Source organism: Crinia signifera, chromosome 3 (assembly GCF_055691185.1).
Source record: "Crinia signifera chromosome 3, ASM5569118v1, whole genome shotgun sequence".
NCBI classification, from domain to species: Eukaryota; Metazoa; Chordata; class Amphibia; order Anura; family Myobatrachidae; genus Crinia; species Crinia signifera.
The window spans coordinates 307,168,973-307,241,061 of NC_139219.1; the positions used below are offsets into that span (position 1 = coordinate 307,168,973).

General features: G+C 46.5%; 1 long non-coding RNA gene across 1 annotated transcript; it reads right to left on the reverse strand.

Annotated features, from left to right (window-relative positions):
- Positions 1-17,835: 17,835 nt before the first annotated feature.
- On the reverse strand, positions 17,836-44,581 carry LOC146062781 (uncharacterized). The gene is made up of 2 exons (XR_014471522.1): positions 44,419-44,581; positions 17,836-18,884 (listed from the first exon to the last, which is right to left on the reverse strand). It is a non-coding gene; the product is annotated as an uncharacterized LOC146062781 (long non-coding RNA).
- Between the last annotated feature and the right edge of the window lie 27,508 nt (positions 44,582-72,089).

The following is a 72,089-nucleotide window of genomic DNA, read 5'->3' on the forward strand; positions in this document are numbered from 1 at the left end:
ATGTATTGGGGCCCCTACCGATCCTCCAGCAGTAGGGGTGGGGGAAGCTTTGATGTCCCGCGGGTGGTAGGGGGTGTTATATAAACCGCTCAGCATGTAGGGCTCAGTAATTTCCACTAATTACCCCTTTACTGCACAGATGGTGGGAGATGGGGTGGGAGAAGGGGGCATTGGGCTGAATTAAGGGGCCCTGATACATAACTTCCAGGGTGGTAGAGGATGTTTAATACATTGTAGTGGAGTGGGCTTATTATTCATAATTTTCTGGTGCGAGGACAGCTTGCTTGACTGCAGATATCTCCAGTTCCCGGAAATAGATTTCTTAAATTTTAATGAAATTAAAAACTAGAGAATCCTACCTACCAAATGGTATTGGGGACTAGGGGATCAGAGTTCAAGAGGCAGAGCAATCCGCCAACGAGTATATAAAACTACATACCAGGTGTGTGGAGATGGAGCAGTAACCAGCTGCTGGAAGGCTGATATCTCTGGTTCTGGGAACAGTAGAGACAAGCTACTATGGCCCTTTAAATGGAGAGAGTTCCAGCTTTTGGGATATGGTATACCCTCAGAAAAACTCTAAGTCAGACAGAACCTGAAATATCTGACTGGGAATAACAATTAACATGCTTGGATGGGGACCACTGTTTTGAAGTCAGATATCTCTGGTTCCCAAGGACCGATTTTTACAATTCTTGTATCCATGGAAAGAGGGGACCCTCAGCTTTCAGATGAGGGCCATTAGACTCCTGGGGGGGTTTCTGGGTACTCAGAAACCCCCCCTGCGTGCGCTACTGAGGTGTGAGCTGTTCAGAATAGACTGGAAATGAGTGGAAATTAATGTTATTGAGGTTAATATAGCGTAGAAGCAAAAAAAAAAAATTTAAAATTCTGCGATTTTAGCCGTTTTTATGCTTTTTTACCAAAAAAATCAGAACCCAAAACCCAAGAAATCCAAACACAAAACACTTAGGAGGTGTTTTGGCAAAACACATTAGAACCCAAAACCCGAAAAGTGGCCGGTGCACATCCCTAGTAACAAGTGACATCACAGATGATAATGCAGCACGCCCAGAGAACGTCATCTGGGAGGCGAGCGGGCAGCTAACATCCACTGATGTCAGATGCCCATCCCCCCATCCCTATAATTAACTCTGCCTGGGATAAAGCCCGGGGATGTCCCCGGTGCTCCAGGGCGGTGAGCTCCATGCTGATTATTTAAGTGTAAAAAAGTAGTTAAAAACTATTGTGTAATGTTGTAGAACTACAAGTCCCAGCAAGCCTGCACCACATGCAGGGACATGTAGAACAACAAGTCACAGCATGCAGAGCATTAAAGAGCCCACTTATACCACTTTTACATTACAAATAGTTAAATAAAACACAGACACATACTGTATGACAAGTAAAACTTTATTACATCTTACATTCATTCACTCATACATACCTATTGGTCCACCGGGGGGCCCGTCCTTTTCTCCATGTAGAATCCAATTGCGGGTACCTGTTGAAGGAAATTATACTTCTGGAGGCCTCCGGCGATGGTCTCATCCGCTTTATTCCGGTAGGCATCCCCGGGACAGAAGACGACAATGTTTTGTTTACATTCTTAGCTCCTCTCCCGAAGCAGGGGTTGGCTGGGGTTAGTCCAGCCCACCAGCCAATCAGGAGCAATTTAGAAATAACATACAGTGTCCAATATATATTTATTCTTTTTTTGGGGGGGGGGGGGGGGGTTGATCTCCTATAGACATTCTAAGATAAAAGCAAGATATAAGATGTATCCCACACCACTGCCTTAATAAAGGTCAATGTTAGGACCGAAGGTATTACACTTGGGACCTTATTCAGGTTGTGTTGCTGCGCATGTGCATGCACCCACTGCGAATAGTCAGATCAGGACAGTGGGCGGGGGTGGAGATTGGCGTGGGGCAGCCCCATTAGCATATGGGAACGCCCAGTGTTTTATGGGTGTTCCCATGACAACACTGGGTGTTCTTATGCTAATGAGGCTGTGGCTGTCAATCTCTTGGCAAATAAATTCTTACTCTGACCTCACCACAAGACCATTGCGGAACATGCGCAGTGCGACTCTGGTGTAATGCGCAATGGTTATAGTGTGACCAGTGCGACTCTGGTGTAATGCGCAATGGTAATAGTGTGACCAGTGCGACTCTGGTGTATGTGCAATGGTAATAGTGCGACCAGTGCCACTCTGGTGTATGTGCAATGGTAATAGTGCGACCAGTGCGACTCTGGTGTATGTGCAATGGTAATAGTGCCACCAGTGCGACTCTGGTGTAATGCGCAATGGTAATAGTGTGACCAGTGCGACTCTGGTGTAATGCGCAATGGTAATAGTGTGACCAGTGCGACTCTGGTGTATGTGCAATGGTAATAGTGCGACCAGTGCGACTCTGGTGTATGTGCAATGGTAATAGTGCGACCAGTGCGACTCTGGTGTATGTGCAATGGTAATAGTGCGACCAGTGCGACTCTGGTGTAATGCGCAATGGTAATAGTGCGACCAGTGCGACTCTGGTGTATGTGCAATGGTAATAGTGCGACCAGTGCGACTCTGGTGTAATGCGCAATGGTAATAGTGTGACCAGTGCGACTCTGGTGTAATGCGCAATGGTAATAGTGCGACCAGTGCGACTCTGGTGTATGTGCAATGGTAATAGTGCGACCAGTGCGACTCTGGTGTATGTGCAATGGTAATAGTGCGACCAGTGCGACTCTGGTGTATGTGCAATGGTAATAGTGCGACCAGTGCGACTCTGGTGTATGTGCAATGGTAATAGTGCGACCAGTGCGACTCTGGTGTATGCGCAATGGTAATAGTGCGACCAGTGCGACTCTGGTGTATGCGCAATGGTAATAGTGCAACCAGTGCGACTCTGGTGTATGCGCAATGGTAATAGTGCGACCAGTGCGACTCTGGTGTAATGCGCAATGGTAAATAATCTACAATAATCTTGAATCAGCCTCAAAATACTGAAAACATGAGAGACCCTTTGGGGCTTATTTAATAAAAGGGGAATTCTACTGTAGATGGGATGTTGCTATGTAACCTACTGTATCTATTATCTCCTTGCAGGTGCTGAATAAATAAGAATTACTAGATCCTGATTGGTTGCTATGGGCAACATTCTATCTTCAATAGAACTTCAATAGAAAGGGAGATAAGTTCTGCACATAGGGGGTGATTCATGTTGAATGGTGCGGCTGTGCATACAGTATTTGCGCATGTGCAGGGCCGCTGTATGAACCCCTTCAGCAACTATGACAGTTGTTGAGGCATTCTTACAGGTAGGGGTGGGACGGGGCCCGGAGCAGAGGAACGGCTAGCATTGTATAGGCACCCCCATGAAAATGCTGGGTGTCCCCCTGGGAAAGCAGGCCGGCCGATGCCTAGCGGACACTGAACGCAATAAAGGTCAGTCTAGACTCCATCTGAGACCATTTAATGATTTTTCTCCTCTACAGCCGTCAGGCCAAACGCAACCCCCCCCCCCCCCGTCACGCACCTGCCGCTGAATCCCCTCTGTAACATGTGGGGGATGTACATGATCACACCCCCTCACATACCAAGAGAATTTGGCAGGGGTGGGGGGGGGGGGGTGTTATGCCGTGTGTCGTTATGCCGCTCACTAAGCAGCGAGCGACCCCTGCTTAGCGAACGGTGCTGAATTAGGCCCTTACATTAAGCCTACAGTATATGACTTCCCCAACCTCAGCGTTACCTTTCCCTAACAAGACGGCAGCTATTAGGCCACACAAATTAATCATTGCCCATGAACAAATAAATGCGAATCCAATCCGCACCCGCATAAATAAATGCATATATATATATATATATATATATATATATATACAACGTTACCGCATACATAGCCGGTGTGAGCCTATTTATGTACATTGAATTAAAACTTGTTAAAATGAATTAAATGTTACATTTATCACCGGGAACGAGCGGAGGACCACAGTGAATCATTTTCCTCTAATGGTTAAATCCCCGTTTAGATTTGCAGCCCTTTGATTTATTTGCAGAATCCTGCTGTGTAGAACACACTGCAGAGCTGATTAATGCCTCGTTCTGTCATCAGTTTTCACTTAGATTCTTGGCCAGTTCTGACATCTACCCCCCAAAGAATCCCAAAGAATTCGCCGACTGATCCAAAACTCTTACTGGCATGGGATTTGGGGAATGTGGTGCTAGCAAAACAAGGAAGATGAATGTAAGGACATTTTCATGTTCCGTGCTGAACTTGTTTCAGGGCTCGCTTTCTCCAGAGGGCCTGCCCAGGTCTAGTATGGCACCAGCCAGGGAAACGCAGTAATAACACTGATGTCTCGCAGCCTCTGCTGCCTTTCAGCTGCTTTCCAGGGTGTTTGTCTGGGAAATTAAAGAAACCCTGGTTATGAAGGGCCTGATGAAGAGTGATCGGATTTGCATTGCAAAACCGCGTAATTGTGGTCATACTGTACGCAGAGCACTGACTGTCTTCAGAAGCCTGCTAGAGGGTAACAGTAGCATACAGTATGAACCTGGCTTATGCCAGGCACATGGAACAGGCACTTAATACATCTGGTAATAACAGACAAAGGGCCAGATGCATTATTAAGCTTCAAAAGTGATAACATGGAGAGTGATAAACAACCAGCCAATCAGCTCCTACCTGACATTTTTCCAAACACAGTCTGTGACATGGCAGGTAGGAGCTGATTGGCTGGCTGTTTATCAGTCTCCATTTTATTACTTTTGAAACAATTGTTTTGCTTTTTGAATAAAACATTATTTATAATGAACAAAGGTTTTAAAATACTATTGGTAGTTGTGTAGTTTCACGGCGCCACTTACGTAGTCAGTGTAGTGTCTCTGTCAGCATCAGCGTCCTGTTCCAGCGGCCAGCGTAGTCAGTGTAGTTAGCGTAGCCAGCATCTCTGTCAGCATCAGCGTTGTGTTCCCGCGGCCAGCATAGTTAGCGTAGTCAGCGTCCCTCTCAGCATCAGTGTTGTGTTCCTGCAGCAAGTGTAGTCAGCACGTAGTCCGCTTGTGTCTGAGACTGTGTGTACATTTGCACCTAACCAGAGCTTACGCAGTTAGCATAGTCAGTCAGCGTTACGCAGTTAGCATAGTCAGTCAGCATTACACAGTTAGCGTAGTCAGTCTGCGCTTATTACATTGTGTGGGAACCATTGACCATTTTTAACCTGGAAAAGAAAGGGGGGGTTGACTGCGCTGTTTCCAATATTATCAAAATTAATAGTTATACGTATCAAGTACCATTAAATAGGTTTTTATTCTTAAAAAATATATATAATAAAATTGTACACAATATAAACTTAACAGTTTTACAGGTCAATTATGGCTATTGAATACCTTAAAAATAAGGGAAGGGGAAAGGGGGAAATAGGATTTCACATTTTTGGCTGAACTGATGAAATAGTTATTGTAAGTCCATACGGTACCGTATTGTTGATGGAACAGATGGATTTTTTTAGATCTGTATATGCAGGTATGGTGTCCTTATTCTCCAATATCCTTATATGTTAGTTGCAAAGTTAGGACATAAGCAATGGAGCCCCGCTGGCGGTATTGTGTTGGGGATCCGAATTCCTCCTATATAATTCGCCAGAAAAAGTTGGGGGTTGCCTCTGGGTGATGGTGCGGCCCAGGTTGGTGTCCACGGTGTTGTAGGTTTTCAGAGGATTGAAATAGGAGCACTCTGCTATGTCTCAGGACTTGTGGGTTCAATCAGTCAGCCAATAAAAACCACCGATGCGTTTCACTCCACTGGGGAGCTTTTTCAAGGTGTGCTGGGTCTCTGACCTTGGTGGGTTTATATACTTTCTCACTGCAAGGGCCCGGCTCCCAGAATCCTCCGCGGAGGATTCTGGGAGCCGGGCCCTTACAGTGAGAAATTATGGCGAATTATTTTTTTCTCGAATAAATGTAATCCATCTTTCAAATTTTTCAAAGTTTTTTTTTTTTTACATCTGTGTAGCTCAACACCGCCTAAGTAAAGATGCAGAGGCTGACAAAGTGCCCAGTTAACCCTAACCACCTCGAGGGGTAGATGCTCATCTGCCTGTAAGTATTTTCTTTGGGTAAATTGCTATGACTTCCTATGATCTGAATGTGAAGGTCCATAATCTTGTGATTGATATAAAATGTTGACATCTGCAGCCAACAGCCGCCAGTTTTTCAGCATTTAGGGTTGGACTGCATTTAGGGTTAGGGTTAGCCTGTGGTTAGGGTTATGCTTTAAACCCTGTAAAAATTCTATAGAAACCCACCATATACTGTAGGAAATCCGGGGTTTCTATATTTCTCCTGAAAAAATTCACGAAAAGGTGTAATAGTTAGCATTACTGCCCCACAGCGCTGAGGTCATGGGTTCCATTCCCACCATGGCCCTAACTGTGCGAAGTTTGTATATTCTCCCCGTGCTTGCGTGGGTTTCCTCTGGGCACTCCGGTTTCCTCCCACAATTCCGAAATATACTGGTAGGACAATTGGCTCCCAACAAAATGAACCCTAGAATGTCTATGTGTGCGTGTACATGCAGGGGCGTAACCAGAACACTTTGGGCCCCATAGCAAAATCTTGAAAGCCCCCCCCCCCATCCTTTGTTAAATCAATGCCTCTCAGTAGGACAGGAGACAGTGAGGAATGAGAGATAAAAAAAAGTGTGAGAGGGAGAGAGAAAGGTGTCAGGGAGAAAGAGATAAAGGTATGAGAGCATGAGTGGGCATCAGGGTGACAGAGGGAGGGTTTCAGAGGTATCTGTCCAAAATACTTTGTGCCTGATTCCGAATTATAGGCAGTCTCACTCTCAACGGTATGTTTGTGAATCTATGCTAATAGAGGTACAAGCCCACCTACAGTGCACAGCCATGTGTCCTAATATCAGAATCTGTTTATTGCCAGGTGTAACTATCAGTACAAGGTGCATTATACACAGGAATTTGTTTCCGATAACTACCGCTCGATGTGACAATACATTACACTACATTAGACTATTCATTAAGACAATGGGCTAGATTCTCTAATCTTCAAAAGTGATAAACTGTAGAGTGATAAACAGCCAGCCAATCAGCTCCTGTCTGACATTTTTCAAACACAGTCTGTGACATGGCAGGTAGGAGCTGATTGGCTGGCTGTTTATCACTCTACAGTTTATCACTTTTGAAGCTTAGAGAATCCAGCCCCATATGTGTGATGTTAGAGTATTAGAATGCTTAATATTTGTAGACACTCCCTTACTAATATGTTTAAGCCTGAATCTTCGGTGATGGTCCCTAGGACCAGGGGAATGCTGGGAAGTGGGTGGTCCTAAGGCAGTGTGTCAGGAGTTGGATGGAATAAAACAGCACAGCAGTGAACTCACATGTCTCTGTATCCTTATGACTGGATTCATACCCTCCAACTGTACCATTTTAGCCGGTACAGTACCGATTTGTAACGGACTGTACCAGCTAAAAAATAAATGTACCGATGTACCGGTTTTATAAAGTGGTGGCCACTCCTCGGACTCCGCAGGCGATGGCTCATAGATGGATTCGACCGGGCCCAGGGGAGGTAATTGTGTGGCTGTCCCCGTTCCCAGTGGTGCATTGCGCGGCATCCCGGCAGCCAGCATGCAAGCTAAGCGTGACGTCAGCACGCCGCCCAGCTGACCTGCTCCCGCGTTATACTATGGGGCTGTCCGCACACGCACAGTAAAGGCCGGCAGCCCCAGCTCATGCGTCCTTGACTTATCTGCAGTCTAGGTCAGTGCAATGACTGACTGAGCACCATGATCTGACTAGCGTGGCGGGACTTGGACCATGGAGCAGCGCCTGGTGTTGAGGGGAGCGGCCTGCCGTGCAGCCAGTGTCGTCTTGTCGACGTCCCTCAGTCCTCAGCTCAAGTGGGTACATTTACACAACACATTTAAAATTAATGTTTGTCCATAGGTGGGGGCGTGGCCAAGTTGACACACCCCTCTACACTTGACCACACCCCCTAGATTTGTGGCCACGACCCCTGTACCGGTTTGCACGGTTAAAATGTTGGAGGGTATGTGGATTTACAAACATAGGAACAAAACAATATGCAAGGGAAGTGACCGATAATATGGAGGTCTGAGTCACCCGCTTAATGCGTCTTTAGATTCAACCACTGCTTGCACAATCTAAACTCGCGCCAGCTTCATTCTAGAGACTGTGGCCTCAAATGTGAGCAACTGAAGCATCTACGTTAGCAATCACTCCAGCGAAATACCCGCAGCACTGCCATTACATGCCCATAAGATGGCCGGACTTCAAGCACCCGAATAGCCACCTCTAAGTCACCGACTGGGAACACAGTCACTGCTCAGGAATGCCCAATACATTTCTGATAGTGTGCATCTTAGTTGGTCTTGCATCTCTGTAGGCACATATATTATCACCGGACGCCATAGCCGGCTCTATCATTAGGCAGCTGCGGAATCTGGGGCTCCAGACTTTGAGGGGTGCCCCTGAGTCTAACTATCACAAGGATGGCTCAGAGAGGCAATCCTGTTGAACTTAAAGTAAACGGCAGGTGTTGAACTTTTAAGACGCCACCACCACACGTTCTGGAAAGTCGGTACTGGTGTGTGGGTGGTGGTGGTGGCAGCAGTAAGCTGAAGTTTTGCCTAGGGTTCCGAAAAGGTCTTATTTTAACTCTTCCAACATATACAATTAAAGTCTGAGATCCACAATACCTTTGATCTGAGCCTACAACATTAATCTGCTTCGAAATCAAACTTTTCATGGTCCGTTCCATTATTCTCTTAATAAAAAGTTCCTATAAACTTTTGCACCGCAACATATGATCTCTGTGTCAAATAGTAAGAAAAATAATACCTCTCTTCAGAATTTATCACCATTCCTTTTCCTGCAAACATTTCCTGTTTATTGCAAATTCTTCCCAAACTGTTCTGCGTCCTTTGTCCTGACCTCTCCGTTCACTACAGCAGTTTCGGCGAAGAAGAAGAAGAGCTATCCTGAGATCAACATCATTATCTAGAAATTCATCTGAGATGTCCCCTCGGAATTAGCCATTCATTTGAGCGGCCCCTTTTTTCCATGCTTATATTTTGCTGTTGTTTGTGCTAATGTAGAGATGGGTTTCATCGGAACGGAATGTAGTGTCACGGCTTATTTTAAATCGAAAGAAGGGAATATTCTTGGATATTGTGTTTTGTTATTCTTGTACGTTGGTGAAGACAGATGTAAGTGTAACATTACATGCATCATTTTTTTGGCTTAGATCTACACCTTTCCTTTTTATATTTTTAAACAAATCAATGCCGGAAAAAAGTCATGGTGAGCAATTAGTTTTGTATATGTTTTATATTGGACTTATTGACCTTGAGATTTGCAGAGCTACTGTAAATCATGGTACAGATGTATTAAAGTGAAGTGATAAAGTTGTGATAAAGTGGAAGGTGATAAAGCACCAGCTCATGACTGTCAAGTTACAGACTGGGTTTGAAAATGGCAGTTGGGAGCTGAATGGCAGGTGCGTTATCATCTTCTTCTTTATCACAATTTTATCACTTCACCAGGCTTAATACATCTGCCCCCATGCCTCAAAAACAACTGTATGTAAAATCATGACCAGTCTTCAAACTTCATAGTCAAGTAAAATCAATTTCATAATTTAAATCGTCAAATGAAACATAAGAAAAGAGTTGATTTGAGGGCACTATTGAGACATGTTCTTATATAAGAAAAGGCCGTGTCTTCACATAGTAATTCAAAGGGAAAGGGGAACAGGGGAGAGTTCTTTGGCACTGGTTGGTACTCACTGTTCCCAATAGGTGGCCCCAATTTTTATTGTATAACGTTTACTCGTTAATATAATGCTGGGGGTGCTGCCAAAGACAATGGTGTAGTACAACAAAAGACTGGAAAGAGAAAAGATTGTCTCTTTGTTGGCGCACTAAGAAGAAGAAAGAAATGTTATTTTAAAATTTACCTTTTATTTATTTTTGCTAAAACGGAAAATTATTTACGAGAAATATTCCAAAAAAAGAGAAATCAATAAAATGAGTATTAAATTACATCAGCTGTGTGTGTCATTCGTGACTGTATTATGTCTCTATTGTGGTCTTATATGACAGTACAGGCTGCCTGTGTATTGGTGTATACAGGAATCACTAAAGGTATACTTATAGTCGCTGCTGACAGTCTGGCAGCGTGTAGTTTAGCCGGGCCACAGCGTGTCTAATGGCTGCCACTACTTCACAGAGCTTTCCTGCTGTCTATGTGCCCACAAGGGGCTATAGAGATCTTGCGCTTATAGTCTGTTAGTTAATCGGATCTATGGGTGCAATATATTATCTATGAGACCACATCATATATACATTATTTCATTTACAGTTTAGACCAGGCATGTCCAACGTTGGCCCTCCAGATGTTGTGAAACTACACATCCCAGCATGCTTTGCAATAGTTTTAGCATTCTCTAATAGCAAAACTGTGGCAAAGCATGGTGGGATGTGTAGTTTCACAACATCTGGAGGGCCAACGTTGGACATGCCTGGTTTAGACACACACAGCGCCGTTGCCGACGCGCGTTTCACATGTTTTTCCTCAGGGCAGACACACACAGCTGATGTCATTTAATACTCATTTTATTGATTTCTCTTTTTTTGGAATATTTCACGTAAAAATTTTTCCTTTTTAGCAAAAATAAATAAAACGTGAATTTTAAAATAACATTTCTTTCTTCTTCTCAGTGCGCCAACAAAGAGACAATCTTTCTCTTTCCAGTCTTTCGTGTCTTCACATAAATGTCAACGATCATGAGCCACATCTCCCGATTTCTTAACTATGGGGCATGGCCACCCCTTTATGAGCTGCTGGCATGCCCCCAGTCCATCTGTTTCATGTGAATATACTGAGCAGAGCAGTGAGTGACAGGTGAGCTCCTAACTACCCTCCCCATCGCAAGACACTGTTGCCTGCGGGTGGAACAGAATCCTGTAATAAAAATGTACAAATTAAATAAGAAAATATTATAGTTGTATAAAAATTCAAAGGTAACATGTACTGTATAGGCCAATGTGTCCAATTGTGCTCCTGATTGTATAAAATCATAGGCTGAGTACACATTGCACAGACATATCAGCCCACTGCCCGCCACACCGACAAAAAAGGCTAATTAGGTAGGCAAACATACATAATGATTGGCCACTCGATATGTCTTTGCAGATGGCTCCACCCAGACGTTTTATTGGCCAGAAGTAAAGTACATTTAAAATAAGTTTCAAAAAAGTCCAGTATACTCGATGGCCATAACTAGATTGAATGATGTGGGGACAATTACAATAGTAAAGACAGGGTTACACTGAACAGCAAACTTTCAATGTTTTCTTTCAGGTGGAGTTTTCATTATACCAAGATTTAAATGTAATTTGAATCAACAAGCTTAGGACAGTTGAATGTACTTATTTGGTACTAGTATAATATATAATGGAGGGGAATGTGCTATACAGTATCACATCGCTAAATGTAAACTAGACAAAGGTATCTAACATCGTAAGCACAATTTATCTAGTTTTATATTTCTTGCTTTCGAAATATCCATCCTTGTTCGCCTGTCATCGCTTGGTCATACACATTACACTACCGGGAGTAAACAACATAAAACACAGCTGTGCTATCAGTATATTTTATTATTGTATTGTGTATTTAGAATTTAATGTTCCCCGTATGACACTGGAAAGTCCTTGGGTGGTGTTGTCTGCCAGAACAAAGACTCCATGTCAAATCAGAAAGATTGCATACAGTGCTCATCATTGCATCATTTTGTCATTTTATTCTTCTTAAGACAACTTACTGTGGGTAGTTCAACTTTCCACAGCAGCTTCTGCACCTCTTCTACTCCGCGATTGTTGAGTCTGTACTGTGCTCCCCAATGCTAGTCTTGTGCGAATCCACCAGCAAGAACGTTAAATGCAGGCTTCAAAGGTTGGTGAGGTCAATCGGGCTGACCTTCCCCCAGTCCAAGACCTGTATCTGTCCAGAGCAAAGAAGCAGGCAGTGAAGAGAGTAAAGGACCAGCTACATCCTGGCCATGACTTGTTTAACCTGCTGCCACCAGACAGGCGATATAGGGCCATACCTGTCAAGTCTACCAGAGTACTGTGTCCAATGTGATATATCTATTGTATGTCTGTATATATCCTCTTTCTTGTTAACTATCAGGCTGTCACATTGTAAACCGGAAACAAATTCCTAGTATACACAAGTATATCTAGCCAATTAAGTTGATTCTGAAGTGCATATTACTATGAAACCCTGAAGCCAGTGCTCCCCTACCTTCAGGGCTGGCGTCACCACTAGGCAGCTTTAGGCATTTGCCTGGGGGCGCCGGCCACTGTAGGGCGGCACTTAGGTGCAGGTCAGTGTCGGAAGCCCCCCGGCCCCCCTTGGAGCCAGGTGAGCAGAGCCTGCACCCCCACCCGCCCCGCCGTGGACTGACCCGGCTGCAACTCTCTTCCCCCGCTAGAGCACGTGAGCATTAGGACTGGTCGCACCCTGCCCTGGAATGACTCCCCATGGAACGGGTGAGCGGTGGGGCAGACGCATCCCCCACCCTCGAGTAACTCTGCGGCAGCCGCAACTCTCTTCCATCCTTGGAGCAGGTGAGCGGCTGGGGTGCTGCAATGCTTTGCACCGGCCCTGCCTGCCCTAGATACCCGAGTCTATGAAGTGTAGAGATGGGGAAGAAGGGGCAGTTGAAGTTACAGATCCCGGCACGGCTGCGCATGAGCAGTAAGTTTCAGAGGGCTCATCTTAGAGCTTCTTTACTGGAAGAAGGGACAGCCATTTCCAGAGCCACAGACTGACTGAGACAAGCTGACAATCTATCAATATGTGATCCATGTCCAATCCAGAGGGAGTTCACATCTAATCCAGAAGGTCTAAAGCAATTTCAGATATGTTCCCAAAGTCCAGAAAGAGTGCAGACCCAGCCCAACAGTCCAAAGGGTGAAGCATTTAAGTTGTTTGATTTTTTTTCTGGTTCCAGAGTTTAAAACTAATCCCACCTTGTTACCTAATGAGAGGAGACATTGTGGTCTGAAGCTGGCCCTTGAATCTTACTTGCAGAGCTGGACAATATCCAAAACAAGTTTCATTAAATCACTACATACTGTGCAGCTTGATCTGTAGACCCCACCTGATCTGTCCTGGAAATGTTTAGCACATCTGAGACGCCTCCACCACTCATCATCCTCAATGGCATCACCTTCTTCATAGTGATAGTTTTTACCAGTGTTGGTACAACTACTCCCACATGTTCTTCGTGAGAGAAACATTTCATCATTATTCTCATTGTCCTTGTACTATATTTCCATTATTGCATTGATACTCCATATAACCCTCTGTTACTTCATCTATGTCTAACTCAGGACATGGCTTCCTATTCAGAGCTTAATTGCTCTTACCGTTTTGCTTTTTTCACTTCATATTCATGTAATTCATGATACAGGGGATACATACAGATGACCGGCGGTCAAGGTACCGGCAATCAGAATACCAACACCAGCATCCTGATGGAGCTGACCCCACAACAGGGATACTTATCTTCTCCCTGCCCCCCCCCCCTAAACCTTCCCTTGTAGCATTACAACCCTCACTCCCCCACAGCCAGACCCTAACTCTCCACACTAGTGCGTATCCCTAAATCTGCCTCCTAAACCTACCCCCCCCGCCCCGCAGGCTTACTTAAGGTGCATACACACTGTACAATTTTTTGGCAATTTGGTTGAAAGACATTTCCATTGAACCTATTGTCCTGGATGAAAGATGTTGACAAAAGATATTGACGACAGACGAACGACGAATGATGATGTGCATACCCACCAGTTGTTCTTCAAGATTGTTCGTCAACTGTGCATGCAGCTCAATTTGGATACCTTTCAAAAAGAGCCTATAAACTGTAGCTAGATCTTTCGTCTTTCATCTGTCGTCAATATCTTTCGTCAACATCTTTCGTCCAGGACACTGGGTTCAATGGAAATGTCCAAAAAATTGTACAGTGTGTATGCACCTTAACTCCACCTTCCTAGTGCCTAAAACAAACACCCTCTCCAAGCAGCCTAACCCTTAGTCCCCCCACTAGGGCTTAAATCTAACCCCCTCAATCCCCGCGGACGGCAACTGCTCCCTGCATACTTACCAATCAGCTGTCGGCATCCTGATCCATGTGATGTTCTGGTGTTGATCATCTGGCAGCAGTCGGGATGACATCATCGCTATTCTGAATGATGTCATCCTGCTGGGATGCTGACTGTTAGGACATCATCCGCTGTCAGGTGTGTGTGCCTGTACATATGAATGTGAACAGTGCCCCAAATTCTAACTGTTACACACAAACAATGGGACATTTAACATGGCTTTGCTACCAGTAGAAATGTTAAACCAGACTAATACTTGTATGATCCTATTGTTGTCGATGCTGTTTCTTAAATCATAACATTTTTATGAACAGCACCTACAGTATAAGCAAATGTTTCTTATTGAGAAAGTCAGCAAAGATGAAATACTTTGTGCTTAACTGTCATTGATTCTGTGGTGATGGAAAGCGTGGTACAGTATTTCAGTTTTACCACATATTTTTTTGTGGCACCCAGGGTTCAAAGATACTTAGGCCCTTATTCTGGTTGGTGCGGTAATATCCGTGTGCGTTCGTGCCGCCGATGTTTTGTGTCTGCGCATGTGCAGAGGCGTCTCTGCGCATGTGCGAGCGGGGCGTACGGCCAAATCCCGCATGAAATGTGAACACTCCGAACAGGGGGTGGAGAGGGGCGTGAAGGGCTATTTGGGCTCATTTCCATATGCATACGCCCCGCGTTTCATGGGCGTTCCCATGCAAATGCTGGGCGTACGTATGGTAATGCAGTCGTGACGCACGTGTAGGGGGCGGACATATGACATCGCCGGATGTCAGCTGCCCGCCAAGATCCCTGCTTTTGAAAAATGTCCGTGTGGTCTGAGGTTGCTGGAGCTGGTGGACCACTCGGTCCTGCATTCGATATTCTGCGACCATCGAATGATGGGGGAGGTTCCCTGAGATGGAGGAGGCGTATTCCATGAAAAATACATGTGCGGTTCGTTCGGCCAGCTTCTTACCGCGTACGGACAGAGTTGGCGATCCGTATGGAAGGCGGGGTTTCGCACGCACGGTCCTGGCCGCATATTCGGATCCGGCCGCACCGATCAGAATAAGGCCCTTAGTTTGGGAACAACTATTCTAATGTGTTACTATTCATTTCCATTTAGTTGAATTATTATAATTATCTACGCAGACATTTGGAGATATACAATTAGCAGTGGTAATTTACAGGATTTATTTTTTCACTCGCCTGGGGCAGGTGATAATAAAATACCTCCCAGAAAATGCTCTGGTTTCCTGGTAGCAGCCTCGAATAACACCCCTCCGAAAAAAAAAGGAGTTGAAAGTTTAATTTTGTTTTCAAACCCCCCATATTTCATAGCCAAGTAAAAAATTTTGGGGGGTTTATTGCACTGGTATGTTTTACCCTAATTAGTAAATAATCTTAGTTAAAAGTGTTCTTTGCACTGTCACTATTTTTATTGGTCTAATAACATCAGCCCAATGTTACAGGGGCCTTCGGAATAGAGGAAGGCAGGAAAAAAGGCTAAAAGTCAAAGGAAGAAGGAGGATGAAAGAGTTGGAGTACAATAGAAAAGAATGGGTGGGTTAAAAGTGTGTACTGTATGTGCAGTGGTGTGTGTGTGTGTGTGTGTGGGGGGGGGGGGGGGGGAGGGGGGGGGTATAATGATTGGTTGTGGGTATAGATGTGAGGTTTGGTTCTCCAGAAATCCAAATCCACCCAAATTTTGTTAATATGAACCGAAACCTGGTCCAGACCCCTTGAAGAGATCAAAAACATGTTCTGTAGTTCATAACTTTTGGATTGCAAAAAAATTATAAGATTTTAGCTTCTTTTAGTGATTTATTATTAATATTTATAAATAATTATTGATTTCTTTTATGGGTTTCAAACTGAATTAGAATACGAATACAAACCAAAACACTTCAGGATGGTTTTGCCAAAACCAAAACACGATGACGAATTAAAACCAAATTCAAAACACGGATCTATAGTTAAAGTGGAAGAGAGTATGGGGTCGACTTACTCTCCTGTAATAAATCCAGTAAACCTGTGGGTAAACATCATAATAAACAATAAATACAGTAGAACCTGTAATAAACTTAGTACAAGTGACATATTTTAATAGTAATGTTGACAGGACAACTAGATACAGTTTTACACAGATAGAATTTTAAAATGATTATAATTTACTTATCAGATATAGGTTATTCCCATTAGATAGGGTATAGGTCATAGGGTTGACAGTAACTAAGCTGACATTCAATAGGTTGACCACTATTGGTTGACAGGACAAACGGTTGACACATGAAAGAGGTTGACATAGGAAAGGTCGATGTGGAAATTGTCGATATGAGCTTTGCATTGTTTTTCCGTGTTTATGTCGACATAGGTCGACATGGACACCGTGTAAGTCCACCTGGCACACTATTTTAATCTAACTCTATGTCCACTAGAATAGTAAAGTATGAAAAACCACCTTTTAAAAATAAAATGTGAAAAACTCACGTCAGCCTTGTCACATGTCGACATATTGCATGTGTCAACCTTTTGGCCATGTCGACTTATTCTAGAGGCTCATTGAACATTTACAGATGGAGCGCCTCTCAGTCAGCACTGGGAACCGCTAGATTCCCTGAGCTGGCGAGAGCTGGTGGAGAGGTGCAAACATCTCACAAACTCGCACATCCGCCTCTGGGGAGCAGAATCCCTGCCTGTCTCCGCTTCAGGGAGATGGGCAGGGTTAGGGGGGTGCGGGGGGGGGGGGGGGGGGGCTGTGGGCAGCGATGGAGGAGAGACGTGGAGACAGCTGAGAGCAGCGTGGGCACAGGGCCGGTGTAAAGCACCGGAGCGCCCTAGGCGGGGAGGGGCACTCCGGTGTCCTGGCGGTGTCATTGTATCAGGGGGAGGGGGGGGCGGGGGCGCTCCAGGGACCTGGAGGTGTCATTGTATCAGCCCCCTACTCACCGCCGGGCTGCCCATCTGTAATGGACTGTCTGCGAGGACTGTCCGCCGCTGTTCTCTACTCAGCTCCGGGCGGACCTTCTGTCTCTGCCTCCCGACCACTGCTGAAGATTGAAGACTCGGCTGTGTTTGCGCTGCCGCAGTGTCATTCCAGGGTGGGGGGCTGTTCTGGTGCTCACTCACTCCCCTTGGGGGGGGGAAGGAGTGCCGCTCCACACGGGGGTAGGGGTTGCGGGTATTGCGGCGGAAGGCTGTAGCGTCATTCCACGTGGGGTTGCTAGGGGCAGGGGGTTTCTGGTGATGTTGCGGCGGAGGGGACCTTCTCCAAAAAATGCCTAGAGTTGCCTAGTGGTGGCCCTGGACCTGCATTGGCTCAGAAATCATATTGCACCAGGAAGCTGTAAGCTCAACATTGAGTGATACTCAAAGGTCCAAGTTCCTTCGCATGACCTCCTTACTTCTTGACCACTCTAGCCTAATATCATCCCTACTGTGTCCTCCTGTAGAAAATAACATCAATCCAATGGTTCATACATACTGATAGCCAAAACAAGCTATGGCTCCCTTTCAATCTACAACTCTGCATTTAGCATCAAGAGTGCAAATACATTATTTTCAATATATCAGATGCGTCATTCACATAACGCTGGATAACACTAGACCACATTGTTTTAGTACAATAACATTTTATTTGGAGACAGGAACGAGTGAACAGATATTATTGAGATATTAATAACATACCGCTCGCCATCAAATATTTCCAATGTTGCATTCTGAGACATCGCAGGGTTCAGGGAAAGCTCTGTTTAATCAGCTTCTTCTAGAACATAACATCGACTTCAAAAGCTTTGACATGCACGGTGATATTTCATGGTCAAACGCTATTGTAAAGTCAGGAAAAACAGATAGAAATGGAAATTTAAACTGCTTCAAAATTTTTAATCAACAGCAAATTTCAATTTGAAACCATCTCCAAGTGAGCAGGGGAACGTTTCCAGAGAGAACATTGTATCGCAGTAATTGTCCTGGCAACAATGAAATATTCCTGAAAGGGGCATCTTCAGAAACACATGTCGGATTGTGTTAACATATTTAAAATTGTGGTCATGAGACAAAGACACTGTGAGGAGAATTCGACCACATGGCTGAATGTGTTGCAAGTTATCGACCAAACCGCAGCAATTTCTATCATATTCTGGAAGCTGACATCTGACCACTTATAATGAGATCCCAATACGTGAAGAAAAGATCATACTTAGGTCAGGATATTTTCGAAGAGATTTTAAAGATGTCATAAATGCACTACAAGTCGTTACTTTCTTAAATTCCAAGGAACTCTACGTGACAGTAAAGTTAATTGTTGGTCCCGTACAAATCTGATGACATTTCCCGCAGAGAAGACACTGATGTACAGTTAATGGTGGGTTGGGACAGACAGTGACATCATCAATCCCTGCCCCCATTCAATCCAAATGCCGTGACTTGCAGGTCTGCGGATTGGGGGTGGGGCACATACAGAATGATGTTAAAAAAACATGTGATTTTAGCCCTGCTCCTCTTCGAGCCATAGAAAATGGCAGCATTTATCTCTGCCGCCAAGGGTCATCCAGGGGGTTCGAAGAACAACCGGGAGACTTGCCCACTTTTCCCTGGAACCGGTTGAGACACACGATTTTCAGCGGAGTATCTCGGCCATTCTTGGAGAATAAGCAAAAAAGGGAAGAAAGAAATAGGCAGCGCTCTCAATGATGCCTACAAACAAGTGAAACAATACAATGTTTTAATACACATTATAATAAAAATAAAACAACACTAAAAGTTGGGGTAGATCAGTGAGTAAAATCAAATTCAGGTACAAAGTGATACTGTATTGTTGGACCTGATGGAAATGAATCTAACCTGCATTGAACCAAGGTGGCAGTCCCAGTTTCACCGCTGCCTTCATAGATGGACTCCAGAAGGCTAAGTATTAAAAAATGTGTGCAATGTGGGCACCCCTTGTCCTCAGGGACCCATGTCCACCCATCATAAATATGCCACTGGTCTGTCCCATCTTCCCAGTGGCGTAAGTTTGTCCCAGTTGCCCGGAGGCAAGATTAATTTTGGTGCCCCCCTCACACACACAACCTTAAATTTTACATTATATATATGTTTTCTGAAATGTATGTGCTATATATATATATATATATATATATATATATATATATTTAGAGAGAGATAGATAGAAAGAGAGAACACATATTTCAGAACTCCATTACAAAAGAGATATTGACAGTTTTCAATTAACTGATTTAAACTTGCAGGGCAGGAGAAGTGCCCCCTTGGGAGCAGGAGCCCGGCGGCAGATGCCTCCATTGCCTCCCAGAGTTCTGCCTCTGCATCTTCCTAGTGGTGAGATTGCAGCTACCTACAGTACCAGCGTTACCTACAGTACCAGCGTGTTCTTCTCACCTACTAGGTTCTGTCCTGTCTCTCTAGCAGTGATGTCAAAGCTCCCAGCAGGTTCTCCTCCTCTCCTGCCAGGGTCTGTCCTGTCTCCCTAGCAGTGACATCACAGCTCCCAGCGTGTTCTTCTCCTCACCTACTAGGTTCTGTCCTGTCTCCCTAGCAGTGATGTCAAAGCTCCCAGTGGGTTCTCCTCCTCTCCTGCCAGGGTCTCTCCTGTCTCCCTAGCAGTGACATCACAGCTCCCAGCGTGTTCTTCTCCTCACCTACTAGGTTCTGTCCTGTCTCCCTAGCAGTGATGTCAAAGCTCCCAGTGGGTTCTCCTCCTCTCCTGCCAGGGTCTGTCCTGTCTCCCTAGCAGTGACATTACAGCTCCCAGTGGGTTCTCCTCACCTTCTAGGTTCTATCCTGTCTCCCTAGCAGTGACATCACAGCTCCCAACGTGTTCTTCTCCTCACCTACTAGGTTCTGTCCTGTCTCCCTAGCAGTGAGATCACAGCTCCCAGCGGGTTCTCCTCCTCTCCTGCCAGTATCTGTCCTGTCTCTCTAGCAGTGATATCACAGCTCCCAGCGGGTTCTCCTCCTCTCCTGCCAGTATCTGTCCTGTCTCCCTAGCAGTGACATCACAGCTCCCAGTGGTTTCTCCTTCTCTCCTGCCAGGGTCTGTCCTGTCACCCTAGCAGTGACATCACAGCTTCCAGTGGGTTCTCCTCCTCTCCTGCCAGTATCTGTCCTGTCTCCCTATCAATGAGATCACAGCTCCCAGTGGGTTCTCCTCCTCTCCTGCCATGGTCTGTCCTGTCTCCCTAACAGTGAGATCACAGCTTCCAGTGGGTTCTCCTCCTCTCCTGCCAGTATCTGTCCTGTTTCCCTAGCAGTGAGATCACAGCTCCCAGCGGGTTCTCCTCCTCTCCTGCCATTAGCTGTCCTGTCTCTCTAGCAGTGAGATCACAGCTCCCAGCAGGTTCTCCTCCTCTCCTGCCAGGGTCTGACCTGTCTCCCTAGCAGTGACATCACAGCTTCCAGTGGGTTCTCCTCCTCTCCTGCCAGTATCTGTCCTGTCTCCCTAGCAGTGAGATCACAGCTCCCAGTGGGTTCTCCACCCCTCCTGCCAGGGTCTGTCCAGACTCCAGTCTCCCTAGCAGTGGAATTTCCCTAGCAGGGAAGGTGTGCAGCCTGGCTCTTGCTGTGCATGCATGTTGAAATGGGACAGACCTTAGAGAATTATTATATAGCGGTACAGCGAAAGTGGAGCGAACCCTTTACACAAACATTTATGAAATGGCATAAATGGGCAAAGGTTTTTATTTTCCATTCCCCTAAAAAACTCACCAAGAATCACATTGTATCAGTTTGTGCTCTTTCTAAGGAAAACTATCATAAATATCTAATAGGGGCGGAAATACTTATTGTTACATGTACAAAAAATTATTATAATTTATTATCTCACATATTTAAGAACATTCACCTTATTTCACTTCAAACCTTTAATTAATACATACAACACTTTTTAATAAACACCAAGGAATTCCTACAGTAGGCTTAACACATGCCCCAGGTAAACTTTAACACTGCGGCAGTCTATCAAGCTCTAATGTGGTTCAAACATCAAGAAACAAGTTCAATTTGCCATTAATATCTTACAACCAGAACATTTTATATACACATCCTGTCACTTCATCTGTAAACACAACCAAAATGTCTGGCCGAGGGGCGCTGTTTACAGTGTAGCCTGCTACTTCCATAGATCAAGAGTATGTTATCTTGAGTGTTAAACGGAAAAGGCCGGTGGGACACTAATCTGCGAGATGAATTTTGACCCCGTATTATTCTCCCGCTGACATGTAAATCCTTTTATAGACATGCAAGTTCTGTACTGATTCCATCAAACCAGCTTGCTATCTTAAAAGATAAAGTGAAAGGTTCCCTCTGCAACGAGAAGAGAATAGTCCATTTATTCAGGCGACTGAAATCACTGTACCTTGAGGTCTTAGATGACAAAGACTAAGAAGTCTATTTTAAACACGTGGAAACTGAAGTGCTTTGATACTGCATTATTGTGTCCACATCGAGGCCAATGTTCTTATGCGTACCGCGTTAATTGATTGACACTACTTAACCCCTAATCCGGCTAGACTAAACAATAAATCAGCTGCACACATGTACATACAGAAAATAACTAGGCGTTTGTCAGCAAGCTGGGAGTTTTTTTTGTGTGTGTTTTTGAATTTTCTTTTTTATTTTCCTATGCTAGACACTGAAGGTTGTGATATGCCAAGAAAAAGCAGGGAGTGGTCCCTAAAGAAATGATTATGAGGTTATGGAGCAACCTAAAATAAGCCCAATATGGTAAAAATCCACATGCAAAAATGTGGCAAGGAATCGCATACGATGGATAAAATGAAGTTTTGGTCTTTTTTTGTAGCAGGTAAACAGCATACCAGGTAATCAGCATAGGCAAGGCTGGTTACAGCATTGCAGCATACAGATGTAACAGTATGGTCCCTACCGTAGCTCACACCCCCGGCATATCACCTGGGCAGCTGTTCCACCATCAGGATCCCTGACTCTCTGCCCTGGAAACACTTATATCAGGAAAGCAAAAGTGCTGCTACTGCTGCTACTCTAAAACCTGGACCGTATATAATATATATAAATATATTATAGCTATTAAACGGTTAAGTATCCTACTAAGTAGACTGAAAGGTAAATTGACTAAAGCTTCTAAAAATTAAAAGAGGTGACATTGCCCATAGCAGCCAATCAGATTATGTTTATCATGTTCTAGGATGCAATGCCGGGCCAGGGTAGAGCAGAGGCGCGTCATCGGGGGGGGGATAATAACTGTGCTGAATCTTAAACACAGTTATTATCCGGTTTTACATCGACACACCAATAGCGCCTAAGTAGCTTTTTTGCTTTTCAAACAAGGCTAAATGATGGTGATCTGAAGGGACTTGGCATAGTCCGGTTCCATATGATCATGCCACTGATCCATGATAGATTGGCAAAAAAGGCGGTATGCATTTGTGGAGCAAAGAGAACCGGTGGGAAGAGAGATAAGGTCAGATATGTAAGTTGGAGAGGAATGGGTGATGACTTTGTAAGTGAGTTTGAGGAGCTTGAATTGGATTCTGAATTGGAAGGGGAGCCAGTGTAGGGCTTGTAAGATAAGGGAGGTGGACATAGTATGTTTGGAGAGGAGGATGAGCCAGGCAGTAGCATTGAGGATAGATTGGAGTGGAGAGAGACATGTGTTAGGGAGGCCAGAAAGAAGAATTTTACAGTTGTCCAATCTGGAGTTCACCAGTGAGTGGATGAGAAACTTTGTACAACCTGGGTGAGAAAGGGTCTGATCCTAGGGATAGTTTTGAAGTGGAAACGGCAGGACTGTGAGCGGTGCTGAAGGTGTGGTTTAATGAGAGGAATAAATCAAGCATTTGATACTGTGCATTTGATTGGGTGAAAATATCTGCAGATGGGTAGGGAATTGGCTATGTAATAGAGAACAAAGAGTGGTTGTGAATGGTGCCGTATCAGATATGATACCGGTACTAAGTGGAGTGCCCCAGGGTTTTGTTTTGGGGCCCATTATGTTTAACATTTTTATTAACGATATTGGAATAGGGTTACTCAGCAATGTATCCATCTTTGCGGACGATACAAAACTTAGCAAAGTCGTCAAATCATCAGAAGATGTCACCATGCTTCAAAATGATCTTGCAATTCTAGATGAGTGGGCAAAAAAATGGAAGATGAGGTTCAATGTAGATAAATGTAAGGTTATGCACCTTGGGAGACACAACCAGTGTGCAAGTTACAACCTTAGCGGAGAGGAACTGGGTAATTCCATACTTGAAAAGGATCTAGGAGTCCAAATAGACAGCAAACTGGGATGTAGTGCCCATTGTAATGTAGCTACAAAAAAGGCCAACAAAATTCTGGCATGTACTAAGAGGGGAATGGAAACTAGGGACTCAAGGGTAATTATGCCACTGTATAAAGCATTGGTGAGACCTCACCTCGAGTACATAGTGCAGTTCTGGGCACCACACTGTAAAAAGGACATCATAGAATTAGAAAAAGTCCAAAGGCGAGCAACAAAGCTTATTAGGGGAATGGAGAATTTAAGCTACGGGGAGAGATTATGCAATTTGGGACTATTTACATTGGAAAAGAGACGTTTAAGGGGGGACATGCTCAACATGTACAAGTATATCAAGGGCCAATATAAGGAACTGTCACACACCCTCTTTTCTACTAGAAAGGAATCTAGGACACGAGGGCATGAGTATAGATTAGAAGAAAAAAGATTTCATTCAGCTAGTAGAAAGAATTTCTTTACGGTCAGAACAGTCAAACTCTGGAACTCTCTTCCCAGAGAGGTGGTAACGGCTGGCTCATTAAATGCGTTCAAGGCAAAGTTGGACAAACATTTACTGGAGAAAAACATCCATGGGTACAAATAAGAAATATAATCTGTCTGTAAAATATCAGAACCTACCAAATCAGCAATGGATATCTATACCAGGTTGAACTAGATGGACGCAAGTCTTTTTCAGCCTTACCTACTATGTAACTATGTAACTATGTAAGAATAATGCCAAGGCAGCGTATTTGAGGGTTACAGGAGCTCATTAGAGGCCACTGGAGAGCCCTGGTCTTCTACAACTACAGGAGTGACCTGCAACAGCAGGAGAGTTTTTACCGTCTGCAAGCTGCTTTTGGGGAGGAAGCACCATCCCAAACCACTGTATTTGAGTTGTTTGCAGAATTTTGGCACAGTAGACGGTCCCTAAAAGCTGACGAGAACTGCCTGTGTCCGCCGTCACCTAGGACAACATTGCTGCCATGCAAGCCATAGTTGAGGAAGTTGCCTGGGTGACCAATGCCCAGCTAGATGAGATAGGCATCTAATCAACATACATCTGGTTGACACTGCCCATCATCTGACTCGCGAGCAGAAAGAGGCTTGGGTGATTGGCGCTGCAACATGCTGGTGAGGTTTTATAGAGGTCGCTTAAACTCTGTCCAGGAGATCATCCATGGCAATAAATCCTGGATGAAAACTTTAGACTCAAAGACCAATCAAGAGTTACACTATTGGACCCCAGTTGGAGGTGTGCCACCACAAAGGAACAAACAGATGGTGACTGTTTTGGTGGCCAAGTCATGCAATTACTGTACCACTTGTGCATTGTCACTGGGAACTGGTACACCAACCAATGCCGGCCGCAATAGACTTTAATGATAAGCAGTGCTCAAAGGTATCACATGACCAAAGAAACATCTACAAAATGATATTTTGGAAATAAAATAAAGGAATATGACCCCTTTCACTTGCTCTAAACTTCAACCAAAATTGACTACAATATTATCCCCCCCCCCTCCTTTTAGCACGGCACCTTGGGAAATGGAGCTTTATTGCACATCACAAGTTACGACCCCTCAGGTAACAAGTAATATCCACCTACAGCAGTTTTGGAGTTAATTGTGTTTATAAATTCATGAAGTAAAAAAGAGAAATATTTTATTTGGCCTAAAGAGTGATATTGGAATATTCTCAATCTATTTGACATATGTTTGAACAGTAGATTTCTTGGCTGGGCAAGTCTAGAATCTACAGTACTTTCCCAGGCAGCCCTCATCACACCCCTGAGCTACTGATTACATCGGGAGAAGTCAAGTGACTGGTTTCTATTCTGAGAACGAATCTGTGAAGTTCCCATGGTGTTTATCTAGATTCTAGAACATTGCATTTAAATAATTTTGAAGCAAAACCAAACATCTCGTGAAAAAATGTTTCTCTTTTTTCCGGTGCTCAAACTGGTTACGGAGATGCAGTAATATCCCTTTCAGATTGCACCTAATTACCGGGTTCATGCTGGTTTGTTGCCTGTTTGAACCAGTAATCTAAAAGGGCTTACTGGGTCCAGTAAACCGGCGTCAACCCGGCATTATGAACCAGTAAAAAATCAGGGTTCTAACCGGTTTGTTGCGGGGTTGCTGTGCAGTGTAAACGGGTTAATTGGGTTGAGGAACCCAGTTCCCATTTACACTGATGGAGGAGGCAATGCTTGGACGAGCACCAGCTCCAAGAGCTGTTCCCCCTACCCCCTTGATGACACTCCTCCGCTCTACCCTGAAGTCAGGGAAGGGGCAATATTGCTGGGTCACTGAAGGGCTCAGAAAGAGCAAAATGCATGGTTGCATCGGGACCGAACCATTTTAAAGTCCTGGTGTGACCCTGCATTTTGCGATGTGAAAGTGGTATTAGTGATGTCCAAGAGTCTGCAGACATCATGGGCGAGATTTATTGTGTTTACCGTTTTACCAAAAATGCGATTTTTGCACAAATCGCCCTGTATCGCCGTTTTTTTAAATCGCATTTTTTTCCAGAAATCAAATATTTAATGAGGTGTGTATTCCGACATGAAAAGTGCGAGAAAGTGCGATGTAGGGCGATTTTCGGGATGGAAAGTGCGATTTTTTAGTCATGAAAAGGTGCGATTTTTAAAAAATGTGCGATTTTCTGATTGTAAAAAAAAAAAAATGGTGTGAGGTCCCCCCTCCTGTACATAACCAGCCCCGGGCTCATTGAGCCGGACCTGGTTCCAAAAATACGGGGGACAAAAAGCGTAGGGGTCCCCCGTATTTCTGAAACCAGCCCCGGACTCTTGGACCGGTCCTGGTTCCAAAAATACGGAGGACAAAAAATGTGGGGGTCCCCCGTATTTTGAAACCAGCACCAGGCTCCAACAGCCCGCAGTGTCATGTCACAGCCGGGGGACACTTTTTACACAAGGTCCCCCGGCCGTACCATGAGCACCGTGGCTGGTCAGCCTTGGACGGGGTACCTGGAGGAGTGGGGACCCCCCCAATTAAGGGGTCCCCCCCCCCAGGCTTCACCCGTCCAGGGCGGAAGCCCGGGGCTGTCACCGGCGTCCCTGGCCATTAGACGCCGGCCTGATAGTGTTAAAATCACATTCCTAACATTACTTAATACAGGAGAACTACAAGTTCCAGCAGACCTCCCCTGCAGGCTGGGACTTGGGGAACCACAAGTCCCAGCATGCGGGGCATTAATGGGCCCGCTTGGACCTGTAGTCCACCTGTAAAAAGAATGTTAAAATAAAGCACACACACAGAAAAGTAGAACTTTAATACACATCCACACACACCTCACTTTTACACCGCTATACATACCGATCCAGGATCCAGCGCTGGTCTCTCTGCAGCAGAGCCGGACAGCCCGCACTGACAGCGGGCTGAACGGCTTCCTCCGATGCAGCTAACAGCTTCTGTCGCGCTGTCCCAGCGCGACACAGGCTGAGAGCGTCTCCGGCTTATGTGTCTCCATGGAGACGCATAGCTCAGCCAATCAGGACTGAGCTATGCGTCTCCATGGAGACGCATCGGCCAATCACGCTCTCAGCCTGTGTCGCGCTGGGAAAGAGCGACAGAAGCTGTTAGCTGCATCGGAGGAAGCCGGTCAGCCCGCTGTCAGTGAGGTGTGTGTGGATGTGTATTAAAGTTCTACTTTTCTGTGTGTGTGCTTTATTTTAACATTTTAACACCCGGTGCTGGTTTCAAAATACGGGGGACCCCCAGATTTTTTGTCCCCCGTATTTTTGGAACCAGGACCGGTCCAAGAGTCCGGGGCTGGTTTCAGAAATACGGGGGACCCCTACGCTTTTTGTCCCCCGTATTTTTGGAACCAGGTCTGGCTCAATGAGCCCGGGGCTGGTTATGTACAGGAGGGGGGACCTCACGCCAATTTTTTTTTTACTTTTACACATATTTTACCAAAGAACCATAAACAGATCACAATGATCTGTGCATGGTTCTGACTAAATCGCCATTTTTCTGACAAAATCGCCAGTCAGGATCAGGTCTATTTTTTTTTTGACACTTTTGACCATTTTTGTTGGCGATTTCCAAATTCGAATCTCATTAAAAATGCGAATTGTATCTTTTTCAATGGGGAAAACATCTGGATGCGAATTCCGGAGTTAAAAAAAAAATCACACTTGCAGAAAGTGCGATTTCGCGGCAAAAAGTGCGATTTATGCCGCAAATCGCCACCCATTAAAAAATCGATTTGGGAAAAAAATTAAAAAACGGCCGTTTTTGCGATAAAAATCGCCAAAAACCCACCATCGACCTCTAATAAATGTCACCCCATGTCACAGCGAACTCATCCCAAACATAGGCTGAAAATTGGCATTTACATATTAAGATCGGCTAAATGTCATACTTTCCTTTCATTGGACATCGAGGTATTAAAGGCAACACAATATTCATGTAACAGCCTTGTAACTGAAAAGGACTTACACAATCACTCTCTAATGGACAAAACCAAGTGCACTGCAGGTGGGGCTGATGTAACATGTGCAGAGAGAGTTACATTTGGGTGGGGGGGTGTGTGTGTACTTCAAACTGATATCTACATTGCAGTGTAAAAATAAAGCAGCCAGTTTTTACCCTGCACAAAAACAATAAAACACCCAAATGTAACTCTCTCTGCACATGTTACATCAGCCCCACCTGCAGTGCATATGGTTTTGTCCATTAGAGAGTGATTGTGCCTTTCCGAGTGAATCAGAATAACCCCCAATATTTCTAAGTGATTTTATTGTGTATTTATCTATAAACGTGGTTTAGCTCTGATCCTTGTATTTGCTTAATGCATCATATTGAGGCAATAAGAAATTAATAGATAAATGTATTGCAGGTGCATGGTTCCAAATATACAGCCACTGGCTGAGACGGGATACATACGGATTACCGGGGGTCAGGATGCCGGCAGTCAGAATACTGACACCGGCATCCCGAAGTAGGAAATCCTGATAAGGGTCCGGTAAGTATATTTACTCCCCCTGCACCCTAAAACTCCCTCCCTGCTGCCTAACCCTAACACCTCTGCAGCCTGACCCTAACCCTCCCTGCTAGTGCCTAACCCTAACTCATGCTTCCCACTGCCTAGCTCCCCTACTAAGTGCCTAACCTTCCCTCCCCATAGTCTAACCCTAATTGCCCCCCCTTGCAGCTGAACCTTAACTCCCCCCTTAGTACCTAAACCTAACCCCCCACCATCTTCGCCACGCCTACTTGCCCCTTCACTCACTGTTCGAGATTCTGGTGCCGGAATTCCAATTGAAGTTGGGGATCCAGCAGTAGTCAGGATGCCAGTGTTGGTATTGTGAACATGAGCATCCTAACCAGCATCCCAACCACTAGGATGCAAAATGCATCATGCTGAGACTTGCCCCCCAAATTGTGTGACATGCTGCACCTAAGCAGTCACTTGATGTGTATCAAACTGCATCTAAAACCACACCGTGACTACCACCACAAGACCATCACGGTACCAGTAGGGTCTGCACACCATATGCAGACCACTAAACATCGGTTACTTGTGTTTGACTCTAAACTGTGTGCGCCTGTGAATTAGGCCAACTGCCTCTAGGCCAAACTGCAGAGTCTATTCATGAAGTAGTAAAAATAATGGAAAAGTGAGCCAGGGGAGAAGTTGCACATGAGATCCAATCAGTGTCGAGTTAACATTTCTCAAATACATTCTATAAAATAATAGATAGGAGCTGATTTTTGCCATAGGCAACTTCTCCATCGGCTCACTTCTCTACGTATTTCACTGCTTCATAAATGGACCATCATTTAGCAGCCCCCATACATTTTGGGGATATGTCACTTCATAAGTATCTGTCACAATATTCAGTATTTTAGTGTTACCTGCTTGTGAAATCCTGCTGGTTCTGCTCTGCCTTCCTTTGCTGCATGCTGCTGACCAGCTCTGTGTTAAGGTGCATACACACTGTACAATTTTTTTGACTAATTTTTTGTCCAATTTCATTCATTTCGGCCATTCTGAACGAAATTGCTCAAAATATCTTTCAGTATAACTGCGACGAACAATGAATGATACCCGCCAGTTGTTCATCAAGATTGTGTGTCAACTGTGCATGCAGCTCAATTTGGATATCTTTCAAAAAGTGCCTATAAACTGTAGCTAGATCTTTCGTCTTTCGTCTGTCATCAATATCTTTCGTCAACATCTTTCGTCCAGGACACTGGATTCAAGGAAAATGTCTTTCAATTAAATTGGTCAAAAGAATTGTACAGTGTGTACACCTTAAGTTGAACACTGCAGGCTGATTGCAGCACCTGGGGGAGTCCATGCTGCCAGGCAGTTCTGTGTAACCTGAGCATTGCTTATTGATTACAGCACCTGAGTGAGACATGCTCAGCCCTCACTGATTGAGGCACATGTGAGAATACAGTTCCTTGTGCTTCCTATAAAAGGCAGTCTCTGGCAGACAGTCTCTGCCAGAGTATAGGGTGTCACATCAGCTCTAGCATTACTGTGCCTTTTCTGATTATCCAGAGATTCCTGATTACTGTGTATGAACCCGGCTATCCTAGTGACCACTCTTTTGCCTAAATCCTTGTGTACCATACCCTGTGACTACCAGTTCCTGCCATGTGGGGAACCTGTTCAGGGGACCGCAACCAGCATGTCAATAGCAGCGAAGCCCAAATCCCAACTGGAGGGGTCACTGGCAAACACCTATGGCGTGGTAAGATTCCGCACCCCTGAACCAGGTCTAGTCAATCCTCGGGCTGTTAACTGCTATCACAAGCTAAATTATGTGACAGTGTTATCTTAAAACAGCGGAGGATTAACTGCAAAAATAGCGTTAATAAATACGCCCCAGTAAGGAAAGGGTCTCTACTACTACTAGGGTAATGGGGCCTACACATGTAGTGATTCAGGGACATTTTCTAAATCAGCAGATGAGCAAGGGGGTGGAGCTTCTTTACATAGCATCCTGCTAGCGTCCACCCTTGGGAAAATCACTCAGTGTGTATGCACTGAGCGATTATCAGCCCAGTGATTTTCCCCATCATTGTTGTCTATACATGCTGGGCAAAATCGCCAAGTCCTTATGGACCATAACAATTCCCATTGGTCTCCCGTGATATGTCAGTGCCTGCGATGGTGAATACCTCACTTTAGGTAGAAGGTTGAAGCAATTTATTAAGCTGAACACTTGAGTCACATACTGTATATGCAACTTATGATGACATAATTAACAGGAGTAGTCTTGGCATCTTCTATGAGGTCAAGATGAGGATCTCACCAACATGGAGCAATGGTTCTGTATTTGTGGGGGCGATGCTGATATAATGAATGTCATACGCATAATAAGGTAACATTAAAATTGAATGCTGATGCTAAATATGTCCTGAGATAACACTGTTTTAAAACGTTTATTTCAAACAACCATTCTAATGGTTATAATGCTCTTCAAATGTAGAGAGAGTCACATACATAAACCGAGTGGCATAGAACCGTGTCCGGTCACCAGATCGATGGTGTCTAGATTGACAATCAATTGTTGACCACTACTGGTCGAACGCATCTAGTTAGACGCCTAAATATACTAAATATACTCTAGATTGACAGTAACAAAAGTTAGACGCAAGTGTTAGATCGACAGCAACGTGAACGACAGTTATTAGTTCGACATGAGTTTTAAAAAAAAAATTGGTGTCTATTTTGACATAGGTCAGCATGGACACCATATGGGTGTACTATGTTCCCTCGGATGGTTTGCACTGCTCGCCATTAGATGCCAGTGATCCGCTACACCAGAACCCACAGAACACAAGTGAATCACATTGTAATTGTTTCCCTACCTGATCGGTGGCTATTTGTTGTATGCAGGGCCAGATTAAGGGTCAGCTGCCCTCCCCCTGCACCCGCGTCACCAGGCAATTTGCATGGAAACGCCAAGCATTCTCATGGGAACACCCATGAAACGCTGGGTGTTCCCATATGCACATTGTCCTGCCCGTCACCCCACGCCCCTCCGCGCCCCCTGCCTGGACTTCTATGTGCGAGCGTAGTGGGTGCTCGCACACAGTGGCTGCAAATGTGCACAAAAACATATGCGCAGTCACAAACAATCGGTCCCCCGTGCGAACGGGCGGTGGACTGTTTGAATCTGAATAACCCCCTATGTGCATAAGCATTGCTACTCCTGTGGAAATTTTGAGCATTGTTTGAGTAGGCAGTGCTACAGATGGAGCCGGACTTATCCTTGCAGTGGCCTTATCCGTCATCCACGCTGGTGGCTGGCTCCCGCCAGGGGGAGTGCACGAGACGACCACGCGCCTGTGGCAACGGAGCTTGGCGGGGGTCCCGATGCCTCCCCCGCCGTATCCATCGGTCCCCCTCGCCACCCCAACCCCCCCCAAACTGGGCAGCGTCTCCCCGAAGCGGAGACGGGCAGGGAGACGCTGCCCAGGCGCCGCGTGTGTCTTACAGTCTCTCTTGCCAGCGCTCGCCAGTGCAAGGGTTCAGGCGAGCGCCAGCCAAAGAAGAGCCCTGCTCCATCTGTAGTTCTAGTTCTGTGGGAAATTTGTGCGTTAGGGGTGCTACTCCTGTGGGCATTATGTGCGTAAAAGGCGTTACTACTGTGGCCATTATGTGCCCACAGAAGTTTCTGGTGCAGTGTGGCTATATTTTTGCTGCACACCAAAGTTTTGTTTATGGAGGTGGGGGGCACCAATTCCCTTTCTGGTACACAGCACCAAATTGTCTAGTTACGGCACTGCTATGGTCATCTAATGTACATTACCGTACATTACTGCAACGCTTGGGCGTCTACCTGTCTAGATCGCTGGTATCTTCATCCTTGATAGCAATATTGTCTAAGTATAAAATCACATGCGAAGGATACTCCCATTGGCTTAAAAAAGGTGTTTCTATGGGAAAACTTAATAAAAAAGGCTTTATAAATCAATCCATGTGTGAGACTTTTTGACTGGTCTATCATTTGCTGTCTGGTTTGATTTGGGATGAGAGCTCCATTCAATATGGTGACAGGCATTCTACATGAACAGGCAGGAATTCCCTTTCCATCATAACACTTCCTGCGATGCCGGATACAAATCAGTGTCTGAGACACCTGCATTGTATGGCGGGAGTAGGGTGGCTGCCTAATTGTAGGGTAAATAAAGGCTGGTAGGCACTTCGACAATACACCTTGCTTTCTGTTATGAGTATAGTAACAATGCCTTTTTTAAAAAGGACAGGAAGATACAGATTGGAAGTCATAACATAGTATATAACTTGCACCTGTACACATTATAGAACTCTATTATACAACAACAGCAGGTGATGGGAAATTGTGTAATGCTATATACAGTACTCTGCAAATGTTTTATCCAGGTGTGGCAAAATGCTAAGAATGCTTTCAAAAGTTACCACCCTTTGCCTTCAAAACAGCATTAGATCTTCTAGATACACTTGCACGCAGTTTGTGAAGTTTGTGAACTTCTTGGAGAATGAACCACAGTCCTGTGGATGTAGACTCAAATATTCAGTTTCTTCATGTAATCCCAGACAGACTCGATGGTGTTGAGACAGCCTATTTGGGGGTCATTTAATCACTTCCAGGGCTCCTTGTTCTTCTTTATGCTGAAGATAGTTCTTAGTGATATTGGCTGTATGTTTGGAGTCATTGTGCTGCTACAGAATTAATTTGGAGCCAGTTTGATGCCTCCATGGTGGTAGTGCATGATGAAGGCCAAACTTGACATGAACTTCCACCATGCTTCACTATTCTCTTGCCCTTTGTCGAACAAACTGTCTTCTGTTACAGCCAAATAAGTTATTTCAGGTCTTGACTCATTAGCGCAGAGTACCTGCTGCCATTTTCCTGCTCCCTAGTTCTTATGTTTTTGTGCATAGTTGAGTCGCACAACCTTGTTTCCACATAGAAGTTATGGCTTTTTGACCGCAATTCTTCCATGAATGCCACTTCTGGACAGTCTTCTCCAAATAATAAATTGGTGTGCCTGGTTCCAGTTGGTTTCTGATAGTCCAAAGATAATTGCACTGTTCGACATCTTCCAATTTAGGAGAAGTAACCATGGTATCTCTTTAATATGATGTATAAGATTCCTTGGCCTACCACTGCATCTATGGTCCTCAATGTTGTTCATTTCTTTGTGGTCTTCAAAAGAGCTTGAACGGCACATCTTGAAACCCCAGTCTGATTTGAAATCTTTGTCTGGGAGAGACCTTACTGATGCAGTACAACTGACATGTGTCTTGTTGCTAGGCTCAGTCTTCCACAACCTTTGTAGAAGAGATTTGCTCCTCCTCACCCAGTTTTAGCTTCCTATATAGCTGTTTCTAATTCAGTTAATGACTGTGCTTTAAACTTCACATAAAAATTATGATAATTATCACCTGTTATGCATGATGAATAGTCATACACCTGACTACAGCACAATCCTACAAACTTCCATACTTTGCAGGCAAATGGTGTCCCACCAAATAGTGATTTACTTTAGATTTCTCTTCTGCTCTTTTATTTTGCATTTTGATAACTGATACAACAAAATGAAACTATTAACAAGTCTATATCTGAAAGGATTGTAAAGCTGTGTACACATTAGACGACTTGCACAAGATGCAATGTTGTGCACGATTTCCCTTGAGCTCCAAGAATAATAAGGGCCCTTATTCTGATCGGTGCGGATATTCCCGCTTGCGTACGGCCCGCCGATGTTGTTCGTCTGCGCATGTGCAGAGGTCACTCTGCGCATGTGCAGGCGATTTCGCCGCACGGATTCTTTATACGCCGCACAGGGGGCGTAGAGGGGCGTGAGGGGCTACTTAGCCTCATTACCCTATGCATACGCCCCGCGTTTCATGGGCGTTCCCATGCAAACGCGGGGCGTATGCATGGTAATGAGGCCGTGACGCGTGGGTACGGGGCGGGCATCTGACATCGCCGGATGTCAGCTGCCCGCCCCCATACATGATTTCACACGGACAAGTGTCCGTGTGGTCTTGTGTGGCGGGACCTGGTGGAGCGTGCGGCCCTGCATTCGATGTTCGGCGACCATCGAATGCAGGGGGCTGCTCCCACGACGGAGGAGGCGTATCCCCGTCCAATTTCATGCGGATCGCCACATATCCGCGTACAGACGGCAGGTGGCGATCCGTATGGAAGGCGGGGATTCGCCTGCACGGTCGTGGCCGCATATTCTGATCGGGCCGCACCGATCAGAATAAGGCCCACGATATCATATACTAACCAGAAGTTTGTAATATATAATCTGAAAAACCCAATAAACAAAGTTTAAAAAAAAAAAAAAAAAAAAAAGATAGTGTATACACACTGTGCAACCCTGCTAAAGCTATCACCAGTGGTCAAATCCAGGAGCATACTGTCGATAACAAAACTGCACATGTATATTAGTTATTTATTAATCATTTTTTTCCCACACCTGTTTAAATCTTTTGAACAGTATTGTCTGTCTTCTTTATATATCACATATCTATCTATAAATCAATCAATCAATCAATCACATATCTATCTATCTATCTACTGTATCTATCTACTGTACTTTGTAATGCCCCTTATGCACGGGATGATCTTACTTAGTGTTGTGTGCTAAGTGATGTAGGGCAGACAATTTGTCCAGTGGCTAAATCGCCCATACACACGTAGCGATGTGTGTATGGGCGATTTCTGCTAACTCATTGTTCCTTACACTAAAGATCTGAGTGGGTGATGGTGACGCGCGTCACTACGTAGTACCGCCGCTATGAGCCATGCACATGGGTATTCTTCATTTCTAAGCACTCTAGATAGATCACTTAGAAAATAATTAATAATCTCCCTGTGTGCGCCCCCTGACTTTCTATATACCGTATATATCTACTGAATGTATGAAAACTGCATGTAATAGATCATTAAATAAAATATTATTTTGCAAATAATGCTTTGGGAATGAGCTGGTGTCGGCTGAGTATATGGTACAGTAGTAGCATATCACTGTGGAGACACAAGGTGGTTCACAAAAATGTCAGTTATAATGACTCATTTTGTTATATTTTAAAATAAACCACGTACATAAAATGACTTTATCACATAATCTGGCCATTTCTGTGTCCAGCAAACACAGTACTTATTCCATTGTATGTGCAATTGTTCTACAGTATCTAAGGACACAACTTCTGTATTCCAAGCACTTTTAGTGGTATCTGAGAATCTTTAAAAGACACTTGATATATCAGCTTGCTGCCAAAACTAGTTTTAGATGGATTTAGTTCGTACATTTTTAGAAACAGCTTGGAAGTACGATCTGTTTATATAATGGAATTATCTTAGTTTTCCATTATTAAAATGTTTTAAATGTAACTATGGTAAGGTAGCAGCGATATCTCCCCGGGAGGCTAAACATACTGTACTGTTACAGGTTTGTCAGGAATACTACTGTTAAAGAATGCTGTTCCGTTGTTAACCTTTAGATAATATGCAACGCCACATTAATATTACTAAATATAGAAATACTAGAAGCATGTTCCCTAACAGCAGATTGATGGGACTGGTTAACTGAGTGGTCAGTTATTACTGGACTCCTCTGGACGTGAATAGTGCGCAGCTTTTTACCATCCTGGACCTCAACATTGCCAGATTCAGCCAAGCAGCGACTGATCTTTAGTGCAAGCTGCCTCCGTCCCCTAGGCAACTTGCCAGCCTACTGCCCATTTTTCCCTCAAATGCCCTCTTTCAAGCCCCTCACACATTCAACTTGTGCAAAATAAAAAATAATAGCTCTTACCTGTACCCCCTTTATGATATGTAACTTTGCCTTTTTGGACCCCAGGGACCCCCACAGGCAGGGCCGCCGATAGGGGGTGCTGTGGGTTAAGCTGTCCCGGGGCCCAGCCTCTGGAAGGGCCCATGCATCTCATTTTGCCCACCGCAACCCCCGTCTGCCTCCGCTCTGCTGTCTGTGCTGCGCTTGATGCACTGAACGAGGCACAGGCTTCTTCAATGCTGGATGCCGGTGGCCAATTAAAATGCTGCACCTGCTTTTGAGCCAATCAGAGCTTGTGTAACGGTAGCCAATCAGAACGGCTGCCGGTACACAAACTCTGATTGGCTCACCAGCCAGTGCTGCGTTTTAATTGTCTGCATTCAGCAGGAGGGGATGATGGAGCAGGAGTCGGGCGGTAAGTGAATTGAGGGGGGGGCCTGGAGGGCCCAGAATGGAAATCAGTCCCGGACCGCAAAATTCCTAGTGGCAGCCCTGCCCATTGGTTGGGATTGGGGGTTGACCGTGAACCTAATCTGGACCCAATCAAGCCACCAAATGCATACCTGACAAAGAACCAGACAAATAACAGATGACAAAGGGTAAATATAAATATATAACATGGGTACAGGGCCAGTGCGATCCATCTCAGCACCCTAGGCAAATCTGAATTGCCGCAGTCCGCCCCCCCCCCCAGTCGCAGGAGACACTTCTGTACCCCGCTCCCCCTCCTCTCCCTCAACATTGCCACTGACCTTCACAGGGAGGGGGCGCAGATGCTACCCAAAGATTGCCGCTGTCCAGCAAAGGCTGTGGGTGCAACCCGCCGACCAGATCCACACCACGGGCGGGCTCCAGGGGGGGGTGCGGGTGTGCGGCATTGATACGGCTCACCTGTTGCTGGCTGCTGGTACTTGAAGTTGGCGGGAGCAGATGCGCTGCTGCTGTACAGCTCAGTACCGCCCTACAGTGGCCGGCGCCCTAGGCAAATGCCCGAAGCTACTTAGTGGTGGCGCCAGCCCTGCATGGGTACTTTGGTACAGTAAAAAAAAAATGCAATGTTATTTAGTTCCATAAAGGGACTTTTTCAGGCTGAACTGATATCCATGAGAATATATTTGTTAAAGATTTGCAGGGGAATAAAGGAGGATTATGAGGCTGATATATTTGAAGTATAGCCTACATCTGTCTCTATTCATACATGTTTATCTCATAGTGTGCATACTGCAGCCCAGGTGTCTAACCAATCAAAGACTTTAATAGTCATAAAACAAAATCTGAACTTCCTCCCCATTCACCGACAATGATTTCCTTACCAAAACAACGGCTCGGCCTTGACAGAAGCTATATTTTTCTATAAGTGTTTCACAGACTAATGCATGATACTCAAGAACAAGGTTCTGTTACCTCTCATACAAACCAGACGGCAAGGACAAAATCAAAACCGGAAATTCAGAGCAATGTTTTTGAAGGGACATTTTTTTGAATCATGGCGATGAGTCTAAAAAAATATTTATTACAGCTGTGTTTATTAGCTGTCGCCTATTTGTGACTTCATGGCATGCCATTACAGTTTCTGGTGTACATCCGTGCGTATGTATATGCTAGGATGGAGATGCCTACAATAAGAATATGCAGATGTTGTAATACCGCCTGGTGCATCGTAAAACCCCAGATATAAATGTATGTATGTATGTATGTATGTATGTAGGTGTGTATGTATGTATGTATGTATGTAGGTGTGTATGTATGTATGTATGTATGTATGTGTGTATGTTCCACCATACTGTAACTCTGGAATGACTGCAGCAGTTTACACCAAACTTGGTACACACATGACTTACAATCTGGAAAAAAATACTGTGGGGGTTAGACGCCCCTAGCGCCCTTGTGGGGGTCCGGCCACTACACAAAGTGAGTCAGGGAAGAAACATATGGCAATGTTGCATAACATAGAGGGGGTAAAGGACATTGATGGGTTCAGGTTAGGGTCATGGCCACTTAGAACCCCAATCCCCGCCCACCGGGGCCCAAAAAAGGGGTCCTGCCTACACAAAGTGAGCCAGGGAAGAAACATATGGGAAAGTCGCATAACATAGAGGTGGGTAACGGATATTGATTGGGTCGAGATTTGGTTCACAGCCACTTACAACCACAATCCCGACACCGCGGGGGACCGGACACTACACAAAGTGGGTCAGGGATGCAAGATATTGCAAAGTTGCGTAACTTAAAGGGATTACATGGGGCTTAAGAAAAAAACCTGTGGTCAGATCTGTGAGCCCACCACAGACAGGTGTATGCTGGTCACACTATGGGCATGGCCAGCGGTTAAGCTTAAAACAAAAGGATAAAGTTCAAGTACTGGTAATTGCACAAACAAATCCGAACAATGTCAGGTACCTCAGCACAACAGATTCCAGGGCTTTTAAAGTTTCCAGTGTCAGACTTTTTCCAGATGTGCCCTGAACGAAGAAGGAAGGGAGATAGGCAGAGACAAACGGACAAAGATAACACACTCCGTCACTAAACTTGCACCTTCTCCACGACGTCCCTTACAGGTCCCTGCAAGGAAGCAACAACAACACCGTGCAGGGCCTAACTCTTACTAGTGTGCATGCAACTAACTAACTACATTACATAGCCCTCACACTATGTGTGTGTGGTGCGACACAAACTAACAGTATTACAACAAAAGGTTGCCCTGCACGGAAAACAACATACGCCATTACAGTGCAAGAAACAGTGGCAGAACCAACTTTTATACTGCTGCCTTTTATACCTAGAGCTAGCCATCTCCTACACACTCTAAAATGTTCCTGTTACCTACTAGGGGCCAGGGGAGGTGACAACCGCACAGCCTGTCCACCTCCTACCCCAACCACCCATGGAAAAGTCTTTGCCCAATAAAGGAACCACAATCCTGGGCCTAACCCCTTCCCTATTCACCTGCAGACCTAGGGGCCTGAATAACACCCACAGGTCTGATGCCTGCCTAAAAGGGCCATGGATGGCCCACCTAAATTACCTACGGGCCTAATGCCTGACCTATCATGGGGCCACGGGCCTGGAGGGCCAGATTAATGGTAAATGGGCCTTGGGGCCCGATAATAACGCCCACGGGCTAAGAGGGCACGACTTATGTGCCCACAGGCCAGGAGGGCCTGACTGTGCTCACGGGCCTAGTGCCCTAACTACTGAGGTTGTAAGAGGCTGCGGGTGGGTGCTCCGTTAGCGCTTTTGCTTTCCACCCCCCGCTGGCCTCTCTAGTACTGGCCTCCATATTCTTTTTTTCTGCCGCAGGCCCATCCTGGCCAGCGACAGCACTGCTTCTCCTCTTCTTCCAGATGGTGCCAGAAATCTTCTTTCTTGATCCCTGCATCTTCTGGCCTCTTCCCCTGTCTTCTTTGTCCTCGGGCTTCTTCTGTCTTCTTCCGGAGCACTCCTGTGCTCCGCCAACGGGGTGCTGTCCTCTTATTCCATCTCCCAGCGGCTTCTGACGTCAGACCCCGGGGCCGAGTACTGTGCGTGAGCACTGATTGGCTTGCTGCGGCTATCTCCCATTGGCTGCCGATTCGGAAGCCATGCTTGGCTCATGAATGGCGTCAGTGTTTAAACGCCGTGGGCAGCGGTTTCCATTGGTGGGCAAAAAGGCACCAATTTCAGACAGCCTCTGCTCCTTCCGCCGCAGCTGTGCCAATTCCCGCCGCCACGCTGTCAGTGCTGGGGTCCCCGCTGGGGACACAGCTCCCTCTCCCTCTGCCACTGCTGCTCCGGTGCTGGGAGCAGGGGAGCTTTCCCAGCACCAGGGCACATTACTACAGTTCACAGATTTATCTTTGGGATAAACCAGTATTCTAAAAATTATAGTATGTCTATTTGTTAGAAGCCATTGTCATTCCTGAGGCAATTTTTAGTCAGTTGCCTTTTCATGAAAAACAGGATTTCTAATAAAAAGGATGACTCGCTAATGTCATGATGTGACTAATAAACACCACTAGGCTCCATCCCTGGCACTGCAAATTATAGAATTGCTTCATGTTGGCCGCCCCCTCCCTACGGCCCTACTGTTTCAACTGATCCATCTCTTCAGTGACGTGACTCCAGCCAGGGCCGCCACTAGAAATGTTGGGGCCCGGGACTGACCTACAGTCCAGGCCCTCAGCAGCACAGTGCCATATCTCCGCCGCGCCCCCCCCGTGCCTGACCCCGCGCCTGCCAGCACCCTGCCTCCCCCTACCTCGTCCCCACGATTACTTACCATCACCCGCGGCAACGTCCTCCGGCTCCTTTAGCCTCCACGGTTCAGAGCGCACACTGCACAGTGCAGCCTGCAGAGCACCGAGCCCCTCTGTGTTCTAGGCTCGGCACTCTGCAGGCTGCACTGTGTATTGTGTGCTCCTAGCGCCGGTGCCGGGGAGGCTGTGTGCGGGTGTGGGGGGAGGCTGTGTGCAGCTTCCCGGGCCCCTCCAGAGGCCAGGGCCCGGGACATCTGTACCCAGGGCACCCCCCTGTCGGCGGCCCTGACTCCAGCAGTGCCCCGACATATAACGAAAGGAGACAGAACGGAGTGCTCCCCCTCTAACACGCATCTTCCTCTCATATCAGCAGGGGCTGGCTGGCAACTTTTAGCCTGGGGGGCAAATCCAGAGCACTGGCCCATAAGTAACAGCGTATTGTTAAATGGCGTTTTTTTCATAAAAAAAACCTAATTATTAATAAAAAAAGATAATAACGACAACACAGACTGCCCCCCTTGTATAATAACAGGACACCACAGGTTGATCCCCCTGTTTAATAACAGGACACCACAGGCTGCTGCCCTGTATAATAACAGGACACCACAGACTGCTCTCCTGTATAATAACAGGACACCACAGGCTGCCCCCTGTATTAAAATAACAATAGAGATGTTAGCAGGTTCAAAAAGAATATTGGACTCCAAACACAACATGGGTAAATGTTCATTATTATCAGTTACACACCATCCGACAACTAGGTGTGATGCAAATTGTCAAGAACAAAAGGTTGAACTACTTTTAAAAACATTTTTGTGCCAAATCACATAGCGTGTCAGACAGCACATACCAATGCGTTTTTATTATTATTGTTTTATTTTTTTGGCAAAGCCGGCAGTTACAAATCACATGGAGTTAAGGAGTATCCACATTATTTTCTTTTCACTGTAACTGTGAATTACCAAAACTGTCAGGTAAAATTCTGTCCTGTGTTACTGAACTGGATCAAAATACCAGTGGAGTAGTCAGAGCGGTATGGGTGTGTGAGGGAGGGTGCAGCGTGCAGGGCTGGGGTATGGGCATTGGTGGATTTAGAGGGGAGGGAATTTTGTAGCTGAGGACCAGGGCTTTCCAACAAGCCCAGCCCCGTGTCTCTAGCCCCCCGGCAACTGGAGATATCGCCTGGCAAATCTGTAACGTTTTTCCCCATAGGATAATATGGGACCCGTTAATTCCTACCCCCACCCGGTTCCGACTGCTGCTAGTTCCCCCACTGGCATCACAGAAGCTTGTGGTTGATCTCATTCAATTCCAAATCTCTGGGCCTTCAATATGATACCTGGTACATATCGGTCAATCTGTTCCAGAGATATTGCGGATAAACCAGTGTTTTTATTTTTGGAATGTAATTTCATGGCTGTTTATGTGCTTTGAGGTTTCACTGGACCAAAATCATTCAAAGCCCACTCAAAAGTTCTTCATTATGATACTTGTCTCATGTAAATGGGTCAGTTTGTTCCGAAGATATAAGCGGTTAAATGAGATAACTGGTTAAAGGGGGGGGGGGGAGGGGTTCACTTTTGTCGCCATGGTGGGCATGCATACTTTAAATGCCAGGGACTATTTTTAATCCCATTCCCACCCTCTCTCTGCCGCTCTCTTAGCATGTACACTGGCACCACCAGGGGCGGATTGGGAATTAAAAGCAGCCCGGGAAATATGTTGAAGCAGCCCTGGGGGGGGGGGCTGCCCGATTTTTTGGGGTGTGTGGCCTAGTGATATGAGGGTGTGGCCTATTTCAATGAGGCCACGCCCCATTTTCGCCGCTGTTGGGGGCATGGCTAGTGGCTCTCTGAACTGCTGGCTATGTCCCCAGCCCCTCAGGCTGCAGAATAGGCGCATGGGAGGGGGGACGCTCCATTATACATATGCCGCACACTGTGATGCCCATTATACATATGCCACACACGTGATGCTCATTATACATATACCACACACCGTGATGCCCATCATACATATACCACACACCGTGATGCTCCATTAAACATATACCACACACCGTGATGCTCCATTAAACATATACCACACACCGTGATGCTCCATTATACACATACCACACACCGTGATGCTCCATTATACATATACCACACAACGTGATGCCCATTATACATATGCCACACACCGTGATACTCCATTATACATATGCCACACACCGTGATGCTCCATTAAACATATACCACACACCGTGATGCTCCATTATACACATACCACACACCGTGATGCTCCAATATACATATACCACACAACGTGATGCCCATTATACATATGCCACACACCGTGATACTCCATTATACATATGCCACACACCGTGATGCTCCATTAAACATATACCACACACTGTGATGCTCCATTATACACATACCACACACCGTGATGCTCCATTATACATATACCACACACCGTGATGCTCCATTATACATATACCACACACCGTGATGCTCCATTAAACATATACCACACACCGTGATGCTCCATTATACATATGCCACACACCGTTATGCTCCATTATACATATGCCACACCGTGATGCCCATTATACATATGCCCCACACCGTTATGCTCCATTATACATATGCCACACAATGTGATGCTCCATTACACATATACCACACACCGTTATGCTCCATTACACATATACCACACACCGTGATGCTTCATTATACATATACCACACACCGTGATGCTCCATTATACATATGCCGCACACCGTGATGCCCATTATACATATGCCACACACCGTGATGCCCATTATACATATGCCCCACACCGTGATGCTCCATTATACATATGCCCCACACCGTGATGCCCATTATACATTTGCCCCACACCGTGATGCTCCATTATACATATGCCACACCGTTATGCTCCATTATACATATGCCACACAATGTGATGCCCATTATACATATGCCACACACCGTGATACTCCATTATACATATGTCACACACCGTGATGCTCCATTATACATATGCCACACACCGTGATGCCCATTATACATATGCCACACACCGTTATGCCCATTATACATATGCCACACACCGGGATGCCCATTATACATATGCCGCACACCATGATGCACCATTATACATATGCCGCACACCGTGATGCCCATTATACATATGCCGCACACCGTGATGCCCATTATACATATGCCGCACACCTTGATGCCCATTATACATATGCCGCACACCATGATGCCCATTATATATATGCCGCACACCGTGATGCCCATTATACATATGCCGCACACCTTGATGCCCATTATACATATGCCGCACACCGTGATGCCCATTATACATATGCCGCACACCTTGATGCCCATTATACATATGCCGCACACCGTGATGCACGCTTACCGCCATGCTCATTCCACGGTTTAATGCTTGTTGCCAAGGAGGTTTACATGCTCCTACCCATAGGGAAGCAGTCTGACAGCCGGGCAGAAGTGGTGGGCTGCCTGGCTGTCTTCAGAGTGGGTCCACTGCTTTTAGAAATCTTGCGCTGGGCCAGCAGTCAATATGAGCACACATTTGCATGACAACACCTCTCCCCAGCACATATTTACATGTCACCCCCCCAGCAAATATTTCCATGTCACACACACCCCTCCCCAGCATATATATATATATATATATATATATATATATATATATATATATATATATATATATAATCACATACACAAGACCCCCACTAACCGTATGCCTTATGCTGTGCTTGTGAGGCTGGAGTTCGCCTTCGTGATTCTTCAATTCAAGCAGCACCAGCCAATAACCCCCTGACCCCCGCAGCTAGCCTGCACAGACGCAGGGGGAAGCGGGCATGACCAGGAAAGCAAGTGGAGGGGAGGCGAGTGAAAGGAAGGAAGAGCCTCTCCTCTCTTCCGTTACAGTACCTGGTTCATACAGCGCGGCAGGGGCCGGCGGCCAGAGTGTACAGCTCAGCCAGGCAGGATTCCCTCTCTCTCCAGCGACGTGGGTGACAGGAGGCGGCGCGGAGAGCCAGCGGGCAGCGGTTTTCTATTCTGGCCGCTGCAGTGCTGCTTCCGGCTATCAGCACTAGGTATTGCATGATAGCCGGAGCGCTGAGCAGCTTCCGGGTACTGCTAGCGGCCGCAGAACAACTGTCCTGCTAGTCAGCCGGCCGGACTCTCGGACCGGCCCGCCAGGGGGCTATATTGGACCGGCCCACCTGGAACTGGCCCGAATTCCCGGTGGGCCAATCCGCCCCAGGGCACCACTAACACCGCCTCCCCCCCTCCAAACCTTCTTTTTGGGTGCAGGGCTGGGTATAGGTGTGTGAGGGAGGGTGCTGGGTGCAGGGCTGGGGTATGGATGTGTGAGGGAGGGTGCAGGGTGCAGAGATGGGGTATGGGTGTGTGAGGGAGGGTGCTCGGTGCAGGGCTGGGTATAGGTGTGTGAGGCAGGGTGCAGGGCTGGGTATAGGTGTGTGAGGGAGGGTGCTGGGTGCAGGGCTGGGTATGGGTGTGTGAGGGAGCGTGCTGGGTGCAAGGCTGGGTATGGGTGTGTGAGGGAGGGTGCTGGGTGCAGGGCTGGGTATGGGTGTGTGAGGGAGGGTGCTGGGTGCAGGGCTGGGTATAGGTGTGTGAGGGAGGGTGCTGGGTGCAATGCTGGGGTATGGATGTGTGAGGGAGGGTGCAGGGCTGGGTATAGGTGTGTGAGAGAGGGTGCTGGGTGCAGGGCTGGGTATAGGTGTGTGAGGGAGGGTGCTGGGTGCAATGCTGGGGTATGGATGTGTGAGGGAGGGTGCAGGGCTGGGGTATAGGTGTGTGAGGGAGGGTGCTGGGTGCAGGGCTGGGGTATAGGTGTGTGAGGGAGGGTGCTGGGTGCAATGCTGGGGTATGGGTGTGTGAGGGAGGGTGCTGGGTGCAGGGCTGGGTATAGGTGTGTGAGGTAGGGTGCTGGGTGCAGGGCTGGGTATAGGTGTGTGAGGGAGAGTGCTGGGTGCAGGGCTGGGTATGGGTGTGTGAGGGAGGGTGCTGGGTGCAGGGCTGGGTATAGGTGTGTGAGGGAGGGTGCTGGGTGCAAAGCTGGGGTATGGGTGTGTGAGGGTGGGTGCAGGGCTGGGGTATGGATGTGTGAGGGAGGGTGCAGGGCTGGGTATAGGTGTGTGAGAGAGGGTGCTGGGTGCAGGGCTGGGTATAGGTGTGTGAGGGAGGGTGCTGGGTGCAGGGCTGGGTATGGGTGTGTGAGGGAGGGTGCTGGGTGCAGGGCTGGGTATAGGTGTGTGAGGGAGGGTGCTGGGTGCAATGCTGGGGTATGGATGTGTGAGGGAGGGTGCAGGGCTGGGGTATAGGTGTGTGAGGGAGGGTGCTGGGTGCAGGGCTGGGGTATAGGTGTGTGAGGGAGGGTGCTGGGTGCAATGCTGGGGTATGGGTGTGTGAGGGAGGGTGCTGGGTGCAGGGCTGGGTATAGGTGTGTGAGGTAGGGTGCTGGGTGCAGGGCTGGGTATAGGTGTGTGAGGGAGAGTGCTGGGTGCAGGGCTGGGTATGGGTGTGTGAGGGAGGGTGCTGGGTGCAGGGCTGGGTATAGGTGTGTGAGGGAGGGTGCTGGGTGCAAAGCTGGGGTATGGGTGTGTGAGGGTGGGTGCAGGGCTGGGGTATGGATGTGTGAGGGAGGGTGCAGGGCTGGGTATAGGTGTGTGAGAGAGGGTGCTGGGTGCAGGGCTGGGTATAGGTGTGTATGGGAGGGTGCTGGGTGCAGGGCTGGGTATGGGTGTGTGAGGGAGGGTGCTGGGTGCAGGGCTGGGTATAGGTGTGTGAGGGAGGGTGCTGGGTGCAAAGCTGGGGTATGGGTGTGTGAGGGAGGGTGCTGGGTGCAGGGCTGGGGTATGGATGTGTGAGGGAGGGTGCAGGGCTGGGTATGGGTGTGTGAGGGAGGGTGCTGGGTGCAGGGCTGGGTATAGGTGTGTGAGAGAGGGTGCTGGGTGCAGGGCTGGGTATAGGTGTGTGAGGGAGGGTGCTGAGTGCAGGGCTGGGTATAGGTGTGTGAGGGAGGGTGCTGGGTGCAGGGCTGGGTATAGGTGTGTGAGGGAGGGTGCTGGGTGCAATGCTGGGGTATGGGTGTGTGAGGGAGGGTGCTGGGTGCAGGGCTGGGTATAGGTATGTGAGGGAGGGTGCTGGGTGCAGGGCTGGGTATAGGTGTGTGAGGGAGGGTGCTGGGTGCAGGGCTGGGTATAGGTGTGTGAGGGAGGGTGCTGGGTGCAGGGCTGGGTATAGGTATGTGAAGGAGGGTGCAGGGCTGGGTATAGGTGTGTGAGGGAGGGTGCTGGGTGCAGGGCTGGGTATAGGTATGTGAGGGAGGGTGCTGGGTGCAGGGCTGGGTATAGGTGTGTGAGGGAGGGTGCTGGGTGCAGGGCTGGGTATAGGTGTGTGAGGGAGGGTGCTGGGTGCAGGGCTGGGTATAGGTATGTGAAGGAGGGTGCTGGGTGCAGGGCTGGGTATAGGTGTGTGAGGGAGGGTGCTGGGTGCAGGGCTGGGTATAGGTATGTGAGGGAGGGTGCTGGGTGCAGGTATGGGTATGTGAGGGAAAGTGCTGGGTGCAGGGCTGGGTATAGGTATGTGAGGGAGGGTGCTGGGTGCAGGGCTGGGTATAGGTGTGTGAGGGAGGGTGCTGGGTGCAGGGCTGGGTATAGGTATGTGAGGGAGGGTGCTGGGTGCAGGGCTGGGTATAGGTATGTGAGGGAGGGTGCTGGGTGCAGGGCTGGGTAAAGGTGTGTGAGGGAGGGTGCTGGGTGCAGGTATGGGTATGTGAGGGAAAGTGCTGGGTGCAGGGCTGGGTATAGGTATGTGAGGGAGGGTGCTGGGTGCAGGGCTGGGTATAGGTGTGTGAGGGAGGGTGCTGGGTGCAGGGCTGGGTATAGGTATGTGAGGGAGGGTGCTGGGTGCAGGGCTGGGTATAGGTATGTGAGGGAGGGTGCTGGGTGCAGGGCTGGGTAAAGGTGTGTGAGGGAGGGTGCTGGGTGCAATGCTGGGGTATGGGTGTGTGAGGGAGGGTTCAGGGCTGGGTATAGGTATGTGATGGAGGGTGCAGGGCTGGGTATAGGTGTGTGAGAGAGGGTGCTGGGTGCAGGGCTGGGTATAGGTGTGTGAGGGAGGGTGCTGGGTGCAGGGCTGGGTATAGGTATGTGAGGGAGGGTGCTGGGTGCAGGGCTGGGTATAGGTGTGTGAGGGAGGGTGCTGGGTGCAGGGCTGGGTATAGGTATGTGAGGGAGGGTGCTGGGTGCAGGGCTGGGTATAGGTATGTGAGGGAGGGTGCTGGGTGCAGGGCTGGGTATAGGTATGTGAGGGAGGGTGCTGGGTGCAGGGCTGGGTATAGGTATGTGAGGGAGGGTGCTGGGTGCAGGGCTGGGCATAGGTGTGTGATGGAGGGTGCTGGGTGCAGGGCTAGGTATGGGTGTGTGAGGGAGGGTGCTGGGTGCAGGGCTGGGTATAGGTATGTGAGGGAGGGTGCTGGGTGCAATGCTGGGGTATGAGTGTGTGAGGGAGGGTGCTGGGTGCAGGGCTGGGGTATGGATGTGTGAGGGAGGGTGCAGGGCTGGGTATAGGTGTGTGAGAGAGGGTGCTGGGTGCAGGGCTGGGTATAGGTGTGTGAGGGAGGGTGCTGGGTGCAGGGCTGGGTATGGGTGTGTGAGGGAGGGTGCTGGGTGCAGGGCTGGGTATAGGTGTGTGAGGGAGGGTGCTGGGTGCAAAGCTGGGGTATGGGTGTGTGAGGGAGGGTGCTGGGTGCAGGGCTGGGGTATGGATGTGTGAGGGAGGGTGCAGGCTGCAGGGCTGGGTATGGGTGTGTGAGGGAGGGTGCTGGGTGCAGGGCTGGGTATAGGTGTGTGAGAGAGGGTGCAGGGCTGGGTATAGGTGTGTGAGGGAGGGTGCTGGGTGCAGGGCTGGGTATAGGTGTGTGAGGGAGGGTGCTGGGTGCAGGGCTGGGTATAGGTGTGTGAGGGAGGGTGCTGGGTGCAATGCTGGGGTATGGGTGTGTGAGGGAGGGTGCTGGGTGCAGGGCTGGGTATAGGTATGTGAGGGAGGGTGCTGGGTGCAGGGCTGGGTTTAGGTGTGTGAGGGAGGATGCTGGGTGCAGGGCTGGGTATAGGTGTGTGAGGGAGGGTGCTGGGTGCAGGGCTGGGTATAGGTATGTGAAGGAGGGTGCTGGGTGCAGGGCTGGGTATAGGTGTGTGAGGGAGGGTGCTGGGTGCAGGGCTGGGTATAGGTATGTGAGGGAGGGTGCTGGGTGCAGGGCTGGGTATAGGTGTGTGAGGGAGGGTGCTGGGTGCAGGGCTGGGTATAGGTGTGTGAGGGAGGGTGCTGGGTGCAGGGCTGGGTATAGGTATGTGAAGGAGGGTGCTGGGTGCAGGGCTGGGTATAGGTGTGTGAGGGAGGGTGCTGGGTGCAGGGCTGGGTATAGGTATGTGAGGGAGGGTGCTGGGTGCAGGTATGGGTATGTGAGGGAAAGTGCTGGGTGCAGGGCTGGGTATAGGTATGTGAGGGAGGGTGCTGGGTGCAGGGCTGGGTATAGGTGTGTGAGGGAGGGTGCTGGGTGCAGGGCTGGGTATAGGTATGTGAGGGAGGGTGCTGGGTGCAGGGCTGGGTATAGGTATGTGAGGGAGGGTGCTGGGTGCAGGGCTGGGCATAGGTGTGTGAGGGAGGGTGCTGGGTGCAGGGCTAGGTATGGGTGTGTGAGGGAGGGTGCTGGGTGCAGGGCTGGGTATAGGTGTGTGACGGAGGGTGCTGGGTGCAAAGCTGGGGTATGGGTGTGTGAGGGAGGGTGCAGGGCTGGGGTATGGATGTGTGAGGGAGGGTGCAGGGCTGGGTATAGGTGTGTGAGAGAGGGTGCTGGGTGCAGGGCTGGGTATAGGTGTGTGAGGGAGGGTGCTGGGTGCAGGGCTGGGTATGGGTGTGTGAGGGAGGGTGCTGGGTGCAGGGCTGGGTATAGGTGTGTGAGGGAGGGTGCTGGGTGCAAAGCTGGGGTATGGGTGTGTGAGGGAGGGTGCTGGGTGCAGGGCTGGGGTATGGATGTGTGAGGGAGGGTGCAGGGCTGGGTATGGGTGTGTGAGGGAGGGTGCTGGGTGCAGGGCTGGGTATAGGTGTGTGAGAGAGGGTGCTGGGTGCAGGGCTGGGTATAGGTGTGTGAGGGAGGGTGCAGGGCTGGGTATAGGTGTGTGAGGGAGGGTGCTGGGTGCAGGGCTGGGTATAGGTGTGTGAGGGAGGGTGCTGGGTGCAATGCTGGGGTATGGGTGTGTGAGGGAGGGTGCTGGGTGCAGGGCTGGGCATAGGTATGTGAGGGAGGGTGCTGGGTGCAGGGCTGGGTATAGGTGTGTGAGGGAGGGTGCTGGTTGCAGGGCTGGGTATAGGTGTGTGAGGGAGGGTGCTGGGTGCAGGGCTGGGTATAGGTATGTGAAGGAGGGTGCTGGGTGCAGGGCTGGGTATAGGTGTGTGAGGGAGGGTGCTGGGTGCAGGGCTGGGTATAGGTATGTGAGGGAGGGTGCTGGGTGCAGGGCTGGGTATAGGTGTGTGAGGGAGGGTGCTGGGTGCAGGGCTGGGTATAGGTGTGTGAGGGAGGGTGCTGGGTGCAGGGCTGGGTATAGGTATGTGAAGGAGGGTGCTGGGTGCAGGGCTGGGTATAGGTGTGTGAGGGAGGGTGCTGGGTGCAGGGCTGGGTATAGGTATGTGAGGGAGGGTGCTGGGTGCAGGTATGGGTATGTGAGGGAAAGTGCGTGGTGCAGGGCTGGGTATAGGTATGTGAGGGAGGGTGCTGGGTGCAGGGCTGGGTATAGGTGTGTGAGGGAGGGTGCAGGGCTGGGTATAGGTATGTGAGGGAGGGTGCTGGGTGCAGGGCTGGGTATAGGTATGTGAGGGAGGGTGCTGGGTGCAGGGCTGGGTAAAGGTGTGTGAGGGAGGGTGCTGGGTGCAATGCTGGGGTATAGGTGTGTGAGGGAGGGTGCAGGGCTGGGTATAGGTATGTGATGGAGGGTGCTGGGTGCAGGGCTGGGTATAGGTGTGTGAGAGAGGGTGCTGGGTGCAGGGCTGGGTATAGGGGTGTGAGGGAGGGTGCTGGGTGCAGGGCTGGGTATAGGTATGTGAGGGAGGGTGCTGGGTGCAGGGCTGGGTATCGGTGTGTGAGGGAGGGTGCTGGGTGCAGGGCTGGGTATAGGTATGTGAGGGAGGGTGCAGGGCTGGGTATAGGTATGTGAGGGAGGGTGCTGGGTGCAGGGCTGGGTATAGGTATGTGAGGGAGGGTGCTGGGTGCAGGGCTGGGTATAGGTATGTGAGGGAGGGTGCTGGGTGCAGGGCTGGGCATAGGTGTGTGATGGAGGGTGCTGGGTGCAGGGCTAGGTATGGGTATGTGAGGGAGGGTGCTGGGTGCAATGCTGGGGTATGAGTGTGTGAGGGAGGGTGCTGGGTGCAGTGCTGGGGTATTGACCCGACATGTGCTGACAGGCGGTATTTCATGCCCTACCATCCACTAGGGCGTGGTGGGTGAATAAAATAGTGTGCCGAGCGAAGTGAGCCATGAGAGGGGACGCGGTGCACTTTTTCCTGTGTCCATGTCGACATTCGGGTCCAAATACAGTGAAAAACCCCATGTTGACCTTTTGACTGTCAACCTAGTCCATGTCAATCTAATGCATGTGTCGACCTTGTCCCATGTTGACCTAGACCCATATCGACCTTTCAGCATGTCGACCTAGTGGTGTCGACCTAATGAATGTCAATCACCTTATGGTTAACCAAATGATGCATACCCGGTCATGCTGTCCATGTAAAAGAAACACATGAAAACATGAAACACTTGTCGACATGCATAAAATATGAGAAACATCAATGGCAGGTCCATAGCACTTCCTCCAGCCGCACCAGCAATTCCACACTACCATATTCTTGTGAGGACAACTGGACCCACATTTTTAAAAAAGCCGAAGTACTCCCAGCAGTAGTGAGATCCTCTCAACAGTTTAAGGGCAGGATGTACTAAGGGTAAAATGCGGTAAAACCCCCGTTTTACCGCATTTTCCTATGTATTAAAACCCCGCCGCCACGTTACCGCATTGTAGGGTATCACCACCTTTGGGTGGTGATAACCTATAGACGCCTATGGGCTTCTATCGCCGCCTGATGCCAACCCAACGCCTCCGCCGACCCCCCCCTCTCCCCCTCCCTCTGGCTTACCTTAGTCCAGGTCCTCCTGGACCTGGACGGTAAGCCCTTCCTCCCCCTAGTAACGCAGCCAGATGTCCTTCCGGCTGCAGGGGGGAGGAGGAGGCACCGGGGCAGTGGCGTAACTAAGCCTCCGCAGCCCCCGCCGTGGCGGGGAGGCACAGAGCAACTATGGGCGCCGGGGGGGCTGCGGTGCTATAGTTACCCGCTGCCCTGCTGCCCGGCCGCATCTGCGGTCACTGTCCCGTCACTCGCTCCCGGCGCCGGCTCCTGCTGATAATGAAAAGTGACACTTAGAAAATGGCTGCCCCCGTATTGCAGACAGTTTTGGCAGCCATTTTCTAAGAGTCACTTTTCATTATCAGCATTCAGCAGGAGCCGGCGCCGGGAGCGAGTGACGGGACAGTGACCGCAGATGCGGCCGGGCAGCAGCGCAGCGAAGACTGGAGTGACTGAGGGAGACTGGACGGGACAGTGACCGCAGATGCGGCTGTCAGGTATGGGATTGGGGGGGGGGGGGGGCGCCGAAAAAGTTTGGCGGGGGTGCGCAAGATATATAGTTACGCCACTGCACCGGGGACAGCCTGCTTAGCTGTCCCCGGCGTGAGGGGAGAGGCAGGCGGCAGGGAGAGACCCCCCCCCCCGCACAGGTATCGCGGGGGGGTCTCCTTCACCGCACCACGATGCCAGCCGCATATGTTAGTACATATGCGCTGGCATCGGGGCGGGCAGGCGGCGATGGGCAGTGATGTATTTTAATACATCCCGCCTTAAGTGCCTACTATTCAGTGTACATTAGGTTTATATCAGGATTCAACAAAGTGATTTTGAATTAGCAATATTCCTGGCTAAGGTGATTGCTCCTAAATTATTATTATTTTGTATCATTATTATTATTAGTATTGTTATTTTAACTATATTATTTTAAATAAATTAGTTTTAACTTAGAGCATTAGAGTTACATTGAGGGCTGACAACAAGCCATTTACATCATGACAAAAAAAACGAAGTCTCCATCCATCTCAAAGAATGGGGTCAAATCTTTCTTTCGTGTACGGAATGCAGATACTTCCACATTGTCATCCAAAATGTGACTTTTTGAAACTATATTAACCAGAAAGTTAAACAACGATAAATCATTTACATAATTGAAATGAGAAATTTCAATAAAGATAATATTTTAAAAATGGGGAAATGTCTGCAATGTAGGGTGACCAACTCATCCCTTTAATCTGGGACACATTAATTACACAGGTTCTGTGGCAGTTTAAACCAGGTGAAATGGAGTCGTGAGATGTGGCAGTTTAAAACCAGGTGTAAGCCAGCCACAGAACCTGTGTATTTAATATGTGTCCCGGATTAAAGGGATGAGTTGGTCACCCTACTGCAATGCGTGACCACAGCATTGACCTATGATTTAGCTCGATCGCTAAGGATCTTCAAAACTTGAAATAATAAACAATTTTAAACATCATATTCATGTTCAGCGCATTGAAATCAGTAAGAAGAATTGGTTGTTGTTACATAGGTTTTTTTTTGGCTGTTGCCTAGTGTAATGAGTTCATTTTTTTTATAAAGTGCTTTATTGATATCGCTGAAAGATGACAAGTGACAAAGTATTACATTTTAGCTGTGCGTTTTTGAGGAACTACATAACAGAGGCATATCCTAACACCACCGAGTTTAAATACTAATATCATTCCATTAAAGGGCCAAGAAAACACATATATTACTAATACCTTTACACAAAAATGAAATATATACTTTGTAGGGAAGTTTTAAAAGGATTCCATTGAATAAATGTAAACGATCTCGGAATTAAATCATTTATTTTAGGAATATACAATTCAGAAGGCTGCTACTTTCCCTGACATTACATATAAATGGGCCAGAGCCAAAACCCGTTTATTAATTCCATATGTAAAGGTTAAGTAAGAAGCACATAGGAAAGCAGTGCTGGACATTGTGAAGTGACAGCGTGCTAAAATAATCTAGATAAAAGATTTGCGTTAGACAAGCTTGTCAGATGAATACCGCAAATTATATAGATTTGAGAAAGTAAAGTATTGTGTATCTTGTGAACCTTCCCATAAGATATTGGAATAGCTGTCGGAAAAATGTGATTATTTTACTTGGGCTGCGCAAGTACTTTTTATATATCAAGAGAGTTTGGTTTGCCTGTCTAAGAAGCAGCGGAGGACCAAAAGTGTAATATACACGCTGTGGGCAAATCCCGACTGCTGTTTACAATGCAGGATTTTACTAGTCTTTTCCTAGGATTCAATGAATCAAATGAAATAGGGGACTCTGGCAGTTTGAAAGTGATGCCTAAGTTTTAATGTTTTTACTGACTGAAAACGTTTTTTCTCAAGTTTAGACACTAGGTGGCGCTAAAGTTATAAAGAAAAGCTTCGAATGACATATTTGCTTAATGACACATTGGATGGTGTAATTGTATATTCTGTCATACTGTATGTAACATGGACACTTTGAGGCCACATTTACAAGCACAGTATACATTATTCTGCCATTTTTTTCCTTTTCTATTGATTAGTTATACCTTTTCAACTGATTTTTGTGCATCACATCATTTGAACATCAAGGACATTAATAAGGGCCAGAAGTATAAATCTTTAAAAAGTGATAGTGGAGAGTGATAAACGTCCAGCCAATCAGCTCTTACCTGTCATTTTTCAAACACAGCCTGTAACATGGCAGTTAGGAGCTGATTGTCTGGTTGTTTATCACTCTTCCGAAATGGGCTAAAATGCACAAATATGATTAATAATCCACGCTGTAAATCCAAATGTGGAGTCTGGCTGCGAAGACAACACTGCCCAATATTTATGGGTCTTGCAAAACTAACTTTGTAAAGCATTGTAAAGTTATTGAATGATGCTAATCTGTGGTATAGTCTGCTTATTAGTACTAAAGTGTCCGCCATTTGTCCTGCACACCGGGGAGCTGACAGGGGGGTGCCCTAGGTACAGCTGTCCTGGTCCCTGGGCTCTGGAGGGGCCCGGGCAGCTGCCCACAGCCCCCCCCCCCCCCCCCGCACCTGCACCCAGCCTCCTTTACCCAGTGCCAGGGGCCAGGCACGTACAATACACAGTGCAGCCTGCAGAGCACCGAGCCTAGGACACAGAGGGGCTCGGCGCTGTGCAGTGTGCGCTCCGGACCTGACAGTGGAAACTGATGGAGCCAGAGGATGTTGCCGCGACATGATGGTAAGTAGTGGGGACAGGGTAGGGGGAGGCGGGGTGCTGGCAGGGGGAGGGGCGTGCGCGCGCGGGTGTGCAGCCGGAGGTATGGCGCTGTGCCGCTGGGGGCCCGGACTGTAGTACAAACAAAGAAGAAAAAGGATTCCTACAAGGGGCACACTTGAGCTGACAATTTATGGCTTATTCAGCATTCATATTTTATGTTTTAATAGAGTGTCCCAAGAAAATGAATTAAAACTTAACTTTTATTGTTATTGTATTAAGACCTGCGAAATATTAAAATTTATGTGCAAAAAAGGTGCATTAAAGTGAACACAAAAATTAAAATAGAGCTGTCCGTCTTTAATGTGTGTTTATTTATTCTAGTCTAATGACTGGTAAACTGTGTGGCAGCACTGTGAAGGATTGTGAGTCTCTGTTTTATGTGTCACTTCACTATTATGAGACTTATCAAGAATTGTTACTGTATCCTTCAGTTCTCGTTACTATATTTATTATGTTGCAGTTATCATCTGCAATGATCTTTTTTTGAGGTCTCAAGATACAAATGGTTCCTCTAACCCACAGTTATAATGTGGTAATGGGGATAATTCAATTGGACTCAGTCACGTAAAGTGGATTTTATGTTACCCTTATTATATTAACTGCTTCCTATGCACTTGTTGGCCAAATTGTATTATAGTCTGATATGTGCTTTGCAGTAGCGCACGCAGGGGGGGTTTCTGGGTACCCAGAAACCCCCCCAGGAGTCTAAGGGCCCTAGGCTGAAAGCTAAGGGTCCCCTCTTTCAATGGGTACAAGAATTTTAAAAATCGGACCTTGGGAACCGGAGATATCTGACTTCAAAGCAGTGGTCCCCATCCAAGCCTGTTAATTGCTCTTCCAAGTCAGATATTTCAGGTTCTGTCTGACTCAGAGTTTCTCTGAGGGTATATTCGAAAAGCTGGGGCTCTCCCCCATTGGTGGACACTAGTAGCTTGTCTCTACTGTTCCCAGAACCAGAGATATCAGCCTTCCAGCAGCTGGTTACTGCTCCAGCTCCACACACCTGGTATGTAGTTTTATATTCTCGTTGGCAGATTGCTCTGCCTCCTGAACTCTGATCCCCTAGTCCCCAATACCATTTGGTAGATGGGATTCTCTCGTTTTTAAATCCATTAAAATCTAATAAATGTATTTCTGGGAACTGGAGATATCTGCAGTCAAGCAAGCTGTCCTCCCACCAGAAAATTATGAATAATATGCCCACTCCACTATACACCCCTCCTCTGCATATTAAACATCCTCTACCACCCTGGAAGTTATGTGTCAGGGCCCCTTCATTCAGCCCAATGCCCTCTTCTCCCACCCCATCTCCCACCATCTGTGCAGTAAAGGGGTAATTAATGGAAATTACTGATCCGGGCGCTTCATGCTGAGCAGTTGATATAATACCCCCTACCACCCGGGGGACATCAAAGCTTCCCCCACCCCTACCGCTGGAGGATCAGTAGTGGCCCCAATACATTGCTATGCCCAGGGGTCTACACTGCTGTTGATGCCCCTGTATGTGTATATATATATATATATATATATATATATATATATATATTGGTCTATCTAAAATACTTTAAATGACCCGGATTATACTGGGTCACCTAAGTGTCCATCTCCGTGCTTTGCTCCGCCCCTCTGGAAACCCCCTTCTGAAAATCCTGCGTTTGCCACTGCTTTGTGCTGTATTTAGCAGTATAAATGCTATGTTTAGCAATATGTTATCAGTATAATACTGAGAGCTGATGTCTATCACTCATATGCAACATATCAGAGACTGATATTACGATACAGGTTTACCTGTTATATATAGTTTCCAAACAGTCATAAAAGGAGCTGATCATGATTGTATTTAGCAATGACCGCTTATTATATAGTATAATATGATAGTCCACTAGATTGAATGGTTGGCTATATCAATATATTAATTGGCATGCAATCATATATTACCAAATGTGTGGGTAGCGAATATCTGATTGGTTAGCTGTGCTATCCAGGCTGACTGTATATTCGCCTAAGGATTCCACACAATGGGCCAGATGTATCAAGCTTCAAAAAGTGATCAAATGGAGAGTGATAAACAGCCAGCCAATCAGCTCCTACCTGTTATGTTACAAGCAGAGTTTGAAAAATAACAGGTATGAGCTGATTGGCTGGTTGTTTATTACTCTCCATTTTATCACTTCTGAAGCTTGATACATCTGGACCAATAAACCTAAATATTACCAGCGCACCTCGCACTAATGTGATCACATCACATAATGGATTTTAGATCGAATATCCACATATATATTCAGCACTCCCTATGACATGAAGGATATTATTACAGTTAGTTTGGGGAATAGATGCCGCAATGTAATAATAAGATGTAGGTTATATTGAACAACAAGGCATGGGTATTTTATCAGCAAACAGTCTCACATTCTAAATAGTACAGGCTACGTATTCATAGGCAATGATGCCTTGGCGGGCCACGTGTTGATGCCCGACAATTACACACAATAAACTTTGTATCTGTTAGTTGCGCCCCGTGAGAGCGGTGTCGTGTCACACAGTGTTATTTTAAGCTAATGCTTAGTGCACATTTTTCGGACGGACAGGCTCTAGCAGGTCGAGCCGGTTACATGTATCATGTTCACCGCGTCCCTCCTGCAGTTTCCTGACGTACGTTTCGCATTGTGCTTATTCATAGGTCCAACCCGACTGACTGTAGGTCAGTCCCAGGCCCCAATATTTCTAGTGGTGGCCCTGCCTGCACACGCACAGGTCTGACGAGTTCCGTTAGCCTACCATTAAACCCAGTTTAGCTGCTCTAAGGGCAGGATCGGCTTAGGAAAGGAGGGAACCTATGTGCTGTGGGCCCCTCCTCTCTGCCATGCTGTACACTCTATGGGCAGTATTCAATGCCCCCGGCGAGGGGGTTTGTGCAGTGAGGATGGATTGTTTTTGGCGAGGAATACTGATGGCGAGCTATGACTGCGGGTTATCAGCACTGCTCGCCATCATAGCTCACCTTAAGGGCATTGAATAGACCCCAATGCATGAACAGGTCTCTGGAAATATGGCACCAGCCATGTTCTTTGAGACTAATCTCTAGTGTTCATGCACAAGTCTCCGGAAACATGGTGTCTGCCAAATCTTTACTGCGAATGTGTGAATCACTGGGAAAATGGCCTTCTGACAAAATTATTATTTAATCTCTGCCCTGCTCATTATTCCAGCAATGTTCTCTTGTAATAAGCACTGTCATTGATTTATTAGATTAATTCATAGATACTAGGACTGATGTAACAGGAAGTTCATTGTTTAAATATGATTATCTAGAATCAGCTTGTGTGGGGGCACTATTACCATTATTAAAGTTTGCGCTTTTAAAGATGTACTTCACTATTGTGCACCTCCAGCTCTCTCTCTCTCTCTTTCTCCATTTTGAATTTTGGACTGCGCTGTACTGTAGCTTTGCTTCTGGAGCTGCTACTAGTACTGACACTTTTTTTTACAGTTGCATAAAAGTCACATGTGTTCTTTTGTATGTAAATCAGGCCCATTGTGAGAATTGTTACATACTAGAGTTTGAAGGAAGAGATAACTGCGCCTCAGTAACTTCATGCTGTGGCTTCAGCTTGAGTTCTTTCCTTTTTAATCCAATAAAGCTGCTCACACACCAGAAACTCTGTCAATGTCAGTTTGGTATTTTCAATGTAGTTTTACTTATCCAACACCGTTCTGTCCTAACTTCCACATAACTCGATCTGTACAATATGATGTACAAGTGTTTGTGCCAATTTGATCCAAATACGATCATTCAACAAAATGGCTAATCAACTAGGTCTTCCCACGTGTGGCCATCTTAGTCTTGCTCATCAAACAACCTCTGCAAACTTCTAACCTATGCAAAATATTTAATAATATGCTATAACTCCTTAGGTGAAAACTCTATTGAACATGGAAGGCCAACTGTGCAGACTCCATGTTGTTTTTCCTCCAGGGAAGCTTCATCCCCTGTTCCAAGATGGCCACACTACTGAGCATGTGCAAAGCTGTCTTGAGACTGTGTGAGAATGCCTCGATGAAAGACACAAGTCTGCAATTAATAGTCACCCACTGGTGAGCTGTGTGACATCCTATTCCACTCAAGCTCCACTCCATCTATCAGTGTGTAGAACAGTGAGTACAGCTGTACCTGCCATATTGGTTAGGTAAATGGGCTGATTCTGTTTGTAGTTGTAAGGGATTCGCTGGTGTGTACAAAAACTGCTCCATCCTCATGCCTACACACACACACACACACACACACACACACACACACACATACACATATAACAAATATATGTGTTACTGAAGGTCCATATGTTTATTTACTAAGATGGGAGATATATTGAAGATGGGATGTTGCTCTGGGCAACCAATCAGATTATATCTATTATCTTCTAAACAGTGTTTAATAAAGAAGTAGAATCTCATTGGTTGGTATGGGCAATATCCCATCTTCACTAGATGTCCCATCTTAGTAAATAAACCTCTAAGGGCCTGATGTATCAAGCTTCAAAAAGTGATAAAATGGAGAGTGATAAACAGCCAGCTAATCAGCTCCTACCTGCCATGTTACAGGCTGGATTTGAATAATTACAGGAAGGAGCTGATTGGCTGGCTGTTTATCACTCTCCATTTTATCACTTTTTGAAGCTTGATACATCTGGCCATTAGTACGGTAACATACAGTAGATACAAATTTAGATTAACTGACCTGCATCTGAATTAGGTTTAAAAGTTCAGCCAATGAGTCATTTTTTTAACCCAATTCCAAATTGTCCAGGCACCCTCGACTTAAAAAGTGAAGACAGGTTGTGTGCAGGAAGATGATTAATGTTCTTAAATGTTATGTCAGACATTACAATATCTAAGTGGACAACTCTAAAATAAAGCATACTGTACCAAAACATTCCTCGAATATTCCAAAAATAACTAAAAAATGGACTGACATCATCTCATTCTAAACCCAAATAGTGTTTATTAGTGCGAGGCACCTCTGAAAACAGATTTGGTTGACATGACAGATCGCAGGCTATATTTCGTTATCAGTTTGGTGAACTTATAAACCTCAAAAAAGCATTGTAGACTATTACAGTCCATAGCTGGTATGTTTTCATAACTGGATATGTCCAATCAACTGTATCTTCAACAGATGTTTCTCAATTAAAATGTTTTCGAAGGGAAATGTCATGTTTAATATGATATGTAAATCATATGTTTTGGAATATTTTTTTTTTAAGTGCTTCAGTGACGTAACCCAGACATAATGTAGCCTTAATGTAGCTGTATAAACATTGTTTAATATATCTGTGAATTACCGACGGTGAGATTTATGATATGATCCAAAATGGTTTGATAAGATTCCAAATGTGTAGTGATAAAAACGTCATAAAATCTAACAATTGGAAAACAGATACAGTATCATATTTTTAACTAGTGTGCACACCAGCAGGGGAGTAGCGAGGGTGGTTCCGTGGAGCATGAGCTCCAGGAGCCAAAAACTTTGGAGGGTGCCGTTACAGAACTCTTACCCACAGATCGAGAGGAGTTGTTCACATGTCCCAGGAGCACTAATGTGAGGGGTAACATATAAAGACCTCTACTGCGTATTGTCATAACCTCTATAAGGAACACTACTGAGAGGTGTGATGTGTGTAAGAAGCTTTACTGTGCCGTAAAAATAGTATAAAGCGTACTACTGTGTGGCATCACGTGTATAAGGAGTACTGCGGTGTGGTGCAATGTGTATAAGAACATGTATTATGACATAGTGTTGTTGACTATTATAAGTTCAAACAAGCATTGTATTGGAAACAGTTTTTAAATAAACGTATACAGTGCCAAAAATGCCAGGCCTTGATATTGCATATCTACTAAGACTTGCGATATTTATATTTTACTTTGGAGAACAGCATGTTTTTTATTTTTATATAATAGCATGATCATGATCCACCAACTTATTTTTCCCTGTGGGGGCTATTGTGTGTTTTTTCCCTGTGGGGGTCAATGCTTTTTTCCCTGTTGGGGACAATGTGTGCTTGTATGGGGGTGGTTCAGTGACATGAGCTTGTTCCGGGTGCCATGACTTCATGCTACATCTCTGCACACTAGACAAGGCGTAAAGTGGGTTGACTTGTATGGTTTCTTAGCAAACAAGAGGGCCTGGTAGCGAGTCACAGGTAATGCTGATGTTTACAGAGTTGAGCGACTTTGAATGTGTCCCCAAAAACTCATAAAACACAAGTTGCAGATGGAGCATCTTCCTCTAGCCCTTTAATAGGATTAAGTGAGTAATGGGATTACTCTGCTAATACCCTACTGCAGGGGTTCCCAAACTGTGTGCCGTGGCTCCCTGGGGTGCCTCGGAGTACTTGCAGTGATGCCCTGGGTTGATGATCCAGAACCTATTCAAATTGTTTGTGGTCCATGTAATAGGCAAAAACAGTGCTTGTGGCTTCCAATTAGAAAATATGTGGATAAGCAGAAGTTAATAATTTGTCTCACCACATACACTACATTGTGCATACATGTAACTGGACCAAAGGATAACATATAAGCACAATATATTTAATTTAATATTGTGTTTCTGAAATTCTTGGTAACAAACTTTGCACCTAGGGGTGCCGTGAAAAATATTCTGATACTTTTAGGGTGCCGTGATATAAAAAAGTTTGGGAACCACTGCCCTACTGTATTATTCTATGTATTGTATTACAGCTGAGAACAATAAGCCTTGAGTCACCATGGCTATCCAGAGATGGCTAGATTAGGCTGTCTCCATCTGTACACTGTGCAGTGCGCGTACAGAATCGCAGTAGCGGTTGAGAAGCAGTGTGTGAAATGTATGTGACCCAGAAATGACCATTTCACAGATGTACAGATATGTCTGACATGCATCCATCACATGATGGCCTGGATAAAAGCAAAGATAAGCATGTTGAATATGTGTGCACTATTGGCATTGGTAGTAGAGTAATAGTATACACAAGTGTAGGAGTGAGCAATATTTATCTTGCCTCCTGGCAACTGGGATGAACTTACACCACTACACAGACAACCAACCAGTGGCCATTTTGGTAAAGGATATGATGCCTCCCTAAAGAAGCGACATAAAGACTGCAGTAGTGCACACCATAGCTCATGTAGAATGTGTACCAGCTACATTAATGATGTGCTTAATGATTTCGGAGAGCTACAACATTACACATGTACGTGCCACGGGGATGTCTGTTAGGGGTTTGGCAGAAGGCTCAGTCACCGACTTTTGACTCTGGAATCCAATGTAGGGAGTTGTCAGGAGTTAAGGAAAAGGGAATGAGAAAACTATGCGGCTATTAGCAGAAAATTATCCATAAATGTATCAAATCTATAATATATCGCAAGCTTCATTAGCAGCAAAGCCTCTCACATTCCACAAGTGGACTCTGCCAAGACAGATGGTGTTACATGGAAGACTTGATGGCCTCTCGTACGATGCTGATGGGATTGAGGTCAGTGTTTATGTGGAAGTAGTAGTGGAGGCGATGAAAGAGACGATGTGAGAGGCTCTGGATTGAGTGTGAAAGATGCTACAACAAATCCCCACTTGTAACATATAGGGATCCTTGTCCAACGCAAACAGCAGACACAGCTGATGTCATCTGAATGTTATTACTGATATTTGGTTCAGCTCCGCTACCCAGTAAAAAGTCCAAAGTAAACATTACAGTTTTTGGATGCCCTTGCAGTGTAAGCAAGCACGGAATATTTTTTTTTTTTTTACTAAAAAACATCATAGGCAGAGAATGGTTTGGGAATATATAAATATTTTTTAAACGTCTCTCATTTTGTTATCAGTCAATATCTTTCATTTATAGCAATTATTTTTATGTGAACATATAATGAATGCAAATCCAGCTTACAAGAGTCTCTTTTAGGAGTTGGATGCCCTAGAAGGTAGACGTAGTTCTTAAGTACATACCTGTATATCACGCCATTGACATCAGTCATCTTATATACTGTACTGTACAGGTGGAGCTCCTCTCATTTAGCTCCAGCACACGCTAGAATGTCCCCCCCGGCGAGTGCTGGCTGAGAGGGACTCCATCAGACTGGGATGTGCGGGCGTCTAACACGCACGTGCGTACCAGTCACTCGGCGGCTCGGCGGCGGAAACTCTGCCCATCTCAACTTCAGGGACACGGGCAGGATCGGGGGGGGGGGGGGGTGCGGGAGAGCGGCGGCGACAGACGGCGAGGACCGTCAGGGAGCCCCATCGGAACGAGGTACGCGAGCATCTTGTGTGCACGTGTCCCCCTTCCGACGGATGATGGGGCCTGCCGGCTGGCGATTCTATCTCCAGCCCTCGCAATAAGGAGACAGGCTTCAAGTGTAGGTCAAATAAATTGGTTCATCAAAAATGGTCTTGCTGTAAATTTGTAATTCTTCAAAATAGCTGTGGTTTACCTTTAGATAGAACAAGGACTTAAATGAACAAGGAGTGTAATATAAGGTATTCTAGTACAGTAATTCATAGACATATGTTTCATCCTTAGCCAACAGGTTAATGAGTAATTAAAGAAACAGTCCTACATACATGTTTAGAATTTCTTTGAATAGCAAGGTAAGAATCTGTTAAGCATAAAATTGACAATCTAGCAGTTATACAAATCATTATCTCCTTTTCAAAATCTCTCCGGAGGATATGCAAGTATGGCTGTAGAGGTGGAGCAGCAATGCAGTAGAAAATTCAAATAGGGGAACCACACCAACTGCCGTTGAGTCCTGGCCGGCAATGTTTGTCAGCATATGGGGTGGCAATAGGTGTGTTTCCCATATTTGAATTTTGGACAGTGCTGCAGTTTGACCTCTGGAAATGCCAGTGATAGCTACCAATCACATTTATTTGGTAAAGGAGACAGTCAGGCTATGCAGAGGAGTACTGTATGGGAAACATACGGATGACAAGCAGATGGGATGCTGGCATTCAGAATACAGGCACCAAAGGAGGGAATCCTGATAGGGGTCAGGTAAGTATACTTATCCTCCCCCTGCTTCTCCAACCCACCCTCTCCGCAGCCTTATCCTCCCTCCCAGCAGTTTGACCATAACCCTCCCCACTAGTGCCTAACCCTAACCCCCGTACCCCCCCATCAAAACCTAACCACCAGCCCTGCAGCCTTTGCCTACACCCCCTACTAAGTGCCTAACCCTCCCTCCCCACAGCTTAACCCTAGCTTTTCGCCTCCCCCTCACATCCTAAGTCCTATGGATCCCCCCCCCCCCCGCAGCCTTACCCAAGGGAGCCGACAGGTTAAGCAGGCCCTGGTAAAATAGAGGGTGTGTGGCCACTGGACAGGACCTGACCACGTCCCCATGAAAAAAAACTTAATTTGTGTGGGTACCTCCTCACACACATAGAGGGAGAGATATGACAGGCTGCCGCTGCAGGTGCCTCTCTCCCCAGCTCAACACACGCCACTGAGCAGCATGTGCTGGGCTGGGGAGAGAGGCTGTGCTGTGGAGGCAGCCTTTCATCTCTCTCCACACTGCCCGGTACCCTGCAACGAGGGAGGGGGAGCGGTATCCTGGCCCACTCATCAGACCCGGACCTGGGTAAAAAGTACCCATTCCTCCCCTCTCTCAATGCCACTGGCCTCACCCTAACCAGTCCCAGCATACTTATTTTTGGGGTGCTGACAATCGGGATTCCATTGGCGGCATTGTGAGTGGTTTTCCGACTGTTGACATCCGGAACGCCGGTATCCTGACTGGATCCTAACCAAAAGCAAAATATTAATTAACAAAAGTGAAAAAAAAAAATATATAGAAACACAGATGCTGCTTTTGTTGTTTTTACGCTAATAAATGCTGTACTTAAAAAACAGGTTATTCCCACCAGCGCACTGTGTGAATGCGCAGTCTGTTGATAATCGGCTAGGTTGCGAATTCGCTGCCCTGCATATGGGTCTGAATTGGGCCCTTTATGTATGTACTGGGCCCGTTCTGCGCATGCGACTACCGACACAGATTGGCATCAGACTGTCTGTGATTGACAGTCTGATGCCATTTGGCAGCAGGGATGAGCGGGAAGGCCTCTGTTTCTCCAAGAGGAGTCATGTAGCCGACCAATGGTGTTGGGGAGGATCCGCTTCTGCATCCGTGGACGCAGTTCAGATCAGTAATGCAGCGGGATGACACCTACTGCTGCATTACCATATAAGAGCTATCGCACAATGAGGCAGATGTATTAAGCCTGGTGAAGAGATAAACTGGAGATAAAGTGGAAGGAGATAACGCACCAGCCAATCAGCTGTGTTTGAAATATGACAGTTGGGAGTTGATTGGCTGGTGCGTTATCTCCTTCTACTTTTTCTTCAGTTTATCTCTTCGCCAGGCTTAATACATCTGCCCCAATGGGGGGTATTCTGGCTGGCTCTCAAACCAGTGGTAGTTCGCTTTTTTTTGCTGATTTGCGAATGCTCGCCTCCGCTAAGCGCCGAATGCCCCTGCAGCACTGGGGGGTTGGGGGTGGGGGGGGGGTTGTATCTCAAAATATCTCACAATCTGACTAAGCTTCTGATTATATATATTTATATTCCCATAATAAGATTTGCCCCCCCATTTTCTTTCATTTTTTCCCACTGCCGTATCCTTTCGCTGTTACTGATCCTCTGGCAGCTTGGACAATAGACAACATTTCTGGATACAATAACTCCTGCCTGGCTCTCATTTCTTGTTAAATGTTAGCCAAAAAGGGGAATGAAGACTTGGCAATAATGTACAGTAAAAAATCCATGTACAGTAACCTTACATTACTTTTGCAGTTTGGCACCAGAGTTCCTTGTGTCTGCATGTACCTGTCATGCAGATTTCAGAAAATGTAGAATTAATACAACAGCCGGCACAAAACCCTAATTTCCACACCCACCTTTGTTAGCGCGAATAGCATTCTCGGAGAAAGGGAGTTATACAACGATTCAATAGATAAAAGCATTGGCTGATGTTAATGTCACATGACCATTCACAGCCAATCTGCTTAAAGCTGTTTTTTTGTCACTTTCTGGAGTGTATGGTTTTCGGAATTATTCGGATAACGGATATTCGGATACGGGATACTGAACCTGTATTACCGCTGATCCACTGTCTGCCAGTGCCACCAGTGATTATATAATTATCGCTGATCCATTCTCTGCCAGTGCCACCAGTGATTATATAATTATCGCTGATCAATTCTCTGCCAGTGCCACCAGTGATTATATCATTACCGCTGATCCATTCTCTGCCAGTGCCACCAGTGATTATATCATTACCGCTGATCCATTCTCTGCCAGTGCCACCAGAGATTATACTATTACCGCTGATCCATTCTCTGCCAGTGCCACCAGTGATTATATAATTATCGCTGATCAATTCTCTGCCAGTGCCACCAGTGATTATACTATTACCGCGGATCCATTCTCTGCCGGTACCACCAGAGATGATACTATTACCGCTGATCCATTCTCTGCCAGTGCCACCAGTGATTATATCATTACCGCTGATCCATTCTCTGCCAGTGCCACCAGTGATTATATCATTACCGCTGATCCATTCTCTGCCAGTGCCACCAGTGATTATATCATTACTGCTGATCCATTCTCTGCCAGTACCGCCAGTGATTATATCATTACATGTGGCACTTGCGGATGGGTCAAGCAAGAGAATCCTATTGTAGCTGCAAGGGATTATTTTTGCAAAAATTTGTTTTTTAAATAGTAAAAACAAAAAAATGTTTCAAAAATGTTTCAAGAAGTAATCCCAATCACTGGAGCGGCTGTCTATTACACTGCATATACGAAGAAGCTGATTTCCTTGTTTAATGTTTCTTATATGATAACTTGAGCAAAAGTATAATACATACAGGGGCTGATTCAGGATCACTAGCAGTGATACCTCGGCCAGTAGGAGGGGTGGTGACATCAGCAGTGGCCTCCTACTCCCCGCAGTGCAGAGTAAGTCAGCGCTGCGAGCAGGGGGGGAAACCATTCCATGGGGAGTGATTTTCCCCCCTGTGTGAATGGCTGCGAACGGCAGGGCTGCGGGCGGTGTTTACCTGCTCACTGTGCTCCGAATATTCGCAGCCAAGTAAGCAGGTCTGAATTGGGCCCAATATGACTAGGATCAGTGTTTTGGATCTCCGTTCCTCAGGTAACTGTAACAGTCCATGTTTTCCCTATTTCCCCATTGCTGGAGTTGTGGAGGCAATTATATGCAAATGCTAGTTCCAGTCATCCAATGGTGCCCTAGCATGTGGCAGATTGTGAAGGACCTGAGGAGTCTACTTCCTGTGTTCTGCAGGCTGTAACACTGCCAGTTGTAATAGACAGCCCAACAATAGTGATCCAGTGCATCTACCATCAACAAACCCACCAGCCAATGGCAGGTGCAATTTCTCCACCTGTTCACGGCCCCTGTGGAATCGGCTCAGAAAACGCCCATGACAACCATAACCCCCCCACAATACATTTTACATTGCCTTCAGGCCACCTCCTCAATATTACCCAGGGTGCAGTAAATTGTGGGGGTGGAAGGGGCAGTGGCGTAGCTACAGGGGTCGCAGCGGTCGCACCTGCGACCGGGCCCCTGAGCCAGGGGGGCCCAACCCCCGCCACTGTTGGAGAGGTGCCCTCGGCAACCGTCTCCATGGCAATCAGCAACAGTCCGCAGGCTGTCTTGTCCCATGCAGCCACCGTCTCTAGAGACAGGTGGCTACAAGTGTGACTGTCTGCGCACTGTCACTTTAGTACAGAGGTGGGCAACAGGCTTTGGACTGGCCCGCCGCACTTACATATATTAGTATGACAAGCGGCCAGACTACTGCCGCTTGTCATTGTGAGATGTGACCTCGAGCGCAATAGCATACCGCCGCCGTTAATGTCCGTCTGTGCTTGCCGCGCACAGCATTACTGGGAGCGTGGGAGGGGACGCGATGACGCGGCAGCCGGCTCCTCGCCATTGGTTGGGTGCTGCAGCGTCACCGCGTTCCCTCCCACACTCCCAGAAATGCTGTGCGCAGCAGGCACACAGACGGAGACGGCCAGACGGGCATTAAGGGCGACGGCAGCAATAACAGTGTCCCCGCGTCCCTGCGTGCCCTCCCAGACTAAAAGAAATTGTGTGCGCATCAGGCACAGACTGGCTGCTGGCATAAACTGTAGCAGCAGTATTGAAGTGTTCCCTTCAGGCTCCCTTCGGTGCAGGGTGGCAGCAGTAGGGTTTTGGCAGGCTCTCCTGGCTTCCCCCTCTCGAGGAACACCATACCGCCCAGAGAATAAAGTAAGGAACAGGCAATTTTATGTGGATAAGTGTTCTGTATATATATATATATATATATATATCTGGAGAAAAGGGGGATGGAAGGAAGCGCTCGATAGTGCAATATTATTTTGGTAAAATGGTTTTATTTTAAACACATAAAATCAGATTATCGGTACACTGCTCGTACCATTAAATTCCTCAGTGTGGGCTATTAGTACCACATGGTGTATATGATAATATAAACCCGGTCACCCGGTCACCGTCTGTCCTAGTAGCTGCCTCCTGGCAGGGACCGCTCCGTCACCTTTAGCGCTTACAGCACCTTCCGGCAAGGACTCAGCGTGTGCCCCTCGGCTTCCCGGCAGCAGGACTTCAGACACGGTTGGTAAGTTTGCGTCAGGTAGGACACTCCCAGACGCGTTTCGCATGTAGCTTCGTCAGTGGGATGTCCTACCTGACGCTGTCTCCGTCTATTTCTACCCTCAGCAATTAGTCATTAACATCAGCTGGTAACTTAACCCCGCTCACTCAGGACACGGCTCAATATATTCAAGGGTGACTGCAATGTAACAGAATCAACCTATGGCTGTCAATACAGTAATTTAGACTATTTGGTAACATGGTGACTTAAAATTTGATATAAAAATACGAAAATACATAAAAACAACATAGAAACAAACATTACTAGGAAGCGGGACAAGAATTTTTTTATATATAAAGTGCATCGTTAGACTGGGCGAAAGTTCACCTTTCAGGCAATAACTTCACCGGGCAATCAGAGTTTTTCATATATAATTATATCTATGCGGGCTTTCCCCGTCTTTTCTATCTTAAAGAATTAACATTTTTCCATGTCCTGGGTCAGCGCGGTTTTACAAATATTTTCCACAACATATACACCAGGTAAATTTTTCAGGGAATCGAACTATCTAGCAGACAATTTATCTGGCGTGTTGCATACACACCAGGCGATTTTTTTCCCAAAATATACAGGACTAATCATTTCTCAAAATCTTTTGCTGCGACCCTCCAATGGGGCTTTTTCTACAGGGATAATATACATGTACAGTGACCACATATTTTTATAGCACACATATATCAAGGGTGCAAAAGAAAACAGAGAGAAAGGTAAACCAAAAGATAAACAGGATAATGGCAAGCAGGAGAAGAGCTACCTGGAACAAAAAAGCTTATTGGGGTCATTTCTTATCCATATGTCACTTTGATATATCAACATAATATGGCTTTTCAAGCATTAGCAATAAACGGTGTTATCTCAAAGTTTTCATTAAGCCCATTGGGTATAATAGTATCCAAGGTGAGTATCCAATGGGTCTCTCTTCTTAACAATTGTTTGTCAAGATCACCGCCTCTCTTGTCTGGCAATACTAGTTCGATCCCCTTGAACTTAAGACCACTAGCATCCCCTCCATGATGTTCCAGAAAGTGTCGGGGTACACTATGGTTATTGACTTTATTTTTGATGTTCCTAGTATGCTCTAGGATCCTTATTTTTAGGACACGTTTGGTCTTTCCTATGTATAGGTAGCCACACGGGCAAGTTAATGCATATATGACTGATCTGCAATTACAGTTAATAAAGTGTCTTATTTTGTATTTATTTCCGCTTTTGTCCTCAATCTCCTTTGAACCCCTTTCACCCAGTGGGCACACCTTGCACTTTCCACACGTGTAGAAGCCAACCATGCCACCCAGTGGGCGTGCCACCTTTGTTTTTATTGGCTCCAAGCAACTCTTGGACACAAAAGATTTTATATTTTTTGCCCTTCTAAAAATCAGGTCCGGTTTATCGGGTAATTCATTTTTTAATATAGGGTCTAACTGAAGAATATGCCAGTTTTTCTTTATTATACTTCTAATCTGTTTTTCTGCATTGTTATAGCCTGTAATGAAAGGACACACCATTTTTTTGTCATTATTTTTCGTTTTATAAGTTAGCAAATCAGATCTATTTGATTCAAGTGCCCTATTCTTTGAAGACTCAATTAAAGACATGGGATAACCCCTCTCGAGGAACCTCTGTGTATACAGATTCGCTTGTTCTTCAAATTTATGCTGTTCGCTACAATTTCTCCGTAGCCTGGAAAACTGGGAAAATGGTATATTATTTTTCCAGGCCGGTAGATGACAACTAGTGTATTCCAGGTAGCTGTTAGAGTCTACCGCTTTAAAGTGTGTACAGGTTTCTATTTTGTTACTATGGCTGCTAATGCTGAGATCCAGGAATTCCAATTTACACTCATCAACCACATAGGTAAATTTTAAATTGTACTCATTTACATTTATTTTGTCAACAAATTCTTTAAAATCAGGGATAGACCCGTCCCAAATCACTATCACGTCGTCTATATAGCGACGAAAGACGATGATGCGCGGGTCGGCATATGTCGCCAGCATCTCGGATTCCCATTGTCATCTACCGGCCTGGAAAAATAATATACCATTTTCCCAGTTTTCCAGGCTACGGAGAAATTGTAGCGAACAGCATAAATTTGAAGAACAAGCGAATCTGTATACACAGAGGTTCCTCGAGAGGGGTTATCCCATGTCTTTAATTGAGTCTTCAAAGAATAGGGCACTTGAATCAAATAGATCTGATTTGCTAACTTATAAAACGAAAAATAATGACAAAAAAATGGTGTGTCCTTTCATTACAGGCTATAACAATGCAGAAAAACAGATTAGAAGTATAATAAAGAAAAACTGGCATATTCTTCAGTTAGACCCTATATTAAAAAATGAATTACCCGATAAACCGGACCTGATTTTTAGAAGGGCAAAAAATATAAAATCTTTTGTGTCCAAGAGTTGCTTGGAGCCAATAAAAACAAAGGTGGCACGCCCACTGGGTGGCATGGTTGGCTTCTACACGTGTGGAAAGTGCAAGGTGTGCCCACTGGGTGAAAGGGGTTCAAAGGAGATTGAGGACAAAAGCGGAAATAAATACAAAATAAGACACTTTATTAACTGTAATTGCAGATCAGTCATATATGCATTAACTTGCCCGTGTGGCTACCTATACATAGGAAAGACCAAACGTGTCCTAAAAATAAGGATCCTAGAGCATACTAGGAACATCAAAAATAAAGTCAATAACCATAGTGTACCCCGACACTTTCTGGAACATCATGGAGGGGATGCTAGTGGTCTTAAGTTCAAGGGGATCGAACTAGTATTGCCAGACAAGAGAGGCGGTGATCTTGACAAACAATTGTTAAGAAGAGAGACCCATTGGATACTCACCTTGGATACTATTATACCCAATGGGCTTAATGAAAACTTTGAGATAACACCGTTTATTGCTAATGCTTGAAAAGCCATATTATGTTGATATATCAAAGTGACATATGGATAAGAAATGACCCCAATAAGCTTTTTTGTTCCAGGTAGCTCTTCTCCTGCTTGCCATTATCCTGTTTATCTTTTGGTTTACCTTTCTCTCTGTTTTCTTTTGCACCCTTGATATATGTGTGCTATAAAAATATGTGGTCACTGTACATGTATATTATCCCTGTAGAAAAAGCCCCATTGGAGGGTCGCAGCAAAAGATTTTGAGAAATGATTAGTCCTGTATATTTTGGGAAAAAAATCGCCTGGTGTGTATGCAACACGCCAGATAAATTGTCTGCTAGATAGTTCGATTCCCTGAAAAATTTACCTGGTGTATATGTTGTGGAAAATATTTGTAAAACCGCGCTGACCCAGGACATGGAAAAATGTTAATTCTTTAAGATAGAAAAGACGGGGAAAGCCCGCATAGATATAATTATATATGAAAAACTCTGATTGCCCGGTGAAGTTATTGCCTGA